The sequence below is a fragment of the Apium graveolens genome, chromosome 3 (genome assembly GCF_009905375.1).
Source record: "Apium graveolens cultivar Ventura chromosome 3, ASM990537v1, whole genome shotgun sequence".
In the NCBI taxonomy this organism is placed as follows: Eukaryota; Viridiplantae; Streptophyta; class Magnoliopsida; order Apiales; family Apiaceae; genus Apium; species Apium graveolens.
The window spans coordinates 46,423,356-46,495,444 of NC_133649.1; the positions used below are offsets into that span (position 1 = coordinate 46,423,356).

Genomic DNA, 72,089 nt, shown 5'->3' on the forward strand with positions numbered 1-72,089 from the left:
AAGAACATCTGCAGTAGGAACAAAATCAACTTTGTTCCACTCCTTGATCCACTCTCTTCCTCTGTGAGTTGCACTCCAAGGAACTGGTGCATCCTTTCTCACAAACTTCTTAATCAAATCAGCATTACCAACTGTTTGTGGAGGTGCATGTCCAGAAGGACCAGCTGCATCAGCATTTATATTTGTAGCAGCTTTACCAGTATTTTCTTCAATAGAACTTGCAGAATCTTCAGTATCAGCATCTTTTGATAGAATGATTGTATGTGAAGCAATAGAAGATTCATCTTGATGAACATCAGCATCTAGCAATGGAGTTGTTGGTGGAGTGTGCTGAGATAGATGTGAAGTAGATGGAGCTTCCAGATACAAGACCAACGGCACATCCAAGTTGTTGATATCAATTTTAGCACTTGTGCCTGGGTTTTCAGCATGTACTGGAGAGTTTATTGGAGACACAGGAGGTGTAGGCATTGGAGTAGTCTCTGGCTCTTGGATTGGAGATTTATGAGCTTAATGAAGTTCTGGCTCAGCACTTGGAAGAGATTCAACTACAGTAGGTTCTTGTGGGATCAGAGATTCCTAACCCTCTTCCACAGCTGCTGCTTCCATTCCTTCTTCAGAGGTTGATTCTTCTACAGCCCTCCGTGCTCTTTACTTTTTAAGTCTCTTAGATGGTGGAGAGACTCTGGGAGCTTGATCATCAGAGTTTAGCTTTCTAAGCCTTTTTAGGGGCCTAGAACTCTCAGTTATTTGAGCTGTCTGAGAAGAGACCTTCTCAGCTACTTCAGCAACAGGTTCAGATGGTTGAACCTGTACCTCATCATCAGACTCATCTCTTAAAATTATCTTCCTTCTTTTCTGCTGTACCTGAGGTACTGTCTTAGTTCTTTTTGATCTAGAAGAAGAAGGCTTCACATGATTATGTGCTGATGGTTGGTTGGCATGTTCTGATGTGTGTGATTATTGAGTGGCAGTAGTAGGTTCTGATGGCTATTGTGGTTGTGGTTGTTGTTGTTATTGTGGAACATCAGGATATAATACAGGGTATGTATCAGCATCAGCATTTACAAGGGCTTGCTTTACTGCTAAAGGAATTCTAAGGGCCCTCAGAACTTTCTTTTTGTTATCAGCAGTTAAAAGGTCAGTAAAAGCCCTTTTTGCTAACCTAAAAGGTTCTATGTGTTCACTTGCTAGTTGTGGTTCATCTAATGTACAGTAACTGTAAATTAACTGACAGAACCTAGCAAAGTAAACTACATTCCTGTCCTATTTCATTCTATTTCCTATAAAACATAACACAGTCTTGGCATAATCAAAGTGAGACTGGTTTAGGAGAGCATACCCAATTTGTTGAGTAAGAATCAGAATGGCATCAAATTTGAGCATTTGTTTGTGAACGCCTTGGTGATGCAATCGAAGAAAAAGCTCCATTCTCTTCGAATATGTGGGCATTTTAGTTGGCCCAACTTTGCCAAACTCTCCTCATACCCTAAATTAGCCATCATTTGCTGTAGCAATGGCTCCTCAACAGCAGAACTGAACTGGCAGTTCTCAGATAGATGTAGAGCTTTCCTGACTGTTGCCGGAGTAACAACGTACTCCACCTCCTTTGTTGTAAACACAATGCTTGGAGTCTCATCCTTACCACCATCATCATAAAGTCCCGTTTGCCAGAACGTCAGAACTTGAGTTCCAGATAAAGTGGATGGCTGCGTCAAAGCGAACCCTATTTCACTTTGAGCCAAGAAGTCCTGAACAAAATAAAGTTCCAACAGAGCGCCACTCTTGGTTCGAATGGAAATATAGTTGTTGGGGACGAACTTTGCTCCATCAAAGATTAGATCCTTGGGTGCCATTGAAAAAAAAGTGAGAAATAAGAATGCCTGAAAGGTGTTTGGTAAAATGCCTGTGTAAAAACCGTCAGAGAATATAGAGAGAATAAGAGAAAAGAGAGAGAGTATAGAATACAAAAGTAGATAAAAAATTTAAAATCTTTTCTCTCTTTTACTTATACACGCCACTTGACAGTAGTTAAGACGAATTGGAACAGTCTTTACACCTGTCAGCCATTCAGTAGTTAAGACAATAGTTAATGGGCACGGGAAATAAGTAATGATTACTATGCACATACAGTTTTTCAATAAAAAAAACTGTTCCCACTAAACAAATGATTATGACTGTCTTTATCTCACTTAAACCAATATTCTGATAAAATAAAACCGTTCAATTATTGACTAAAAATAAATCAAGTAAATAAATACTGCCACGTAAGCATCAGAACTTGATTATTATCAGAATTTAAAGGTCTTCAGAATATGGCTTCTGTACTCAAAAAGCGAATGTTTATTTCTGTAATTCTTCACACAAATACTGATATGGTTTCCGCAGAACTTAATCATCAGAACTTGTCCTCAGAATTTATGCAACTGACACTTAAACTGTTCATCTAAAACAACATTGATGACCACAGTAATTTTCATCATTCATATAGAGTGTAAGTGTGTGCTTTAAGCTAAATATCAGACAAAGAGTAAAGTCAGATTCACTTCAGTACATCTTAGAAATAAGGCATAACTAAGAACTTTGCTCAAAATCTGTCATTAGTCTGAAGTCTACTATAGAATGAGTTCATGCATGAGTCCACCTCAACTGTTTTGTGCTCATTTTATGCATCTTTTGATATTTTTTTCACAGGAGCTCCTCAGTGTAAGTGAGTCACAACTGCTTATCAGAATTTATACTATTATCAGAGTATTTCTCCAGTAATCAGAGAATGTGAAAAGTCACCAAGAAAATTTTATTTTGCTTTTCTAATGTATATTACTTAATACCAGCAATGCACTTGGGTCTTTCCTTCCACATATATTTTTCTCTAGATCTCAAAGGAGTACCTGATATTTATTTCTTTTCTTTACTTTTTCTTTTGATAAGTGAGGCTTATCAGCACTTAGTACATCCATAAGATTTACCAACATCAGAACTTAACAGATAAGAAGCCCTATTCTAGTTTTTGACTTAGTAATAAGATACACAAAGTGAACCTAACCAAGCTCAATATCAGAATTTTCTTGTGTTAAAAGATTTCCATATAAACAATTACTTCAAACATGAGATCTTTAGTATATTAGAGACTACTAGGTCAGCATCTAGCACAGTTATCCTCATTGGATTGAATAGTCACAGAAACATTCATATCACTATTAGAGTTTAGAAATTCACATCAGACAACAATCAGCACTTAGGTAAATTTCAATATAAGCACAGATTACATAAAGATAGTAATATCTGTAAATACTGATTATAAGGTCTGATGTATCAGAACATAAACTAAACAGATTTAGAGAAAGAACCTGAAACCATTCCAAGTTCATTTACCAATCTTGTAAAAGTAGCTTCACATAGTGGTTTTGTGAAGATATCTGCTAGTTGTTGATCTGTTGGAACAAAATACAATTCCATTGTACCTTCCATCACATGTTCCCTTATGAAGTGGTACCTAATGCTGATGTACTTTATTATTGAGTGCTGAACTGGATTACTTGTCATAGCAATAGCACTTTGATTATCAAAGTAAATGGTATTTTAGAATATGTTAACCCATAATTCAGTAACTGATTCTTCATCCAAAGAATTTGTGCACAACAGCTTCCTGCAGCAATGTACTCTGCCTTTGCAGTTGATGTGGAAATTGACTTTGGTTTCTTGCTAAACCAAGAAACTAATCTGCCTCCAAGAAATTGGCAACTTCCACTTGTGCTTTTCCTGTCAATTTTGCACCCTGCAAAATCTGCATCTGAGTAACCTATTAGCTTAAAGTCTGATTCCCTAGGATACCACAATCCTAGATCAGCTGTACCCTTAAGGTACTTGAAAATTCTTTTCACAGCTGTTAAGTGAGGTTCTCTTGGATCTTCTTGAAATCTTACACAAAGACAGGTAGCATACATGATATCAGGTCTACTCGCAGTTAAATAGAGTAGTGAGCCAATCATACCTCTGTAATCAGTAATATCTACTGATGTACCAGTATCCTTATCCAATTTTGTTGCAGTGGCCATAGGAGTGGATGCACTTGAACAGTCTTGCATTCCAAATTTCTTCAACAAATTTCTGGTGTACTTAGATTGACAAATAAAAGTTCCTTCTTCATTCTGCTTGACTTGAAGGCCTAGAAAATAGCTAAGTTCTCCCATCATACTCATTTGATATCTTAACTGCTTTAGCTTGGCAAACCTTTTATAAAGTCTATCATTTGTAGAACCAAAAATGATATCATCAACATATATCTGTGTTAGGAATATATGTGTAATAGTTTGATGATAAGCTAAACAAAACACTTAAGTAGAAATCTAGTGTTTGTAGCCTCAACGGATAAGACCACTTTGGTTATCCATTGATGAAGTAGCTTTACTTAGAAATAAGTTTAGTATTGTAGCACATTTCAGTCTTTGTAAATGAGTTATAATTCTTAGAAGTTATAGGAAATTATAAGTCATGTTGACCACTAGTGGATATGTAAATAGGAGGGCTAATTGTAAATATTTCATGCCTTGTAATTTTGTTTAAATGAAGTAGTATCAACTGGTAAATTAAAGACCTTCAACGGATGAGAAACAAAGCCTCAACGGATGTCACTAAAGCTTCAACGGATAACATCCATCAACGGATGAGTGCATCAACGGATAAAGCTTCCACTGCTAAAGCATCAACGGATAAGAGCATCAACGGATAAAGCCATCAACGGATGAAAGCTTCAATGGATGCTCAGTTCCATAGCAGTTGATAGTGACAATTCATAAGCTGACAGAGGCACATGGATTGAAAGAGACAATTGGAATGTGGTAGCCTCTTGGAGGAATCAAGAAAAAGCAGCATTTCCATTCTGGTGCAAACAAGGAAGTATTCAAAGATTCACAGATTATCTTAGATTGCATTGGATAGAGAAATGAAGAAGAAACATGTGAAGAACTATTTTATAATTGTATTTTATCTTTGTCTTCACTTGAAATACTTGGTGATATATAAACCAAGTTGCAGCTAGTAATTAGGTGTGAATTTTCAAGAACTGTTTAGAAAAATTCAGAGAGAAAATCATCTAGTTTGTACTAGGAAGCAGCTGTGAACAATTCTTTGTATCACAGATTTTCTGAAATACACATCTCTGGTGGAACAACAAATCCACCAGAAAAGTTTTTAAAGCCTCTGTGTTCTTTACATTTGTGTTTTGAATATATATATATATGTCTGCACTTGCTTAAAGCAATTTACACACATCTGTTCATCATACACTTAACTTTTGAAACTGCTCAAAACTTGAAAAAGTTTTGAGATTTACATTCAACCCCCCTTCTGTAAATCTCATTGTTAGTTCCTTGGGAATAACAATTATCTGCACCAAAAGTAAGTCATATCCATGGTTGAGATAGAATAAAGTTTTGTCAATAGTCCCTCTGTTAAATCCACTTTTCAGAAAAAACTGAGCTAATGTCTCATACCATGCTCTTGGAGCTTGCTTAAGGCCATAAAGTGCTTTATCAAGTCTGTAGACATGATTAGGAAATTTTGAATCTACAAAACTGGAGGTTGTTCAACATATACTTCTTCTTCCAATTCTCCATTAAGAAAAGCACTTTCTAATCCATTTGAAAGACTTTAAACTTTTTGTGAGCAGCATAAGCTAAAAATATCCTTATGGCTTCCAATCTAGCAACTGGTGCAAATGTTTCATCATAATCAATTCCCTCCTGTTGAGAATATCCTTTTGCAACCAGCCTTGCTTTATTTCTTGTAATTATGCCATCACTATCAGTTTTATTTCTGAACACCCACTTTGTACCAACAACAGATCTATTCTTTGGTCTTGGCACTAGGGTCCAGACTTTATTTCTTTCAAATTCACTTAACTCTTCCTGCATTTCTTGCACCCAATCAGCATCTTGAAGAGTTTCTTCCACTTTCTTTGGTTCAGCCTGAGAAAGAAAAGAATGATAGAGACATTCATTTGATATTTCTGTTCTAGTTCTAACACCTGCTTCAGGATTTCCAATAATCAAGTCAGGTGTATGTGCTTTAGTCCACTTTCTTGCAGATGGAAGGTGTTCTCTAGAACTGGATGCTCCCCCATGATCCATGCTGTCTCCATCAACATTTTCTAATACTCCCCCTGAAATTATGCTCTCTGAGTTGGATCCTTCAGAATTTGAGTTTCCAGAATTATCAGAACTTGGCCCATCAGAACTTGATGAATCAGAACTTGAAGAGCCTGTTCTAGGTTCTGATGCTTCTTGAGATGTGGTTGGATCTTCAATATGCTACCCCTACACAGATGCATTTTCTTTTGGCGTAGTCACCACAGTTTCAATAATATCAGAGTTTAACCCATCAGAGTTTGCAGTATCAGGATTTAGACTTTCAGAATTTACAGAATCAGAATTTAAAACTTTATTCTCAAATCTCAGCTGATCATGATAATTGAAATCTTCAAGTCCAGTAATCTTCTTATTATCAAAAGAGACATTGATAGATTCCATGACAACCCTTGTTCTTAAATTGTAGACTCTGAAGGCTTTTGTGGAAAGTGGATATCCAACAAAAATTACTTCATCAGCTTTTAGATCAAATTTGGATAGCTGTTCAGGATGAGTCTTAAGAACAAAACACTTGCATCCAAATATATGAAAGTACTTTAGATTTGGCTTCTTTTTCTTCACCATCTCATATGGTGTCTTTCCATGCTTGTTGATAAGTGTTGCATTCTGAGTAAAATAAACATTCTGCACAGCTTCAGCCCAAAAGTAGGTTGGTAACTTTGCTTCATCAAGCATAGTTCGTGCAGCTTCAATAAGAGTTCTATTCTTTCTTTCAACAACTCCATTTTGCTGTAGAGTTCCAGGAGCAGAGAATTCCTACTTTATTCCATGGTCTTTGTAGAACTCTTCCATGATCAAATTCTTGAACTCAGTGCCATTATTACTTCTTATGATTTTCACAGAGTCTTTGACCAATTTATCCAGTTGCTTGACATGATCAATCAAGATAGATGCAGTTTCACTTTTTGTGTGCAAGAATTACACCCATGTGTATCTGGTAAACTCATCTACTATGACCATAGCATATTTCTTCTTTACAATAGACATGACATTCACTGGACCAAATAGATCAACATGTAGTAGGTGATAAGGCTCAAGAATTGAAGATTCGGTTTTGCTCCTAAATGAAGATTTTCTTTGTTTTGCCTTTTGACATGAATCACAAAGGCCATCAGGAGCAAATACTGATTTTGGCAGTCCTCTCACAAGATCTTTCTTGACTAGTTCATTTATATTGTTAAAAATTTAAATGAGAGAGTTACTTGTGCCAATCCCAGCTTTCTTCAATTGATGCTCTGCTTAATAGACAGATTGTAGAACCATCAGAACTTGTTGAAAGCTTGGCTTCATAAATGTTACCATACCTGTATCCCTTCAGAACAACTTTGCCTGTAGATTTGCTTACAACTTCACAATATTCTTCAAAGAAATCCACATGATAACCTCTGTCACTGATTTGACTAACACTCAGCAGATTGTGTTCAAGTCCTGAGACTAGAGCTACTTTTTCAATGATGACATTCCCAAGATTGATATTGCCATATCCCAGAGTTTTTCCCATGTTTCCATCTCCATAAGAAACTCCTGGACCAGCTTTCTCCACAAAGTCTGATAGCAGGGCTTTATTTCCAGTCATATGTCCTGAACATCCACTGTCCAGAACTAGGATGTTTTTCCTATTGCCCTGCAATCACAAAAATCACTAATGATTAGTTTTAAGGACCCAGACTTGCTTGGATCCTTTGGCCTTATTAAGTTTGTTAGCATTTGAAGCGGATTTAACTTCAGAGTTTATGCTAACATTTTTCTTATCAGATTTTACAGTATCAGACTTTGCATCAGAACTTACACTAGAAGGAATAATGCTAACTTTCTTTAAAGAAGGTTTTATTTGATAATAATCATAGTACAAACTATGATATTCCTTACAAGTATAAATGGAATGCCATAAACTACCACAATGAAAACAATAATTTTGTGGTTTAAACCTAACATTCTGACTCTTAACTCCTGATTTATGAGGTAAAGAGTTTATATCCTTATTCTTCCTGCAAAAAGAAGCAAGATGGTTAGAGTTTCCACAGTTATAGTATTTCTTTCAAGGAGCATTAGGAACAAACTTATAATTATTGCTTTTATTCACACCTTCCTTGCCATTCCTATTTTTCCTAGGTGGCTTTACCTTGTTTACATTCTTAATCTCTTTCAGCTTATACTTAAGCTGCTTCTTAGTCATTAAGCCTATATTAACTTCAGCTGGTTTATCCTGTTTTAATTTGTCAGAAGTTGACTCTGCCTTAACTTTTGTCTCAATATCTTTCATCTGTTCAGAATCAGACTTTACAGTTTTAGCTACAAACTTAACAGGATTTACCTTTGGCTTAGTAGTCTGTTTAACAATGATTGGCTTAATTTGTTCAGTTCCTATTTCACTTTTGACCTACTTTGATAAAAAAAGGCGAAGGGTCATCTCCATAACCTAAGCCTTTTTCCAGTTTCCACTACTTAGCAAATTCTGAGTTGTTCTGCCAGAGTTAGTCCAAGTCCTAGTAATCTCTCTTTCCTTTTCTAACTCAGTTTTTAGAGATTGATTCAATTTTAACACTTCATCTCTAACATAAAAAGCATCATCTCTTTCTTTCTGAGTTTTATGGAACATAACTAACTCTTTTTCTAAATAGTCATTCTCTTTCTTAAAAGCCAGATTTTCAGAAGTTAACCTATCACATGATAAAGTCTGATCTCTATAGCTAATGAATATGGTTTTAAGATACGATCTCAACTCAGTAATATCATCAGTATGAAAAGCATAAGTTGTTTGAGGTACCTTTAACTCAGCAGCATCAGAACTGCTATTAGCATTTTCCATCAAGGCATAGTTCACCTCATCTTCAGAATCTGAAGTGTCTGTCCAGCTTTTCTTCTTTGTGACAAGGGCCTTGCATTTGTCTCTCTTTCCTTTCTTGCAGTCAGGAGATATGTGGCATCTTTCACCACAATTGTAGCATTTAATATTTGAGTAGTCTCCTCTGTCAGACTTTCCTTCTTTGCCTTCAGATTTTCTGAAACTCTTCTTATCAAAACTTCCACTTTTCCTGGAAACCTTCTTTCCCTTTCTAAATTTTCTATAGGCTATCTTTGTGATACCCTTCACCATAAGAGCACACGATTTCATCATCTCTTCATCAGCATCCATCTCAGATAGACTTTCAGTTTCTGAATCCTCATCATATCAGAACTTGATAAATCTAAATCAAACTTTGTGATGAGAGCCTTTCCTTTGCCTTTCTTTGAGATAGCCACTTTGGGGAATTCCTCCTCAGCCTTAAAAGCAAATGTCCTTGACTTTCCCCCATGCCTCTTGCTTCTTTGATCCATCTCTAGTTCATGAGTCTTGAGCATACCATAAATTTCATCAAGAGTAGTTTCATCAAGAGCATAGTTGTCTCTTATAGTAGTAGACTTCAAATCCCAACTTTCAGGAAGAGCTAACAGGAATTTTAGATTTGAATCTTCAGGATCATATTCCTTGTCCACCAGTGACAGATCATTCAAGAGTTTGACAAACCTGTCATATAATCCAGTTAATGACTCATCAGCTTTTGAGTCAAAGTGCTCATACTCTTGAGTGAGTATAGTCTTCCTGTTCTTCTTGATTGCATCAGTTCCCTGACATCTTATTTCCAAAGCATCCCATACCTCCTTTGCAGTCTTGCAATTAATTACCCTGTTTGACATGACATTATCAATGGAACTATGCAGCAAATGCCTTACCTTTGCATCCTTGGCAATAGATGAGATATCTTCTGCTATATACTCATTTTTCTCCTTTGGTAGGGTGTTTGCTAGCTGATCTGCAACTACAACAGAGAGCTTGGTTGGCTTATGTGGTCCTTTATAAATTCTATCAAGGTATTCTGGATATGTACCTTCTAGGAAACATAGCCATCTTTACTTTCCATATGGGATACTCAGAAGGTCTCAGCATAGGAACCCTAATAGTCTCATATCGACTGTGGATTTGAGTCTTTGGAGTTTCTTCAGTTTTGGGGGGCTTGGTTGGAGTTTGCTCTTCTTCAGACACGATTGTTTTGGATCTTTACTGTATTTATGTTAACAGATAGGCTCTGATACCACTTGTTAGGTCACACACACTATAGAAGGGGGCTGAATACATTGTATAATACAATCAAATCGAATTAAGAACACAAGTATGTAATAAAGAATAATCTTATTAATAAAACAGTATTGCAATGGAACTGTTCTCTCTCAGCGATGAACAATATCACTAAGAGCTGTTAGGGTTACAATGAATAATATTATTGATAATGATAACACTTCTAGTGTAAACCCTATGTTGTGTTTATATACCACACAGTTACAAGATAATCTCTAATTGATATCGAATATAATTATGTATCCTAAAATATATCAATTAGTTATCTTTTCCTCCAAGTCTTCTATTCTTCATAGAATTCTTCTCCATGCATATCTCTTCTTGTTTTAGTCTTGATCTTCTTTCCCTTCAATCAGCCGCCTTCCTTATCTGAAAGTCTTCTTAAATCCTGATATTATCTTCTGATGAATATCTTCTGATATCTTAAGTTCTGATAACTTAAGTTCTGATATCTCAAGTTCTGACTTCATTATAAGTACTGATTTCCAGTTAAGTCCTGATTTGTCCTGTTAGTCAAGATCTGAAAACTAAACACAAATCATTGTTAGACATGACATCACAAATATATCTAACATATATATATATATATATAAATGTATATGTCTTTATTAGACTATATTGACATCCTAGAAGGGTGCCAAAGGGTATTAAAAATTGACTATTTTAATTGACATTTCCAAGTCTCAAACTAATAGTAAAATTTGTCATACCACCTCATGATACATGAGAGCACCCACAATGATAACAACCTCAAAGGTTGTTTACAACATCCACGTTATCCAAAAAATTAATATTTTATATTCTCTCCCTTCCAATTTATTTCTAACTATTTTTACCTTAAATTTATTCCAATGATAAACAATTTCTTTAAAGTTGTTAGCATCCTATTTTTCTTTTTTTTGACAAATATGGCTTATAGCCTTACAGATGAGTATCTGTTCTCATAAATCTCGGGGTGAGCGAGGATCGAACCCAGTACCTGGGATGATAAAGGATAAACTTTTAACCACTTGAGCTATCCAACAGTGCTCTGTTAGCATCCTATTTAATATATACTACTCTTATAAAAAAAAGAGTAATAGGATGATAATGGCCAAGTTTTGATTAAAATAACATTAAAAATTTCAAAACAACTGTTGTTCAAATTGAACAACTTTTGTGATAATAACTTTGCAAACAATCCATTGCTCTAATGCCAAACCATAGTACCCATAATGCCCAATAGCAAACAACCATGGAGACAACCCCCATTGTGGCAATGGGTACTCTGACATTTTAATAGTCTTTTTAACATTCCCAGTGGAGATGCTCCAAGTGCTTTGACATTCTCGGCAGCTTCTACTCATGTGCTTACTAGTTGCACCCCCTTATTTTATCTTTGTAAATTTCCCTTCGTTTAATGGGTCCTGTTCCCTGACAATCATGTGTCAGGGGACCCTTAACCAACACACTATCTCCTGGCCGTTGGATGAACAATCCAACGGCCAGGACTAAAAAAAAATTCGCCTATCCGCGGGTTTTTTTCGCGGACTGCTACCCTTTCTGCGCTTTTTTTCCGCGGAACGGGTAATGGCAAAAATGCCCTTAAATTGTTTCCGCGCTTATTTTACGCGGAAGGCCTGGAGAGTCGATTAAACACGACTTCGAACCCGGATAGCAGTTAGTCTTATATTTCAACCATAATTATCAACGATTCTGAGTTGCAGGAGGGCGATTACAGACGAATTCTAGAGGAGAAATCATAAACACGATTCAACACCCATAAAAGGTCCAATTTTTATCTATTTCTATGTAGTTTGGTTGTGTTTTGTCGGGTTATTAGGGTTCAATCGGGTATTTAGGGTTAGTTCTTGAACACGATTCGGGATCGTGTTGTTATCGTTAGTAATCCGTGTGCTTGTAATTGTGTATGTAATTGTGTATATATATTTATTTCAATTGTATGTAATTGTGTGTGTAATCCGTGTGCTGCAATTGTATGTAATTCTTACTACACGATTCGATTATTGTTGCGTTAGTAATACGATTTCTGATTATTTTCTGATATTAGACACTGTTGTGAATTCGGGTGTAGGTTGTAGAGATGGTCTTGAATGCTGAGAAATGAGATGGATCGGATTAATGTTATATTTAGTAAAATATACACTGTGAAATTCAAATTCTGATTGTAATTATTAATCAGGGTTACGATCAAAATATATACACTGTCAAATTCTAATTCAAATTCTAAAATATACATTGTATGATACAATTCGGATTTAGCTTATGATTTTCGTGTTCTTGTCATAGTCGTGAATTATTATGTAGTTATATGTATATAATTTTGTTATTGGTCATAGAGAATGCACATTTTTTATGATTTATGGAAATGAAGTTTGTTTGATTATGTAGTTCTTTGCATATATAATCAAATGATTGTGTTATTCTTTTGGGAGATAAACGTTATTTGTAAAAGTGGTTAAATTGTTGAATAGAATATTCGAAGTTTTGCTTATATGATTGAGAATGGTTGTGTATTATTATCACTGGGATAGTTTATACATACAAATTTGTGGATTATATGGTTTACATTTAGATTATTGAATTGTTTTTATGTTTATTATTTCAGGATGGATAACATATTGTCGGGTCCAGTTAGTCATGACATTATCTTTGATAACTCCTATCATGTGAGTTCGGATGTTTGGGGGGGACATGAGCGGGGTCCTTTGGAGTGTTATTGTGGGAACAGGAACATGCGTAGGTGGGTTTTATCTAATGCACAGAAGGACTTATTGCATAGCATTGGTTTTGGTGTGTTTGCAAATCTGGGTGTGGTTTTGCAGAATGATGCGAGGCTAGTCACGGCACTTGTGGAGAGGTGGCATCCCGAGACCAACACCTTCTTCATGAGACAGGGGGAAATGACAGTGACTTTGGAGGATGTTGGCTATATTTTGGGTTTACCGGTTGATGGTCATGCATTAGTTGGAGACGGTCTGGACAGTGGTTTGGCATATTTTTCGAGACAATGGTTTGAGCCGTTGGATGAGGAGGAGGTGAAGGCGGGATGGGCCAGAGTCGGCATAAAGTACACATGGTTGTATCAGAGATATGGGAGGGCTGATCCGGGTCCCGATCCGAGGAGGAATGTTATCCACACAAAGGCATACCTGCTCATGGTCGTTGGTTCTGTTCTATTTCCTACCAGTAGTAGGAAGTGGTGCACCCGAAGTACATTGGACACCTCCGCTATCTTACGGGTGTGCAGAGTTGGTCTTGGGGTTCTGTGGTTCTTTCATATCAATATAAGGGGCTCGAGTATGCAACACAGAAAGGGGCCAAGAGGATTGCCTGTTGTACGTGGTTGTTACAGTTGTGGGCATATGAATGGTTCTTGATTGGGAGGCCTCTTCCTGATCCAATCAGGGATTCATATCCAGTAGCTGAGTTCTGGGCTAGGCCGGAAGATGAGGTGGTAGCTGAGGAGGAGGAGGCGGAGGCGGAGGAGAACCTATGGGGAAGAAGGGGAAGGAGGTGAAAGGGAAACAGGGGAAGGAGGTTAGGGGGAAGACGGTGACGGAGGTGAAGGAGGTTAGGGGTAAGGGTAGGGGAAGGGGAGGGAAGAGTAAGGTGCAGGCTGATGTTTTTCCTGATGATCCTATGGATGAGGATGTTCCTGGGACTGGGATTGTTGTTAAGAGAAAACGGGCTATCGGTAGGCGTGATAGTAGATTGGTGCCTCATCATAGTTTGCCACATTATAGAGGCGAGTTTGATGGAGTAGTAGTTGATATTGTGTCTTAGACGCCATATGCCCACTTTCACGAGGTGGAGGAGGATTTAGATGGGGATCATGATATATCGGCTGAGGATTGAGAGGCTCATTACTTTGGTCTTGCCAGGATTCCAGTGCTATGCTATGATGTTGTAGAGTATCAACATTCAGACAGGGTGATGAGACAGTTCGGGTTCAGACAGGGTATCCCACGGTCACATGTTGTAATAACCCCAATTTTTGGAAATTTTTGAAACCCTTATGAATAGTGTTTTTGCTGAATGAGAAAACTTTTCATGCCCCACTATGTAGGGATTCTGTTATGGATATTCTGAGATTTTATTAGTACTCTATATGGTATATAAGTGTATGTAAAGATCGTCAGAATCCAATTCCGAACACTTTGATTTTTTTCCCGGAAATCCACTAGATACGGAAAGAATTGAGTATAAGGTAACAAGATAAAAAGGATTTAAATTAAAGGAGTATAAGAGAGGATCATAAAAGGAATTTAATATATTGAGAAAGGTTAAGGAAACCTAAGTAATAAGATCCCGGGTATGATCCCTCAAACGATAAACGAAAACGAAAGTTAAGCGAACCGTATAACAGATCAGCGGTCATTAGGCAAGCAATTAGGAAGTTAATCAAAGAGATTAGAGGGGAGGATGTCATCCAACCAATGAGAAGAGGACAAAGAGGGAAAGATGATATCATAGCATGACATAAGCATGACATGGGAAGGAAGGAGATGTGGTTGAAGTAGAACCACACAAAGTTCAAGGTTAATAAGGTAATTAACCAAAACAAAACAAAAACAACCAACCAAAACAAATCAAAGCAAAACACAAAATCATTTCTTTCATTCAACCAAGAGTTGCTCTCGACTTTTTCATTTTTTAAGAAGCAAGAATTTCAAAATCCAAGATCCAAGCTTTGTTAAATCAAGAGGTAATTATCTAAGGTTCCTTATACATAGATATAGCTATCCCATGAGTTTAAGCTTCTAATTCCTTCAAAATCTCTTCCAATAAATCATGGAAGAAGATGGTGAATAGTGTTTTTCAAGAACTAAAATTTTTGTTCTTGAAGTTTTGTTTAGTTTAAGCTTGGATAAGGACTTTAGGGGTGATTCCAAGCCATTCTCTTGATTCTCCACTCTCCAAGGAAGGTATAAACTCCAAACCCTAGCTTTAGTTTTGAGTAATTAGGAATGAATATGATTGATATAGTATATGTGAAGCATGTTACTTGATTGTGTAAAGTTTGGTTGAGTTTGTAGAGCTTAGTTGGTTTTGTGGTATTTTTGGGGTTGTAAATCTTGATAATTAGTTAAGGAACCTAAGTAAAGCTTTTAGTTCATGTGGGGAATAAGTATAAATTTTTAATGTGGAGTTGTTGGGGCTGTTATGAGGTAGGATGGATGGATTTTTGATTGGGTTGTGAATTTGGATTGATTGGTGGTTGTTTTAGAATGGTTTAAATTTGGGAAATCGCGTAAACATAGCCGTCGTAATGCCCGATTTACTGTAGACTGTTTTTGTTCTTAACATCAGAACCCTTGAACTCACTGCTAGGTTTTGACCATTGCCATATTTAGATAGTTAATGTTATGAGCTTCGTTTTGATATGTGGTTCGTTTGATTCTGATGAACGGTTTAGGAGAAACGGCCGTTTTAAGTAACGACGTTTCGCGAACGAACCCTTACCCCTCGCCTTACTTTGAAACATAGGTTAAAGACCTTAAAGGACTAATTGAAGTATGAAACAATTATGTTAAGTGTGTTAGGCAGTTGGTAAGACACTCGCGAAGGAATCACCTTAAAACTCGTAATGGTTAAATTATTAAAAATGGTGGAGCCGAGGGTACTCGAGTGACTTAAGAGAATCAGTAAGCGCAAAACGAGCGTTAGAGTCTGAGTTGGTTAGAGTATAGATTTACAAGTGACTTTGGTTTAATTCCAACTTACTTGTTGCTTATAGGTTACCAGACTCGTCCCGAGCCATTCGTAACCCCCAGTCGCTCAGGCAAGTTTTCTACCCGTATAACTGTTGTTGTGATGTATATGTGTATATGCATGATCTTGCGATAAATGCATAGTTGTTATTAGCAAATTCTTGCGATATATTGTAGCATGTGATATGGTACATATGCATGCCTGTTTCGTATTCTAGCCATATATATCTGTTGGTTCAGTTGATAATACCTATGCTAGAGAATAGCGGTAATTTGCATATACCCTTAGTATAGGGACCCAAAGGTGAAAACATTTTCTAAAACCGGGAGTCGAGGATCCCGAGTAGATTTTATATATATATATTTATATATATATATGGTTATAGTTTTCAAAACTATTAATCGAATAAGGTTTATTCGAAAACTTTATTTTATTAATGAATATTATCTTGAATATTCATTCGAGGACTTATGACTCCTTTATATTATTCATTGAATATTACTTGGATATTCTTTTGCGGATGTATGACTCCTTTATTTTATTTAATGAATATTATTTATAATATTCATTCGAGGTGACTCCGCTTATTATTTATTAATATTCTTTATTTATTAAAGAATAATGTTCGATAATCAAACTTACTTTTGATATTCAAATAAAGATATTACTTTTGTATAAGTATATCTTTGATTATTTACTATTCATTTCAAGTATAAGTTTCAAAACTTCTACTTCAATTATTTTTATAAAGATTATTCTTTATGGAAATATTATTTAAATAATAATATTCAGATATTTTCTAATATATTGGGACTGATTTATTTTGTTAAATCAGCATCACTCCAAACATTCTTAAAAATGTTTTGCGAGTCTTCAAAATGATTTTTAAAAGTTAGAGCGGATCCCAAAACTCATTTTTATATTTAAGATCCTCCTTTCGAAGGGGATTTAAATACTCGCTCAAAACCTGAGGGATCCGGCTCTGTGGTGTGTTTTATATTCGCAACAAGGTTGCTGTTTTGTTAAATGAATTGATTACTTACCCAACACTCGAGAAGTAAAATTCTTGGAACAAGTTAATCCATTAACAGGCATCGCCTGGGAAATATCGGTGAGTTCTCCTTTCCAACTAGATACGACTTCTTGGTGGAGCCGTATCAACAAGTTTCTACTTGGGGAAAGGGGGAACGAGCTTTACGTTTCAGAGTCATGGATTTCATCTGAACTAGGAGTGGCGTAAGTGGTCGAGTGGCGCCGGCCCAGCCTTATTATATTGGCCCAAATGGCCTGGAAGTTCCGCTAAGGCGGTCCATTCCTTAGGAGTTCAGTGTTCGGTTGACAAGTAAATCCGACAGGTTCTCCTCTAAATGTAGAAAATGGTGGGGTTGCACTACTACGACTGATCATCGTAAGTGGTCTTCCTGGCGCGGCAAACTCCCGTAATGAGTTCATCATCCAATTGGATATTTCTGCAACACTACCCAGAGCACTTCGATAGAAAGGCTACGATTGGGCGATTGTTGAGTGTTGGCAGGTTCAAGTTTTCAAAATGATGTTTGCATCAAATGAAGTATCTCATAACTTCATTTTATTTTGATGATATTTTAAAGATTTAATCTATTCAAATCTGGTCTTGTAGTCTCATCTACGTGATGAACTTTTGAAACTAATTATAACTTGAACGGTGGTAGTTCAAGTAGTATTTGGAAAAGATATAAGAATATTGGAGTATCTTGTAACTTCATCTTTTAAACTTATATCTAGTAAATGATTATCTTATGCATGACAAAGATTTTCAGAAAAACGTTGAGACAAGGTTAGATATATGAGATCACCTTGCAACGATATTTTTATACAGTTATACACTGGAACTCTGTGTGTATTATGCATGGAAGAGGACTTCCAATATTTTGAAAAGTATATATGTATATATATACTGAACATTTTGCGACTTCATCGCATTAAGATATCAACTTGGTTCATTTCTTTTGACCAAGACCTTCATGAGTACTATGAGAAGGCTCATATATTGTTAATCATTATACATATTATTTTGGTGGGCTTGCTGCTCACCCTTGCTTTCTTCTTTCATCTCACAACATCAGATAGATAAGATGAACAGGACCAAGCTCCCAATTCGCGAGCGGATAGGAAACGTTCTGCAGCTTCCTATAGGCATTGAAGTCGTTGTAGCTAAGGTGAGAACTACCAATAGACTAGGCTTCAACTTTTGATGTACCAGATTTATGTATACTTATGAATTGTAATAATGGCAAAGAAAATTAAATTTATTCAGAAAACCTTTTAAGGTGTATTGGCAGATAATTGTGGAATAAAATGACTTGTGATTATTTTTGGATGTTCATCTCTGAGACTATAACGTGTGGTGTGTGTGTTTATTGTGGGGTCACAGTACAGAGTAGTTGATTAATTATTAAGATTGGGTGTTATTAAGGGAAATGGAACTCGTGACAACCCGGATCCCCGACCCCAGATTTGGGGGTGTTACAGAAGTGGTATCAGAGCTAAGCGTTATAAACCTCAGAGATGATGTGACGTTAAGATAATAACTAAGATAATAAGAACTCTTGCCAAGTTCATAATCGGGCTACCTAACGTAGTAATGACAGTTAAAACCTTTATGGGAACCCTTATAAATATCGTGATAGAAGCGTAGTTCGTTATCGTATATGGTAGTGGGACTCCGAACCCTGAGGTTGAGGAGTAACAGCGCGATGATGTTTTATTACTAATTGGAGATTGGATTGTGGATCCGATAGAGCGTCCTAACGCAGGATCGGATGATGTTGATATTGAGGATGTAGCGGTTGAGGATGTTATCCTAGAAGGGACAGTTGCTGAGGAGAATCCCATGGAGGATCCTGACAAGAATGAATAAAGGACCACTGATGAATTGATGACCATGGTTAGGTCGACTACCGGAGGTAGGATTGGTCGGTCACTACCGGAGGTTCGTTCAAGTTTGTAAAGATAGTAGCCCCCTTTAACACGGCTTACTCGTAAGACTGAGAGGTTCGAATGGACAGAAAAATGCGAGAACAGCTTTCAAGAACTAAAGCAAAGGGTGGTGACGGCCCCTATGTTGGCGTTGCCGGATGGAAAAGGAGATTTTGTGATTTGTAGTGACGTTTCGCATAAGGAATTAGGGTGCTTCTTATACAGCACAGCAAGATAATCGCGTCCGCATCAAGACAATTAAGGGAATATAAAATTCGATATCCCCACCCATGAGCTTGGGCTCATGGCAATAGTTTTGCCCTAAATATTGGAGGCACTACTTGTATGGAGAGAAGTGCGAGATTTACCTAAGCCATAAGTGCTCTAGTATATTTTTTACGCAGAAAGAGCTCAACATACGCCAAAGGAGGCGGTTAGAGCTAATCATGGATTACGATTATGAGATTCTTTATCATCCAGAGAAAGCCAAAATGGTGGTTAATGCCCTTAGTGTAAAGGAGAGACTCAAGATGATAATGTCTTTGGGAGAGTTGATAAGAGATTTTGAGAAAATGGAAATAGATATGAAGGTAACCGGAGCCGGTACCGAAAAGCTGTTTGAGATTGTAACACAGTCCGAATTATCGGAAAAGAACATATTATGCCAGAAAAAGTGATGAAGGAAGGCAAAGAGCCAACAATTAGATAAAAGATTAATACCGAGAAAGATGAGAAAGGAATAATGAGGTATTCCTACAGAATTTGGGTTCCAAATGTTCAAGAGCTTAAAGATGGGATCTTAAATGAAAGCTAGTTTGAGGAATATGATTTAGAGCAAAACCTGAACGTGATAGTCAGGGAGGTCGCCATCAAGATAGAATGAACCCATAACATAATGAAGTGGAAAATGAGGATTTAAAATGTATAAGATAACCCCAAGTATGGGAGAAGGATGAAACATTTCATACTAAGGAAACAGAAAGTCGAGTAAGGAAAGGAGACCCGAGACGGCACTCCTATACGAAAATTTATGGACCTGTCTAGACAGAACTTAGACTATTATCCTCAACCAATACCTTGAGGAAATAATGCGGTAGGAAATTCTTTCAGGACCTTTAAGTCTCTAAGCTCTCAGAGTTCCAAGGAACAGGTTGACCTAGTCGAGGCAAGAGCCTGGCTAAAGGAAATAGAGGAATCATTTGAGATTCTGAATGATTGATGAATCACAAAAGACTGTTTTTGTCACTTACCCTCCTAAGAGAGAGGCCACCCGCTGGTGAAAGGCCAAGGAAGGCACGAAGCAAGAGATTATAATAAACTGATTTAAGTTCAGTCAATTGTTTTCGGGAAAGTAATTCCCAAAGATACGGAGATAGTGTAAAAGCTTTGGAGATAGAACAAAAGCGGACGAGTATGATGAATTATGAATCTAAGTTGTAAAAGTTATCAAGATTCGTTCTGAGGACACGAATCCAGAATAACGGGATTTGAAATCAATGCTTATGTTGTGTTGGTTCATGAAATAATGATAAGAGAAAGAAAAATAAAAAGAAAATGAAGTGGAAAGGAATATAAAGGCAATAGAGTTTGAGGAATGATAAGGAAGTTGGGTATGAGGAAACCCTAAAGACTCGTAGCAATAGAAATAGAAAAGTATGTAATCGTCAGGATGAGGGTGATTCACCATGAGTTAAATTGATGGTTGAAGGCATAAGAGATACATATATTTTATCCCCTGTAAGTTGGGAGGATTTGAGGAAACCTTGAGATAGTTCGAAGGATAAATATTGAGACGCGGATAGACTGAGGAGACAAGGAAGTAAGAAATTAGGAAAATTGGATGAAGGAAGTGACCTTCAAGAATGTGAAGTGTAAGACCGGTGGCTTGATACCCAGGAAGGGAGATGCCAGGTATGAAAGATATCCCAACATTGAGATGACTGTTGAGATAAACAACAAAAGTAAATAAGGATTTATTAAGAAGAAGTTCACGTTGAACACGACCAATATCTTCCAGATCATCCATGTGATCATTACCAAATCAGGAAAGAAAAGCGGATAACCATTTTTATCTTTTGGAGGCCATGTGGATTGACCTTAACTTGAATAAGGATGCTATTGTGAAATTCGGTATAGACTATCGAGGTGGAAATGATTGAATAAGATACCCTTATCAGGGATATATGACTTTATTTATCCATGGAAGGATGCTTGTACCTTTTTAAAGGTGGAATTAAGGATAGAACCTCGGTAACTTAAAACTAATCCTAGGGGAATGCATAAAGGTTGGCATTTCACCCTTAATAGGGATAGTATGAGCTTTGACAGTATGAATTGGAAAGGATTAAGGTAATAATAACCTTTAAGGATCAGTGGAGAAATTTTTCAGAAGTATATAGACAATGATTCTGGTATTAGTAAATGGTATTTTGATATGCCCTGTATCTAAGGAATACAGGAGGAACGATTCAAGGATAACCCTAGAGGTTGTACAAGGAGAAAGGTAATATTCAAAATTCTCAAGAACAGAAATGTTGATAAAGGAAATATGACATAATTATAATGATGCCAAGTGGGGCACGTGTTAAACCACGAGAAGGTATGGATCGAACCAGTAATGGTCGAAGTTGTTCAGGGCAATTAGGACTTGAGATAAAAAGATGTTCTAATTATGATTGAGAGTCAGTCGTGACAGTGATTAACCTCTAAAGACTGAGGCAATAACTTATGGAAAAATGGTAATATTTTTTTTACTCATCAGATTTTAAGGAAAACATCTTCACATAAGCTGTGATTGAAATAAGGTAGAAAATTTATTTGGAGGTGGTTAAAATGACATTGACTGTAAGGAAATTTTACTATCAGGAAAGGCCAAAGAGGTGGCCGACACTTTAAAGGTAAGAGGATAATTATAGGCGCTTGTGCCAAAGGAATACAGTGATGATGGTTAAAGCTATGAAGGTTGTATTATGGTTTGGAAGATTGACATTCCTTCTGATGACTGTACAATACCCAACCGTAATAGTAGTTGGTAAAGGTTTAATTCGTGTAATCGCCATGAGCGGGCTATCTATCTCAGGAGATACTATCTTGAGATAAGCCAGGACCATGTTTCAAAAAGGACTAGACGAACCCTTGAGTTAAGTCTTCTATTTAAGGCATACGAGTAAGAATGGTATTAACCTGCTATCGTTGCTTTGATTGAAACTCTTCTGTAATTTTATCTACTTCATGTCATGTATGTATGTCAGGATCAGGAGTGTTCTTCATGAATCATGAATGGTGATTATGTTACCTCCTTAGAAGAATTTTATACGACATATATGGACTCCGTATGGTTACATATTAAGATTTCATGGAAAGTGAATGATGACAGTAGGTCAGTGGTGGACCATAGTAAGGCAGCAATGATTTTGCGAGTAATGAGCTGATTACAACCATGAGAGTTGTATTGGAATGGATGTTGAGATTAAGTACCACTAATCGGGTCGTGGTAGTGTATAAGTTATCATTGATAGACTAATTAAGTAGAGTATCTACCTATTGAATATTTATTCCTTCTTATCAATAGAGAGTCGTATTACTATAGGAGGAAGGTTGCGGTGCGAGCATAGAATCCTAGTAACGGTGATATATAGAATGAGATCCCAGATTCGATTTTCGATGTCGAGGGAGTTTCAAAGGTGATTGTGTATAAGCTCAAGGAAGAGCATGGGTCCATAGAATGATGGACAGGATAGCGAAAATATTTGGGCATGTGAAATGCGATGCGATAATACTTGATGTTGATATATATACATATATGTTTTGTTCTCCTATGACAAACCTCTATAGTTCAGAGGTAGGTTCCAAGCCAGATATTTTGTGCCGGTATATTTTTTCATATATACAATTCTCTTCAATTCGTTCTTTTTTCTTCTTTTCATTTCATGTAAGCTGAGAAGAACAACCCTTCCAGAAAGGGGAGGTATTGCCGAATGACTATCTATCTGTGTGATAGAAGCCTAGTAGGATACCATCTATTGTTTAATTGCTTGTCAAGTACTAAAGGCTGGCCACCTTCTGTACTAACTATGCAATGTAACAAGTGTTCATGATCATAGTGATCTCTCAATGAATTCTTTTACTTCTATATGATTGATCAAACTTTGGGAAATAGAAACAGCTGAAAAAGGAGTAATAAAGTTGTGGTAGTATTCGGAATGGAAACACATTCGTGATACTAAGGTTGGCATGGTTATTAAAAGGTTATAGAACGCTAATGAGCAAAAGTATAACCAGTATAATATTAGGAACGGAAGGTAGTAGCGATTACGAATTGGAAAAGAATGGGTATTGAGAAGCAAAAGCTCTAATGTTAAAAGCTATAATGAGAGTCTGTGCAATAGACTTGAAAGAATTTGGAATGATCACTTAACACGGATTGAGTTTTCTTACGATAATAGATCATATGTCAGTATTGAGATATCGCCTTATGAGATCCTTGAGGGAAGACAATGTCGATCTCCCTTATGTTAGGATGAAGTTATAGAGCGCAAGATGCTCGGACCCGCAGTAGTCCAAAGGATCAAGGATATAATAGATTTTAATCAGAGGACGGCTGGTAGTAGCCCAAGATGGGAACATGAAGTATGTTGATTTGACACGAAAGGACAAGGAATAGGAAGTAGGGGACCTAGTGTTGTTATAGGTATTCCCTTGGAAAGGAAGGATGAGGTTCGGAAAGAAAGGGAAGCTAAGTCCATGAATTGTTGGACCCTTCGATATATTAAGACATATTGGGAAGATAGCATATGAGCTAGCCCTACCCCCGAATATGTAGCAAGTTCATAACGTGTTCCACGTATCAATGTTAAGGAAGTGTAATTCGGATGCCAGATAAATAGGGGCATATGAGCACATAGACATGCAACCCGACGTAACCTATATGGAGCAACCAGGAAGGGTTAGAGAGTGAAAAGGAACAAGTGCTTAGGAGAAGGGTTATTAAACTAGGCAGAGTTGCTGGTGGGACCACAATGTGAGAAAATTTACTCGAGAGTTAGAAAGTGCAATGCTAAGAGAGTATCCCTATTCATTTTCTATCTGATTCCGGGACGGAATCCTTTTAAGGAGGGGAGACTGTAATAACCCCAATTTTTGGAAATTTTTGAAACCCTTATGAATAGTGTTTTTGCTGAATGAGAAAATTTTTCATGCCCCACTATGTAGGGATTCTGTTATGGATATTCTGAGATTTTATTAGTACTCTATATGGTATATAAGTGTATGTAAAGATCGTCAGAATCCAATTCCGAACACTTTGATTTTTTTCCCGGAAATCCACTAGATACGGAAAGAATTGAGTATAAGGTAACAGGATAAAAAGGATTTAAATTAAAGGAGTATAAGAGAGGATCATAAAAGGAATTTAATATATTGAGAAAGGTTAAGGAAACCTAAGTAATAAGATCCCGGGTATGATCCCTCAAACGATAAACGAAAACGAAAGTTAAGTGAACCGTATAACAGGTCAGCGGTCATTAGGCAAGCAATTAGGAAGTTAATCAAAGAGATTAGAGGGGAGGATGTCATCCAACCAATGAGAAGAGGACAAAAAGGGAAAGATGACATCATAGCATGACATAAGCATGACATGGGAAGGAAGGAGATGTGGTTGAAGTAGAACCACACAAAGTTCAAGGTTAATAAGGTAATTAACCAAAAAAAAACAAAAACAACCAACCAAAACAAATCAAAGCAAAACACAAAATCATTTCTTTCATTCAACCAAGAGTTGCTCTCGGCTTTTTCATTTTTAAGAAGCAAGAATTTCAAAATCCAAGATCCAAGCTTTGTTAAATCAAGAGGTAATTATCTAAGGTTCCTTATACATAGATATAGCTATCCCACGAGTTTAAGCTTCTAATTCCTTCACAATCTCTTCCAATAAATCATGGAAGAAGATGATGAATAGTGTTTTTCAAGAACTAAAATTTTTGTTCTTGAAGTTTTGTTTAGTTTAAGCTTGGATAAGGACTTTAAGGGTGATTCCAAGCCATTCTCTTGATTCTCCACTCTCCAAGGAAGGTATAAACTCCAAACCCTAGCTTTAGTTTTGAGTAATTAGGAATGAATATGATTGATATAGTATATGTGAAGCATGATGCTTGATTGGGTAAAGTTTGGTTGAGTTTGTAGAGCTTAGTTGGTTTTGTGGTATTTTTGGGGTTGTAAATCTTGATAATTAGTTAAGGAACCTAAGTAAAGCTTTTAGTTTATGTGGGGAATAAGTATAAATTGTTAATGTGGAGTTGTTGGGGCTGTTATGATGTAGGATGGATGGAGTTTTGATTGGGTTGTGAATTTGGATTGATTGGTGGTTGTTTTGGAATGGTTTAAATTTGGGAAATCGCGTAAACATAGCCGTCGTAATGCCCGATTTACCGTAGACTGTTTTTGTTCTTAACATCAGAACCCTTGAACTCACTGCTAGGTTTTGACCATTTCCATGTTTAGATATTTCATGTTACGAGCTTCGTTTTGATATGTGGTTCGTTTGATTCCGGTGAACGGTTTAGGAGAAACGACCGTTTTAAGTAACGACGTTTCGCGAACGAACCCTTACCCCTCGCCTTACTTTGAAACATAGGTTAAAGACCTTAAAGGACTAATTGAAGTATGAAACAATTATGTTAAGTGTGTTAGGCAGTTGGTAAGACACTCGCGAAGGAATCGCCTTAAAACTCGTAATGGTTAAATTATTAAAAATAGTGGAGCCGAGGGTACTCGAGTGACTTAAGAGAATCAGTAAGCGCAAAACGAGCGTTAGAGTCTGAGTTGGTTAGAGTATAGATTTACAAGTGACTTTGGTTTCATTCCAACTTACTTGTTGCTTATAGGTTACCAGACTCGTCCCGAGCCATTCGTAACCCCCAGTCGCTCAGGCAAGTTTTCTACCCGTATAACTGTTGTTGTGATGTATATGTGTATATGCATGATCTTGCGATAAATGCATAGTTGTTATTAGCAAATTCTTGCGATATATTGTAGCATGTGATATGGTACATATGCATGCCTATTTCGTATTCTTGCCATATATATCTATTGGTTCAGTTGATAATACCTATACTAGAGAATAGCGGTAATTTGCATATACCCTTAGTATAGGGACCCAAAGGTGAAAACATTTTCTAAAACCGGGAGTCGAGGATCCCGATTAGATTTTATATATATATATTTATATATATATGGTTATAGTTTTCAAAACTATTAATCGAATAAGGTTTATTCGATAACTTTATTTTATTAATGAATATTAACTTGAATATTCATTCGAGGACTTATGACTCCTTTATATTATTTATTGAATATTACTTGGATATTCATTTGAGGATGTATGACTCCTTTATTTTATTTAATGAATATTATTTATAATATTCATTCGAGGTGACTCCGCTTATTATTTATTAATATTCTTTATTTATTAAAGAATAATGTTCGATAATCAAACTTACTTTTGATATTCAAATAAAGATATTACTTTTGTATAAGTATATCTTTGATTATTTACTATTCATTTCAAGTATAAGTTTCAAAACTTCTACTTCAATTATTTTTATAAAGATTATTCTTTATGGAAATATTATTTAAATAATAATATTCAGATATTTTCTAATATATTGGGACTGATTTATTTTGTTAAATCAGCATCACTCCAAACATTTTTAAAAATGTTTTGCGAGTCTTCAAAATGATTTTTAAAAGTTAGAGCGGATCCCAAAACTCATTTTTATATTTAAGATCCTCCTTTCGAAGGGGATTTAAATACTCGCTCAAAACCTGAGGGATCCGGCTCTGTGGTGGTTTTATATTCGCAACAAGGTTGTTGTTTTGTTAAATGAATTGATTACTTACCCAACACTCGGGAAGTAAAATTCTTGGAACAAGTTAATCCATTAACAGGCATCGCCTGGGAAATATCGGTGAGTTCTCCTTTCCAACTAGATACGACTTCTTGGTGGAGCCGTATCAACAAGTTTCTACTTGGGGAAAGGGGGAACGAGCTTTACGTTTCAGAGTCATGGATTTCATCTGAACTAGGAGTGGCGTAAGTGGTCGAGTGGCGCCGGCCCAACCTTATTATATTGGCCCAAATGGCCTGGAAGTTCCGCTAAGGCGGTCCATTCCTTAGGAGTTCAGTGTTCGGTTGACAAGTAAATCCGACAGGTTCTCCTCTACATGTAGAAAATGGTGGGGCTGCACTACTACGACTGATCATCGTAATTGGTCTTCCTGGCGCGGAAAACTCCCGTAATGAGTTCATCATCCAATTGGATATTTCTGCAACACTATCCAGAGCACTTCGATAGAAAGGCTACGATTGGGCGATTGTTGAGTGTTGACAGGGTCAAGTTTTCAAAATGATATTTGCATCAAATGAAGTATCTCGTAACTTCATTTTATTTTGATGATATTTTAAAGATTTAATATATTCAAATCTGGTCTTGTAGTCTCATCTACGTGATAAACTTTTGAAACTAATTATAACTTGAACGGTGGTAGTTCAAGTAGTATTTGGAAAAGATATAAGTATATTGGAGTATCTTGTAACTTCATCTTTTAAACTTATATCTAGTAAATGATTATCTTATGCATGACAAAGATTTTCAGAAAAACGTTGAGACAAGGTTAGATATATGAGATCACCTTGCAACGATATTTTTATACAGTTATACACTGGAACTCTGTGTGTATTATGCATGGAAGAGGACTTCCAATATTTTGAAAAGTATATATGTATATATATACTGAATATTTTGCGACTTCATCGCATTAAGATATCAACTTGGTTCATTTCTTTTGACCAAGACCTTCATGAGTACTATGAGAAGGCTCATATATTGTTAATCATTATACATATTATTTTGGTGGGCTTGCTGCTCACCCTTGCTTTCTTCTTTCATCACACAACATCAGATAGACAAGATGAACAGGACCAAGCTCCCAATTCGCGAGCGGATAGGAAACGTTCTGCAGCTTCCTATAGGCATTGAAGTCGCTGTAGCTAAGGTGGGAACTACCAATAGACTAGGCTTCAACTTTTGATATACCAGATTTATGTATACTTATGAATTGTAATAATGGCAAAGAAAATGTAAATTTATTCAGAAAACCTTTTAAGGTGTATTGGCAGATAATTGTGGAATAAAATGACTTGTGATTATTTTTGGATGTTCATCTCTGAGACTATAACGTGTGGTGTGTGTGTTTATTGTGGGGTCACAGTACAGAGTAGTTGATTAATTATTAAGATTGGGTGTTATTAAGGGAAATGGAACTCGTGACAACCCGGATCCCCGATCCCAAATTTGGGGGTGTTACACATGTTAACATGACAGAGTATGGGAAGCATATGATTCTGTTTAATCCCTATGACTGGCGAGGTATATGGTTTGCTGAGATTGGTGAGTGAACCCGTTTTAGTCAGCACCCCGAGGTTGTAGTTGCTCATCAGCTAGACGCAGTGGATGACACAGGCTACATGCAGTGGTACTCGGGCATTACACAGATACGTGTTGGGAAGCCACAACCATTGCCAGAGCCACAGTACAGCACCCGGGCGTTGTTTAACAACTCGCAGGCATTTGACCTTGTAAGTTTGTTAATAATTGTTTCCCCGATATTTTTTAGAATTGTTTCCTCCTTTGCATTATAATAACATCTAATTATATGCCACAAATGTATTTTGCAGATACAGAAGGGGTTGGCATGTCTGCAAGCTATGGATAGTAGCATTCCCCCTGAGTATGAGCAGGAGTTTCGGAGGATTGCCCCTATGTTTCTTGAGCCGTACTATTGATTCATGCAGGATGTTAGAGGTCCGGCATATATGGCTCCAGTGTTCCAGCATATTTATCTTTCTCCCGAGGCGAGGAAGCCTAAAGTTGGAGAGACTCGAGTGGCCGGTGTAATTGACATGACACAGCCGTCTCAGCAGGTGTCACAGGCCCCGACACAGGCATCTGTATTTGCAGCAGGCTCGTCTTCCAGGGCTGAGAAGATGGATATCTACCTCCCCGTGGAAGAGAAATGGGATATAAATAAGAGACTAAAGTGGGAGAGGATGGACGCTATTAGGAGGGATTGGGGATGGGGTGGTTGGCCCGGGAGTGGTCCTATTAAACACGATCTTAAGTGGACCTTAGACACAAGTGTTATGCAGAGTTTGGAACCTAAAGGATGGCTAGATGATAGGATCATATATGCCTACATGGTATAATCTTTGACCTTCTTTCATTTATGTTCTTCTTTTTGTTTCATTTATAGTATAACATGTTTCTTGCAGTGGTTGTTGCGTGATCGTGAGGAGGACATAGCTGTCGCGGGGGTGTATCCGAGGATGCCTTCATACTACTTCATGGATCCACTTTTTATGGAGTTGGCGAAAAAAGTGGACTACTCACGTCCCTATTCTCCGAGGACCATGCATTTCTTTGTTAATTGGGCGAGTTGTGGGGTAGGTCCACCAATTAACCAGGTGGACTACATATTTCTTCCCGAAAACGTGAACCAGAACCATTGGATTCTCATGGTATTTTTGTGAAGAAATGGGGCATGATGGTACTTGATCCTATGAACTACAATGCTCAATATCCCGAAGAGGAAGAGTGCGTGGTAACAGTTCCTCGACGACACCTTATATTGTAATTTCTAAATCTTTCCTTATTGCTTTCGTGAACTTATGTTATTTTTTGTTGTGTGTTAGGTTGGAGTTGTTGGAGGAATGCTTCGCTATGTTGGCAAGAATAGAAATATCCCAGATGAAGAGCCTTTAGTTCATGTTTGGGATGCAATGCCTAAACAAGATAACTACTCAGATTGCGGTGTGTACGTGTGCAAATATATGGACTACACCTTGCAGGGATATGACCTGGCTAAAGTGTGTTGGGATGCCTCGGACGTGGAGATCTTTTGTTATAGGATTGCGAAGGAGCTTCAAAGAGGGATGTCTAAACCCATACCAACACATCGCATGAGGCAAAGGATGGAGAGGGTAGCCGGAAAGAGTAGTAGTTAGGTCATTCATCTAGTTGTGTAGTTTAGTTGAACTTATGACTTAATCTTATGCTTGTGTAGTGTAGTTGAACTTGTTTCGTTACATTTGAACATCATCGCGTCCCCTTTATTTGGTTTAATGACAATTGGCACTTGTTTCGTTTATATCGGTCGTTTATCGACCATATCCCTTTCCCGTCCCCTTTTTAGTTTTTTGTTTCTATTTTTTATTGATTTGTATATATAATGGCCCCCATACACTTGTGTGCAAATTTTAAAAGGTTTGGAGAAATTTCAAAATTTGAGGTTTTGTAAAAAATTTGGCGATTTGGGCTATATTTGGAGGGGTGCCTAAATTTGGCGAATTTTTTTTTTATATTTTACAGGTTGTTGTTGTTTGACTGTGTATAGACTATTGCTTATTTGGTTTGTATCCTGTAAAATAGGTGGGATGTGCCTTTCCAGAAGGAACATTTCAAAAAATCTTTATGCTCTTTCCTCGGAAAATAAGCGCGGAAGGGTTAACGCCTTCCGCGGTTATTTTCCGCGGAAAGGACAGAAAGATTCTGGAAATTTTATCCCCTATTTTATGTGAAATCTGTAAAATAATGATGTATTTCAACTATATGAACTGGATTATGCAATAAAATGTTGATTAGAATATCATTTATTATGACTTCCAAAATTTAAGAATTACTTGACTATAATGACTAGCATATGGTCATTTTGCCAACTTCGCATGTAAATTCCCATGCATGACAAGCATAAATATTACAAAATAAAGTTGCATTCTATTTCATATCACATTAAAAAAGTTGTGTTTCGACATAATAAGTTTTCTAATAATGGATCAATGACAAATTAGAAATTACATAATTGTCGCAATTCAAATCTAAATAAGTGCTTAACTTGTCTTGTTTGACAAAATTACATCGAAATATAAAAAAATACTTAAATAAAGGGAATTCTCATACGAGCTACCCTAACTAACTAAATATCTCTAAAAAGTTAGAGAAGCCACCCGATAGTCGGTGCGTTGAGACCCCGGGGGGCGTCTGCCCTGACAATGCATGTAACCCAATAGAACACAACAACACATCCTTCGCGGAGCACACCTTCAGTGACTTCTCTATGGATCTCGTGATCATTCCATATTGTGACGGGAATGGTGCTTGACCCGTCGTAGAGAGTGAATTTGCACCATGGTGCACGCCTCCAAGCCCATGCGGTGGTATCATCACCACGTAAGTGGGACACCCAACCCTTGACGTGATCAATGCGTACTTGGTCCCAGGTGGCACCCTCATGAGGCTTCAACTTACGTATGTCTGTGATTCTATCACATTTCACAATTTTACCGCCATCCCATTCGGACAGTCTTCAAGGGCCATCGGGGGAGTCCTTACCCAAGTTCAAAAACGGGAGAAAGTAAGGCGGCTCACTGCTCCAAACTCTTACAAACATGCAAGGAAGGGTTAACCAGTGGCATGCTTCGGCCCAAACCCTTGAACGGTATGCCTCTTCTTCTGCAGGGTGCAACTCCGGGTCTTCTTCCTCCACTAGGGGAGGTCCTTCGTTTAACCGTGCTAGTTCCTCGCTCCATTCACGAGCGATTACATCCAACTCACTAAATGTTGGTGACAAACAATCCTCGAATTCGGAGTCTGAGTCCGAGAATGTGTTGCTAACGTGAGACACCGACTCGTCATCCGAAGTATTGGTCATTTCACCTACATATAACAAGAACAAATGCATGTTACCAAAATGAGGTGGAACTACTAAAATCAATATAAGTGTAAAGGACGACAAAACAATATATAAGAGATTGTTATATAAAATTTGAATTACAATTGGCCACTTTGACTTTTTCTCAATTCTTCCAATTTCACTAAACATTTTCTAGCATCATGTCCCTCAATGTTGCAATGTCCGCATTTCCTTTTTTTCTTTGCAAGTTCCTCAACGGGACTTTTAATACGGTGCTCTTTTTTGCGTCCTTTGGTTTTCGAAACAACGGGGTCAAGAATAGTTTCATGTAACTTCTCTCCACTTTCTTGAGAAATTTTGGTATCAAATTCACTTCCAACACCTTCCACCCCATGAACGGGCATTTTCTCAATAATTTTGGTCTCTCGATTAATAACTCTCACGGCATACTCACAACGTTCCTTCGACGCCATGCAACTATGACTAAACCCCATAGTAAGTAAAGTCATGTGATTAAATCTTTCCGTTGGAGTCAAATCATGGGATGAGGCATCATCTCTGGGCATGTGATATGGCAACACACCATCAACTCTATTGGCATCCCTAGTCAACCTCCGTTTCACAAAATGTTCGGGTAATTCAGCAACACACCTCTTTGTCAACACAGCAATAATATGACGACACGGCATGCCCGAATGCTCAAACGTTCTACATATACAAGAACCCCGAAATGACAACTTGTTGAAGGTAACGAGATAAGTGGTTCTCTTATACTCAACCATTAATGGTCGATAACATTTGTAGTACGTATCCTCCACATCTTCTAAGGAACAGTCTCTATCCTTCTCCACAAAGTACTTTGCGGCCTCAACCAATTGCTCTTGAAATTTTTTGAACATCTCTTTCGTATAAATGGAAGCGGCATGTTGCTCCAAGGCGGTGTTCAGGCGCATACAATGAATTTTATGACGTGTATTATAATCCTCTTCTTTCTTACTCATAAATTATCTTTCTAACTCTTTTTGTGCACCCTCAACAAATTCTTTCAACCCCGTGCAAGACCCTACATAAGCATCAAAAAAGGCATTCATTCTTTCGCTTCTTGAAGTTGTTTTTTGACCCGCGGAAAAAATGTTACGTGTATAAGCATCAATCCACTTATGCTTCAATTTATACAAGTCTTGCAACCATGTATTATCCTTCAACTTGTACTTCAACATCAATGCTTTCCACCTCACCTCAAAAAAAATTTCGGTTAACGAGTGATATATGCAATTTTTGAAGTCACCTTTAAATTCCTCCTTTGCGTAGTATGTTGAGGGCTTCTCCGGAAATGTGTTACTAATATGCCACAAACACAACAAATGTGTCGTGTTCGGTAGTTGAGATTGAATTTCCCCCGCCATCCCTTGATCTTGATCGGTGATAATAGCCAAAGGTGCTTTTCCTTCAACGGCTTCTAACCAAGTACCCAAAACCCACTCAAATGTAGTCTTCAATTCATTACGCATTAGTGCAAAACTAAAGAGAACCGATTGATAGTGATGATTCACCCCGTGAACGGCACAAACGGCATAGCATACCTATTTGTTCGATATGTTGTGTCAAATGCAACCACATCACCAAAATTTTTGTAGGCCAACAACGACCGGGGGTCAACCCATAAAAGACACTTCAATCTTCCTTCTTCATCAATTAGAGTCTAAATAAAAAAATTTCCTCCACTTTCCTCTTCTAACCTATGTAACAAATCCAATCCCGCTTGCGCATCATTCACACCCAAATTATCTTTTTTAAAATCTCGCACGACATTTCTCAATTGTTGGGCATGAAACCCTACTTGCTCCTCTCCTCCATGCATTTTTCCAAATATATTCATTTGTTGTCTAGGCGCAATACCCGAAACATGTAAACTCTTAATTAAATTCTTTTGGGAGGCGGTTACATGTCGCTCCCTTTTAATCAAATTCATCTTAGAAGGCGACACAACATCGTGATTGTGATTTAACTCCAACGATGTTATCTCCCAATGCCTTGTATTTCGCCTATTAATCACATAGATCCTAAACTTACATCCACTTCTAGGAAGTTTATCTCTACGCCTTTTCTTCTTCTCACTACCGACACTTCCTATCAAAACTTCTTCATCCTCTACGGGTTCTTTATCGCGTTTTTCTCCCGCTAAATTATAAACATAAGTACGGGCATATATTGGTTTGTCCACACACCTTTGTGTATTTTGGATTTTAATTGCAAACCCATTTTTCAAAGCATAGGCCCTAAATACATTTTCGACGGCTACCAAATTAGGGAAATTTTGACTTAAGAAAGGAATTACAATATCTTCTTCCCCAACAACACTCTTATCCCTACTCTCACTACTCTCATGCACAAACTCACTATTTTCATGCAAATCTTCATTTTCAAATCTATGTTCACTAACATAAACATCTTCATCACAATCATCAACAAGGTTAACATAATTTACATTATCATTACGTAGGCAACTACCACTAATATCAACAACCTCACTATTTACAACATTATCATTTTTTTCTCAAAGCTTTTCTACCTTGAAACCGAGCAATCATCTTATCCATAACTACAACAAGAAAAAAGCAAGAAATTGAGTTTACCAAATATAATTAGTGAATAAAGATGAACAAAACAAAGAATTCCCCCAAATTTGCTCTCCAATTTGACAAATGTTGCACAGAAAGAAAAGTGTGATCGTTTTAGGGTTATAAACTGCGGAAAAAAAGCGCGGAAAGGGTAGCAGTCCGCGGAAAAAACCGCGGATAGGCGAAATTTTTTTTTTTTAATCGTGGCCGTTGGATTGTTCATCCAACGGCCAGGAGATAGTGTGTTGGTTAAGGATCCCCTGACACATGATTGTCAGGGAACAGGACCCTCGTTTAATATAATGAACATCTTTTTAGCCTAACAAATTTTAGAAAGAGCAGTTAAAACCTAAAAAAACCCAACAGACTTTTAGAAAGAGTAGCTAAAACCTAAAAAATTCGTAAACCTGAAATAAGTAATCGAGTTTAAATATAAATATAAGTATATAGGCTTTTAACTCAAAAGGAGACAAAGATTTGTCTCTAACAAATTCATTGCATCTCTCCATGACATTGAGAGCTCGAAATGCTTCCTTATTGTTTGGACTTAGGACCCCATCCTCCTGACAAGCTAATACCTCGAATGTGCTCGGACTTTTTTGTGGACTTTTATTACATTAATTCTTTCTTATCCTCATTCCCTAAATATTTTTTCTATTTGTGTTGAACACGTTTGTTAATGAATATTTTTTATTGTTAATATCTTTAATTTTGTATTAATATTAAATATAAAATTTTATTATATTAAACTACCGATAAATACGAATCCAACAAGATCACTCATGCATATATTGGATCTTATAGATTATACGTAAATTAGTAGTCAATCGCTTACCATGAATAATGTAAAAAGTCAAAACGAGAAATGTTTTTTGGGACGGACGGAGTATTAGTGAAATGATGGACAGCGTAATATTTCATATTAATAAAAATAAGAGTATTTGAAACATGTAATACATTGTTAGGTCTGATATGTATTGAGTTGTGGATCCGGAAGTGCAGATACACTTCCCGAGTTCCATATTTGTAGGCTCGACAATATAAGAATAAGATTATTTAAACCTTTATATATACTAATTAAACAATACATACATATATATATATATTACGTAAATAATTAATTTATTTCAGATCGCTAGATTTTTCGTACTGTCATGTGGTGGATTGTTGCGTCCTCGGTTGTAGGCTTGAATATATTAGATATGAAGCGAGTTTGAGGAGAATTATTGAAAAAAAATGTTTAGTTTTATCTCCCAAGTAGCTAGGAACTAATATAATTATATATTATTTGTAGTGAAATTGTTTGTTTTCTATAATTCGTAGATCATTTATATCGATAAGAGCATATTTTATAGAGTACCAATCAAAATAACGAAACATATCAAATCATCACAACTATTAATATATTTTTTTCTTTAATTGTATTTTTGGTATTTTTCTTATTATAATATTTCTTAGCTCCAATGATTGACAATTAAAATTATCAAAATATGAATATATATTATATATATATTTTAAAATATATAGAAAGTTATACGCGTTTAATGAGATATTTGTATTTTCCCAATCTTGAGAAGGTGTCAAAATATGCCAAAAATATAATGTCATTTTATATCACATGATATTTTAAACACCTTAGAACATCTCCAATGGGAAAAGCCTTAGCAAAAATATCATATGTGGCATAAATTATACATAATTTGTATAATTTTGAGAACTCCAATCATGCAGAACATTTAGCTAAAAATATAGCCAATGTGATTACGTTGGATAAATTTGTCGAATCTCTCCAGAACTATAACAAAACTGTAAACACAAATATAGTATTATAGTCAAGCCCCATTGGAGTACATCACCTACCTTACATGTTCAACAAATTTTACATAATTATTATTTTATATTATTTTAGCCAACCATTTTAGCTAATACTGTTGGAGATGCTCTTATTCGAGATTAGAAGTCTCCCCTTCAAATATTTTAAAGATTTTTACTCTTAGCCTTTAAGACTGTAACTGTTAAATCTACTGCTATTTTGGACGACGAACTCCATGGGCCTTGATCGCATCTGAGATGATTTTTAATTTTATCAACTAGGTCACAATACCTTGTCAAAATTTTGGGCTCTCCTACTTACATTTTGTCCGGGCTCTTTAATCTCATCCAATACAAATATGACAGCGAAATACTTGAGAATTTCCCCAGCCTTCTACTTCAATTTTGACAAATTATACGGGAAACATAACAAATTCGGCCTCCATTGGACTTCGAAGGCAATTCAAGGCCTTTTTTCTTCTTCAATATTTTCTCTCTGTGGTTTGTCCATCTATTTTGAAATCATACTAAATATAAATAGTCGCCTATTTTTTGCTTGAAAGATTAATCGTTTATTTAATAAACTTTTTGAAACATAGTATGTTTTAATAAATTAACAACTTACTAATGTAACATCCTCACGGTTTAAAGATATATAGATTGTATATATTGATATACACGTTCAAACTATATCGATAAAATGAATAGTTACTAGTCAATAATACGTATAAAATACGGGTCGAGATTAAAATAATATAAATATAGAAAGTTAAATTTAAAATTAGTATGATAACACACACATGATAGAATCTAATAATTTTATAAACATATAATTCTCCAAAATAGAAACTAGGACCGTAATCATCATATCTAATTATCGAGATTAAACCGAAGGCGAAAGCGTACCTGAATCCATACGACTATAATTGTAACGATATCTGAATCTGAATAATATTCTTGATTATTGTCTCCCTCAACCAAGTACTCCTTAGGGTTTTCTCATTGGCTCTCTCTAATAGTTAGAAAATAAGCTGTTACGTGTACTTGATATATTGGGGACTATAATCCTTTTGTATACCACCTAATTAAATCTCCCATTATAATTTAATTGGGCATGGTATTAGGTATCCACTTATTAGGTCCATACAATAAATTAAAATCTAATTGGGTTTCTTATTTGACCACTTATTTTAACCCAATATAATAAATAACAAATATAATTGATATATTTATATGTAGCCCATAATAATAATAATAATTATTAAAATAATAATAACAATCTTCCACTTGGGCTTCATATGAATTCAGAATCAATTATACCAAATTTTACTGCGCAACTTTATGCTATTCATCGTCCTTAGATTTTACCAAAACAATTCGGTCCATCTACTATATATGCATGAGATTCTGGCGGCATTCGTCACAAACTTTACGCGACTAAACCTTCCATGGTTACCACACAAATATATTCAACGACATGAATCAATGCATGAATAAGTGGCATGGAAATACATATAATGTGATCTATATAATGTGATCTATATAATAACTATTTTCAACTAGTCCTTAGTCAATTTCTAACGAGATTGATTCCAATTTTCTCAACTCAATGTTAAACCACAATAAGAAAATTGAACAAAAAGTAGAGTAACATTTAATAAAATTCCATCAACTGTATTTTGCAGAACATAAACAACTCAATGTTTATTACATAAGACACCAAAATACAAACTCCCACTAAACCAACGTATCACATAAGGTAACACCCATATGAGCAGTATGCTCGTGAAAAACCTTAGGTGTTAATGCCTTAGTGAGCGGATCCGCAATCATGGAGTTAGTGTCAATGTGTTCTATCACAATCTATCCACTCTGAATCTTTTCTTTAACAACTAGAAACTTCATATCTATATGTTTTGCATCTGTAGTGCTCCTATTATTGTTTGAATACTCCACTGCTGATTTATTATCACAAAATATTTTTAATGGTCTTTCAACACCATCAAGAATACGCAAACTAGTGATAAAGTTTTGCAGCCATAAAGCTTGATTGGATGCCACAAAACATGCTATATATTCTGCAGTCATGGTGGATGAAGTTATGCACGTCTGTTTGGCAGACCTCCATGAAATCGCTCCACCAGCCAGTAGATAAACATAGCCTGAAGTAGATTTTCTTTCATCTTTGCATCCTCCAAAGTCAGAATCTGAATATCCAATAATTTCTAGATGATCTGATGTCCTGTATGTGAGCATATAGTCTTTTGTTTTCTTCAAATACCGTAAGACTCGTTTCACTACTTTCCATTGCTCCATTCCCGGATTACTCAAATATCTTCCCAACATTCCAACAATGAATGCTATGTCAGGACGAGTACAAATTTGAGCATACATTAGGCTTCCCACTACCGATGCATATGGTATCCTTTGCATTTCCCATATCTCAAGTTCATTCTTGGGACACTGTTTGAGACTAAATCTGTCTCCTTTAGACAAAAAATTTAATTTACAATTGGTACTCGCCACACAATAATCAAGTATTAGCAATTAAATTTTGTCAAATAGTAGGCTTTTCTTTGGACCGACTTATTATTCACATGAAAACCTTAATATTGATACACACTTATTATCACAAGAATATTTTAATTTTGGCCAAATATTACCTTCCTTTGGGCCGATAAAATTTGCATAAAATTAAATATTCTATCATCACAATAATATTTTTAAATTATTTAATCTACACAAAAGAGGTCACTTTGGCGACATATTACTTCAATCAATTAACTTAAAAATATTCAACCACTTAAATAAATAAGTTATTAATAATTTGCCAACTATTAAATTTAACTCACAAAAATAATATATTCTTTACTTTCTATCTTACTAACCGAGCTATGTACATGTTCAACATCTTATAGTATCCCACTCAAGAAGAGACCTTAAATTATTAAATTGGGCAATCTCTTAATCTACCAGTAAAGAACAATGTATATTACATTTATATAAAATGGCCATTAACATCATGACTACAGAGTACTTGTAACTTTACCAGACTTGAATCTTGTACATATAAACATCCAAGAATGTAAAAGCTCTATTAAAATAATTCTCAGGAGGCTATAAAACCAAACTTACACATGAAACCCATATATTTGTAATCAAGTTAATTATTGTCTCATTCTTCCGAGAAAAGACAATAGAACATGTCATAAGGTGGGCTTAACCGATACATATAAAATTATATTATATAATCAATCATGTAAAGAAGCACAAATATCCATGACATGATAAACAATTAACTCAAATAAAAGTCATGTAAATGACTTGTATTCATGAAAGCCACAGAACAATCTACTTCCAATAAAATAAGCATCGCAGTTGAAGCAATAAAACTAAATCACACATATTAATTGTGTAAATTTTATCCGCAATCATCCTTATCGGAAAACAATAACTTAAATAAATCATATAAAAACTATGAATTAATTTCGCATAAATTAATTCCCAATAATCAAATATGAAGATGCTCTGATGCCAATTGATAGAATCAAATAATTTTATAAACATATAATTCTCCAAAATAGAGATAAGGATCGTAATCATCATATCTAATTATCGAGATTAAACCGAAGGCGGAAGTGTGGCGCCCTCCAAACCCGGGTCAGAAGTTTGGGGTCCACACACACGCCTTATTTATAACCTGCTTATAACAATAATAAAGATAATCATAATATGCAGTGACCCTACTTACCAACTACCACGGATCGCAACAGGTTAAAGTATGCACACAAGCCACACATCTACTTATATTACATACCGTTCAAATCCCAACTATTTCAAACTCAAAACTGAGTATTAAACATTATTACAAACTTTTACAGACTTAAATTATTCCAAAAGAAGCCTACAAACTCAGCTCAATCAACCTGAACCCCTAGCTCTCGCGCTGGACTAGGGATCCTCGATACCAACCGGTTCCTTTTTAACTGGAAAAGAACAGAAACAATATCGCACAAATGAGCTAACTAGCTCAGCAAGTCACAATGACAAAACTGAGAATAATGATCATCAAGTGAACATGATTATGATATCAAGTGAACAATGGATTGTGATTTAAAATTGGATATTATACTTTTATTTTTAAAAACCAAGGTTAGGCTGCTGATCAGTCACGCACTAACCCCGAGCAAAGCACACAGCACTGCTCTAACTACTGGATCCAAGGCACACATTGGCCTAACTTGACCATTATATGGTCTGACCATGAATCTGGTCCATAATTTTATAAAAACAATCCAATTCTAACATAATAACAGAATAAACAATAATAAGCAATAACCAGAATCATTAACAACAATGAGTGTTTAACAATGAAAGGGGTTTCAACCCTTGTAAGGATTAATAATGTAATTTCAAAGCTTGAATGTTGGGTAATGAAAGAATTGGATAACAAAGGAATCAACGTTTCAGGGTTTTAAAGATTTGGGCTTTCAAAGCATAAAATACAATGGTTTGAAGGTGTAAGCAATCTGGTTCCGTGTTTAATATTTAATGTGTATGTATTTGTGGAGTAGTATTGTATACTTGAGGTTCGTATTTGGGTATACAACAATCAATGGTATAGAAAGAATAAGGTTCATGGCTCAAGAACAATAACTGGAATCAGGGTTTGGGTTTCAGTGCTTCAAAGCACTTGCAATATTAACAAGACTATCAAGTACTACAATATCTCGAGAAAGTTCAGAACACTTGCCTGGTATTAGCTTACTATCCTGCACTCGCTTCCAATCACAATCGTCTTACTCCTCAACTACATGTTTCCCTTTCCTATGTCTTGCCTCTTCTGCTCACATATCATAAGCATCCATCAATAATCAACTCAAATGATTATATTCAACACATACTTCTATCAACCCTTCGTTTCACCCAAATCCGATTAACGGATTGAAAGTTATGCAATAATCAAGTAAACACTGAATATATAGACCGATAGTCAATCAACAAGTCACGTATAACACATAATACATCACGTAATCAATGACATATCATTTATAAAGACATTTCGGGTCATAAATAGGCTTTCTGGTATTTAAAACGATTTTTAAACATTTTTCGGAATTAAAACGGGTCATTGGATCAATTTCGGGTTAATAAACAGGGTTCGGTTGGCCAATTCTGGCTCCGAAACAATTTTATAATAATTATCGAGCCTTGGAAACAATTTAGAATAATATTTTAAAACTCGAAACTATTTTTTGGAATTTTTAAATCCTTTTTAAATTATTAAATCTAATTAAATAATTAAATAAATCAATTAATCAATTAATTTTTGAATTAATTGACCAATTAATCAATTAGAAATTAACTAAAATTAATTAACTAATTAATTTAGATTTATTTTGGAATTAAAAACAATTTTCAAAATTAAAGTACTAATTTTTAGAATTTTCAGAAATTAAAAACAAATTTTTATAATAAAAATAAATAGGAAATATGATTTTTAAACATTTTTAAAACAGGAATCCAATTTTTGCAAACTCTGGAAACTTCAGGGACCAAACTGTATCGTTTTCAAAACTATAGGTACTAAACTATAATTTTCCAGCCCCGTCGCCGGAAAATACAGGGGTGGCCGGAGAACACGTTCCCTGTGTCCTCACCCCATCAACACCTCCAGATCACATCTATACTTTACCAGGAATTCAACCATACCGATATATCATTCTAATCATCCCTGAGTTGGCCGGAATTTGACCGTGAAGTTTGCCAGTTTCCGGCGAACTTCGGAAAATTTCAAAAGACAACTCCCTTCTCTACAGACCTCGGTGATTCATGAAACTTATAAGACTAGATTGCAAATTTCACAGAGAATACAATCCACTATATCACAACATCAATCTATTCCAGAATAAGAAACCCCCAAATTTCAATTAAGAACATTCATACGGGTTATAAACCCTAATTTTGAAATTCGAAAATTAAACCCACTTTTGAGCATGTTATTGAACTCCAAATCAGACGTATAATATATCAAAATCATCAGGAAAACAAGCTCTACAACATGCAATCATCAAATCATACAAACAATCATCTGAACAAAAATTCATATTTTTAATAAATTTAATTCAAAAATAAATAAAATTATAGAAAATAAACCTTGATTTCTGTAGTAAAACGAAGCTTAGAATCTGGTAGAACACTTCAAATCCTTCGTTTTGGTTACTCAAGCTTTGAAAACAGAGATCGGTAACGCCTTCGTTTTGTTGTTTGATTCTTAGAACAGTTTATGTAATTAGGGTTTTTCTCTGAAAATTATGAAATTAACTATCTGCAAATGATTTTGATACGAAACAAAATACGGTAAAAGGTTATTTACAATTACGGAAAATTAGTACCCGTTGGATCATTCCGGATATAAAACAGTACGTTTATTTATAAAAACTGATCCAAACGGTATCGGTTTTCGGGATAATTATCCAAACCAGTACAATTTGTACTGCGGTCTTGGTCTCAGCGCCTGGTTACACGTACTACGAAGTGATAATTGGGATAGTTTAATAAAAAGCTCCCGTTTATCGAAAATACGAGTTTTATTGATTTACCGAAATGAATTTTATATCGAAAATGTTGCGCCGGGACCCGCGTCGAACAAACCGTACGCCGGATCGAAAAAGTCGAAACATGGAATATGCTCGGAATATTATAATTAGGTTAGGAAGGAGTTCTCGGAAGAGTTTCGGGTTCCAAAAACGTAACAACGGGTGACGTCGGTTGGTTCCCGTTTTATAAAATAGATTTTAAATACTCGGAAAAAGATTTTAGAAATTTCATATGATTCTTATAAATCCATAAATCATCATAAAATTAATTAGGAAGATATGACAATTATCTTTGTTTTATTTTGGACATATAAAAATTAAAATACTCAATTAATATTATTTTTGAATATTCAAGTACAGATAACATTTAACAATTAACTCACAGAATAGATACCGAACACACATAATAATTATTTAACAGCAAATATAATCACACGATATGTTAGGTCACACACACTGTAAAGGGGGTGAATACAGTGTAAAGTACAATCAAATCGAACTTTAATATCTCAAGTAACAGAAAGATTAACTTTATTGAAACAATAAATTTTGTTACGGTATGGAACTGTTACCTCTCAGTGATGAACAAATATCACGAGAGCTGCTACGGTTACTACGAATAATCTTCTCGAATATGATAACACTTATAGTGTAAACCCTATGTCTGTGTTTATATACTACACAGTTACAAGATAATCACTAATTGATATGGAATATAATTCTGCTTCCTAAAATATATCAATCAGATATATTTTCTTCCAAGTATTCTATTCTTCATAGAATTCCTTCTTCATGCATATCTCTTCTTATGTTTATCTCGATCTTCTTTTCTTTAATCAGCTATTGCCCTTATCTGAATGTACTTCAGCACTTAAGTTCTGATATCCATCTTCTGATGATTATCTCCTGATAATATAAGTACTGATATCCTTAAGTCCTGACTTCCAGTAAGTACTGATTTATCCTGTTTAAATAAGATCTGAAGAATAAACATAAATCATATTAGCCATGACATTATCAAATATATCCAACAATCTCCCCCAACTTGTAAATTAGCATAATATACAAGTTTAACAGATATTTGATGATGTCAAAAACATTAAGTACAAATGCATGAGAATTAGACTAGATAACTACAACTTACAGTCCTTAAAGCTTTACTAATATTTAACTTCTGATAACAACTTCAGTCTGTACAAATATCAGAATTTAAGCAGTTGTAGATCTTGACTTGGCTTCATCTTCTGATCTCTCTGATGTCAGGAGTTGTTCTGAGATAGTTCTTCAACAAACATCTCTCAGCATATCTAAGTTCATCAATCATTCTCCTTTTAGCATCTTTAAGTTCTGCAGTATCTTCACCAATTTGAAAGATTGCAGCCCTGAGATCATTAATCTTTGCTTTTCTTATATCCTGATCCAGTCTGATCAAATAAGCTTTATTAGACTCAAGATTGAATTCCACAGCCCTGTAACCCAGAAAGGTAGTTATAATTTTAGCAGTGTTGGACTTCATTTCAACTATATCACCCTTGTGATCTCTGTACTTTGGAACATATGTGCTGTCAGACTTAACAGAATAAAGTCTTTTCTGTCTCTGAATCTGATCCTTCAAATAGTTTGCAGCACTTCCTGTCAATCTGTCATCCACTTGAAGTAAGAATAGTACATGCTCCAATTCTTCAAAATACTTCAATGGAATGGCATTTTGCCTTATATGATAAACCCTACCATCTGTCATGAAGTACAATAAGATGTGTTCTTTCAAGTAGGTATGATAAACCATTTGTACAGATTCCAGTTGATGCAATCTCTCAGGAGTTGCTCCAATACTTGGTTCACTCAAGGAAGTTGGATCATTGGTAGTGTTCTGTATTCTTCTTTCATCAGCACTTCCCAATCCAGTTTTATCTCTTGCTTCCTTTCCAGTAACTACTCTTGCTTCAAAACCACTTGCAGCAGTCTTCAAAGGTTGAGTCTGTTTTGCTTTAGTGAATCCTGGTAGGAGTGTCTTTGATCTATCTTCTGATATCAAGTTAACTTGAGCTATGTCAGAGGTTACTTGCTTCTTAGGAATATCAGAACTTACTGTCTCTTGACTCTGAACAACTTGAGCCATGTCAGAGGTTGTTTTAAAAACTTTTCTTGAAGTCAGAGCAAGATCATCCTTTTCATCAGTGATTTCTTCATTCTCAGGAGGCACATAAACTTTGATAGGTTCACCAACCTTTTCTTTACCCTTGGATCTTGGATCTATCTGCGGTTGTGATTTAGCCAATGTTGCTTCAGTATTTGTCCTTTCTTTTATCACAATGCCTTTGAGTTTTGGAAGTGTCTTTTTACCAGAAGCTTCAGATTTAGATGTGACTTTCTCTGATTTAAGTCTGGCTTCTTCTTCCATTAAACTCTCCAAGTCCATTCCTGGATTTTCCTGAAGAAATAACTGTCTTGACATTTCTACATCTAGATCTAAAAGTTCATCAGAACTTATCCTTTTACCAGTAGCAGAACTAATTCTTTTCCCAGTATCAGAGCTTGTCATGTGACTTGTGATTTCAGCTTTTCTTGATAAGAACCCTTTACCTTGACTATGACCTCTACCCATTCCAGAGTTTCCTTGATCATCCTTTTCATCATCCTTCCCTTTCAGTGTTTTATCAGTCTTGCATTTGGACTTAATTACTTTCTCCCCCTTTTTGGCATCAGCAGGTAATAGAAGAGAGACAAGCAATTCCACTGAGGCTTGGATTTCATTAAGTTGTGATTGCTGAGAAGCTTGATTTTTCAGAATATCATCAATCTGAGATTGTTGTTTCTCTTGAGTCTTCTCAATATAAGCAACTCGGTCAAAGGTAGGTTGGAAGAATTTTTTCTTGTCAATTTTCTGAATTTGTTCCTGTTTGATGAATTCTTCCTGAATCTTGTGTAGCTCTGCATGAGTAGTTCAATGGAGACCTTGTAGATGTTTAGTACTCAATGCAGTGACTCTAAGCTGTGTTTTGAAATCATTAGTATTTAACATCTCATCAGCTTTTGTCAAGTGTTCAGCCAGATTCTTTGCAGATGGAACACAAGTAATTGAGTTCCATTCCTTAGTCCACTCCTGTCCTGCAGGAGTTTCACTCCATGGCACTGGTGCAGCTCTGGTAACAAACTTCTTAACAAGTTCAGATTTAAGAACAGTTTGTTGAGGGCCATGTCCTGAAGGACCTGCTTCATCAGCATCTGCTGTGTGAGCAGCAGCACCAGTATCTCCAGCATTTGTAGCATCAGAACTTATAGAAGTAGTATCTTCTGATAAAACAACAGTGTGAGTAGCAATGGAGGCTTCAGCATCCTCTAATTGCTGATCTGGTTCTAAGTTCTGATCAACAGCCATATCCTGATGCTCACCTATGTTCTGATCATCAGCATCTAGATGCAGAGAAGGTGTAGAAGAGAAGTCTAGATTTTGAGCAGCATCAGTAACAAGTGTTGGTGATGGATTATTTGTTGTTGGGGCTTCTAAGGTAAGTACTGCAGGCACAACCAAGTTCTGGATATCAATATCAGCATTTGTGCCTGTATTAACAGAAGATACAGTCTTTTGAACAGGAGACACAGATGGTGTGTTGGCCTTGTCAGGAACAGCTTCCTGAGATGGAGTTGATGAAGAAGAAGTGACTTTAGCAAATTCCTTTTCTTGTGAGATCAGAGATTCCTGATCTTCTTCCTTAGCTGCTGCTTCTTCATCATCTGAAACTGGCCTTTCTGCCCTCTGTTTCTTGTATCTCTTTGTAGATATGGATTCCTTGGGAGTGTCAGGAACAGTCATTCTTCTAAGCCTCTTGAGAAGCCTAGATTCCCCAATTCCAGAATCCTTCTGAGAAGTCACTGTCTCAGCTTCTTTGACAACAGGTTCTGATGTAGAAACCTGTTCCTCACTGTCAGAATCATCTCTCAAAACAATCCTCCTTCTCTTTTGAGGTGTTTGAGGAACAGTCTTTGTCCTCTTAGGCTTGGAAGATGAAGGCTTCACAGTAGGTGCGGAGGATGAGGGTTGAACTGTCTGTGAAGTGGAGAGATAGGATTTGATATATTGCTTAAGGGTTGGTTGAGTAGTATGGGTGGTAGGTGCTGATGGTTGTTGTGGTGTGTGAGAGGTGTTTGTTGGTTGGACATCAGGATAAACATATCTATAGGAATCAGGATCAGCATTTACTAAGATCTGTTTCACAGACTGAGGAATATGTAAAGGTCTAACCACTGGTTTCTTAGTGTCAGCATTTACCAGGTCATTAAAGTAACGTTTTATAACTTTAAAAGGTGAAGTTAAGGTACTGGTTAGTCGAGGTTCATCAGTACAAAAAGTATATATAAGTTAACAGAATCTAGCAAAGTAAACAACATTCCTATCCTCTGTCATCCTATCCCCAATAAAACCTATTATAGCCGTTGCAAAATCAAAATGAGTTTGGTTTATAATGGCATACCCGATGTGCTGACTCATGATGGGGATGGCATCAAAATTCGAACACTTGTTCCCAAAAGCTTTAGTGATGCAGTCGAAGAAGAAGGTCCATTCCCTTCTGATATGAGCCCGTTTCAACTGCCCAAGCCTTGCCAAACTCTGTTCATACCCCAAACTGGCCATTAACTCCTGAACAGCTGATTCCTCTGGAATTGAAAAAGTACATCCTTCTGGGAGATGTAGAGCCTTGCGTATTGTACCAGGAGTGACTACATATGAAGAATCACCCATTTCGAAAACAATACTAGGAGTACCATTTGGACCACCATTATCAAAGTTTCCAGTCCTCCAAAGTGTCAGAACTTGTTGGCTTGAGAAGACGGAAGGTTGGGTCAATGCATACCCGATTTCACTGTGTGCAAGAAGATCTTGCACAAAATGCAATTCAGACGGAGCTTCGGCATTATCAAGAATTGCAGTATAGTTGTTTGGAACAAATTTAGCTCCATCAATGATCAAATCCTTAGGTGCCATGAAAAGAATCGAGATGTAAAAGTGCCTGCTAGGTGTTCGATAGAATGTCTATATGAAAAACCAACATTAGAAGAAGAAAGAGAGTAAAAGCAAATAGAGAGAAAAAGTATGAAAGGAAATAAAAGATTAAAAAATCCTCTCTCTGTCTTACTTATACTTTTAAAAAAATGTAAATGTTGGACACTTGTCAGACATGCAGTAAAAACGAATAGTTAATGGGCACGAAAAAACAGTAATCATTACTTACCCATTTGCAGTTTTTCAAGGAAAAACTGTTCCACTTACCCAGTTATTCCATTAATCAAGGTGAATTAGTTTTAATTCAAAATTGAAACTGTTCCCACTTATTTAATTATTTTTCACTACAACATCAATATTCTGGAAAAAAAAATCGAGTGAAAATGACCATAATAAATCAGATGAGCAAGTACTGATAAAGTAAAATCAGAACTTAAGTTAAAACAGAATTTATATAGTCAACAGAATATGAATATGTATCAGGATTTATCAATGCATTATAAAATATCTCAGAGACAAGATCTTGAAATAAAAACAAATTTCATTAATATATCAAGAGAATACATTCATGATATTTAAATTACATCAGAACTTTTTACAAGACTGTCCTAAGCTGCTAAACCTAACATCAACAGCCTTAGTCCTAGCTCAAGAAGCAGGGAAAGGCTGATGATGAAGAAAAACAGGAAGAAGAAAATAAATCATTTCTTCTTCCTACTCTCGACAAACAGAATAGCGAGTCATATGATTCGCTCTTGCTGGCGGAGAGCTTCCAGCTTTTCCTCCTCCAATCGCTCCAGATGGCGATGGTAGTCCATGTAGAAGAACAGGAGATGGGTGAGTACCTCCTAGGGAACGGAGTCCCATATCTCATCAGGAATGGCAGTGACGTGCCATTCCTACTGCCAATCGGCACAGCTCATCTCCATGTTGAATGTTTTGTAGTTCAAAAACATATTGTAATTGACCATGGTGTTTTTGATAGAAAAAATATGAAGGAGAGTTTGTGATAAAAGAGTTGATGGGAAGGCTGATGTGAAGTGGTTGTTTATATAGGCAAGAGAATGCCAGGAGACGCAAATAAATTTAATGCTGACAGGTGGAATTAATTCTACCGCGTCTCCCTAGACTTGGAAAAAGAAAAACATTCATCGGAAAGAGAAAACATGGTTTAATGCGCACAAGAAGCAAGTAAAAGTTGATTGTTCATGTACGAGTACCACTATCCCTAACTATAGTGACTATTAGTCTTCCACTTCAACATATTCTGGTTTAAACTGAGACTGTTGTCAAATTTTATCCACAAATAAGTCAAGTAAAGAATCAAACTGTAATATCAGAACTTCGACTTATATCAGAACTTAACAGTCATCAGAACATTATTTCTTAACTCGAAAAAGGAATGCCTATCTTAGTAAGTCCTCACACAAATTCTGATTTATATTCTTCAGAACTTAATCATCAGAACATGCAATCAGAACTTGTCCTCAGAATTTGTGTAATATGACACAATGATTGTTCATCTAAAACAACATATATCACCACAGTGATTTTCATCATTCATATGGAGTGGTTAGTGTGTGCATTAAGCTAAATATCAGACAAAGAGTAAAGTCTGATTCACTTCAGTACATCTTAGAAATAAGGCATAACTAAAATTTTGCTAAAGAGCTGTCATTATTCTGAAACCTACTGTTGAATGAGTTCATGCTTGAGTTCACCTCAACTATTTTGTACTAATTTTATGCATCTTTTTAAATTCCATTTTATAGTGGCTTCTCAGTGTAAGTGAGTCACGACTGCTTATCAGAATTTATGCTATTATCAGAGTATTTCTCCAGTAATCATAGAGTGTGAAAAGTCACCAAGAAAATATTTTGCTTTTCTAATGCATATTTACTTAATACCAGTAATGCACTTGGATCGTCCCTTCCACATTTTTACTCTAGATCTCAAAGGAGTACCTGATTTTAATCCATGATTATTTTCTTTTTCTTTTGATAAGTAAGGTTTATCAGCACTTAGTACATTCAACAGATTTACTAGCATTAGAACTTAACAGATGAGAAGCAATATTCTAGTTTGTGACTTAGTAATAAGATAGACAAAGTAAACTCAACTAAGCTCAATTATCAGAATTTGCTTGTGTCAATAGATTTCCACAGAAATAATTACTTCTTACATGGGATCCCTTGTTTATTGAAGACTACTAGGTCACCATCTAGCACAGTTATCCTCATAGGATTGAGTAATTATATTAACAGACATATCACAATCACAGTTTAGAAACTTACATCAGACAACAGTCAGTACTTAAGCAAATTTTCAATTAAGCACAGAATACACAAAGAGAGTTCTGTAAATACTGATCATAAAGTCTGATGCATCAGAACAAAACTAGGCAGATTTAGAGAAAGAACCTGAAACCATTCCAAGTTCATTTACCAATCTTGTAAAAGTAGCTTCACACAGTGGTTTTGTGAAGATATCTGCTAGTTGTTGATCTGTTGGAACAAAGTGCAATTCCACTGTACCTTCATCCACATGTTCCCTTATGAAGTGGTACCTGATGCTGATGTGCTTTGCCATTGAGTGTTGAACTGGATTACCTGTCATAGCAATAGCACTTTGATTATCACATTAAATGGGGATTTTGAAATATGTTAACCCATAATCCAGTAACTGATTCTTCATCCAAAGAATCTGTGCACAACAGCTTCCTGCATCAATATATTCTGCTTCTGTAGTTGATGTGGAAATTGACTTTTATTTCTTGCTAAACAAAGAAACTAATCTGCCTCCAAGAAATTGGCAGCTTCTACTTGTGCTTTTCCTGTCAATTTTGCAACCTGCAAAATCTGCATCTGAGTAACCTATTAGTTTAAAATCTGATTCTCTGGGATACCACAATCCCAGATCAGCTGTTCCCTTAAGATACTTGAAAATTCTTTTCACAGCTATTAAGTGAGGTTCTCTTGGATCTGCTTGAAATCTTGCACAAAGACAGGTAGCATACATGATATCAGGTCTACTAGCAGTTAGATAGAGTAGAGAGCCAATCATACCTCTGTAATCAGTAATATCTACTGATTTACCAGTATCCTTATCAAGTTTTATTGCAGTGGCCATGGGAGTGGATGCACTTGAACAATCTTGCATTCCAAATTTCTTCAGCAAGTTTCTGGTGTACTTAGTTTGACAAATAAAAGTGCCTTCTTCATTCTGCTTGACTTGAAGGCCCAGAAAATAGCTAAGTTCCCCCATCATACTCATCTGATACCTTGACTGCATCAGTTTGGCAAACTTCTTGCAAAGTCTGTCATTTGTAGACCCAAAAATGATATCATCAACATAAATCTGGACCAAAAGTAAGTCCTTTCCATGGTTGAGGTAGAACAGTGTTTTGTCTATAGTTCCTCTATTAAATCCACTTTCCAGAAGAAACTGAGTTAAAGTCTCATACCAGGCTCTGGGAGCTTGCTTAAGTCCATAAAGTGCTTTATCAAGCCTGTAGACATAATCTGGATGTTTGGAATCTACAAAGCCTGGAGGTTGTTCAACATATACTTCCTCCTCCAATTCTCCATTGAGAAAAGCACTTTTCACATCCATTTGAAAGACAGTAGACTTTTTGTGAGCAGCATAAGCCAAAAATATTCATATGGCTTCTAACCTAGAAACTGGTGCAAATGTTTCATCATAATCAATTCCCTCCTATTGAGAATATCCTTTTGCAACCAGCCTTGCCTTATTCCTTGTAATTATGCCATCACTGTCAGTTTTGTTTCTGAATACCCACTTTGTACCAACAACAGATCTATTCGTTGGTCTTGGCACTAGGGTCCAGACTTTGTTTCTTTCAAATTCATTTAACTCTTCCTGGATTGCTTGCACCCAATCAGCATCTTGAAGAGCTTCTTCCACTTTCTTTGGCTCAGTCTGAGAAAGAAAATAATTGTAAAGACATTCATTTGAAGTACCTGTTCTAGTTCTGACACCTGCATCAGGATTTCCAATTATCAAATCAGATGTATGTGATTTAGTCCACTTCCTTGCAGAGGGAAGGTTTTCTCTAGAACTGGATGCTCCCCCATGATCCATGCTGTCTTCATTTTCATTTTCTGATGCTCCCCCTGAAACTATGCTATCTGAGTTGGATTCTTCAGAATTTAGATTTTCAGTACTATCAGAACTTGGCTTCTCAGAACTTGACGAATCAGAACTTGAAGAGCCAGATGTATGTTCTGATGCTTCTTGAGATGTGGTAGGATCTTGAGTATGCTCCCCCTGCATAGGTGCATCTTCCTTTGGCGTAGTCACCACAGTTTTAATAACATCAGAGTTTAATCCATCAGAGTTTACAGTATCAGGACTTAGACTGTCAGAATTTTCAGTATCAGAATTTGAGTCTTCATTTTTAAATCTCAGCTGATCATGATCAATAAAATCTTCAAGACCAGTAATCTTCTTATCATCAAAAGAGACATTAATAGATTCCATGACCACTCTTGTTCTCAAATTATAGACTCTGAAGGCTTTTGTGGAAAGTGGATATCCAACAAAGATTCCTTCATCAGCTTTTAGATCAAATTTGGATAGCTGTTCAGGATGAGTCTTGAGAACAAAACACTTGCATCCAAATACATGAAAGTACTTCATATTTGGCTTCTTTTTCTTCACCATCTCATATGGTGTTTTTCCTTGCTTGTTAATGAGTGTTGCATTTTGAGTAAAACAAGCAGTCTACACAGCTTCAGCCCAGAAATAGGTTGGAAGCTTTGCTTCTTCAAGCATTATACGTGCAGCTTCAATGAGAGTTCTATTCTTCCTTTCAACAACTCCATTTTGCTGTGGAGTTCCAGGAGCGGAAAATTCCTGCTTAATTCCATGGTTTTTGCAGAACTCTTCCATTATCAAATTCTTGAACTCAGTGTCATTATCACTCCTTATGATTTTCACAGAATCTTTGACCAATTTATCCAGATGTTTGACATGATCAATCAAGATAGATGCAGTTTCACTTTTTGTGTACAAGAAATACACCCATGTGTATCTGGTGAACTCATCCACTATGACCAACGCATATTTCTTCTTTGCAATAGACATGACATTCACTGGACCAAATAGATCAACATGTAGTAGATCATAAGGCTCAAGAATTGATGATTCAATCTTGCTCTTGAATGAAGATTTTCTCTGTTTGGCCTTCTGACAAGAATCACAAAGGCCATCAGGAGCAAATACTGACTTTGGAAGTCCTCTCACAAGATCTTTCTTGACCAGCTCATTTATATTATTGAAATTTAAATGAGAGAGTTTCTTGTGCCAATTCCAGCTTTCTTCAATTGATGCTCTACTCATCAGACAGATTGCAGAACCATCAGTACTTGTTGAAAGCTTAGCTTCATAAATGTTACCACGCATGTATCCTTCCAGAACAACTTTGCCTTTAGCTTTACTCACAACTTCACAGTGTTCTTCAAAGAAATCAACATGATAACTTCTGTCACAGATTTGACTTATACTCAGCAGATTGTGTTTAAGTCCTGAAACCAGAGCTACTTCTTTAATGATGACATTCTCAAGATTGATATTTCCATATCCCAATGTTTTTCCAATGTTGCCATCTCCATAAGAAACACTTGGGCCAGCTTTCTCCACAAAGTCTGATAGCAGGGCCTTATTTCCAGTCATATGTCCTGAACATCCACTGTCCAGAACTAGGATATTTTTCCTGTTGCCCTGCAATCACAAAGACCACTAATGATTAGTTTTAAGGACCCAGACTCGCTTGGATCCTTTGGCCTTATCAAGTTTGTTAACATTTGCAGCGGGTTTAGCATCAGAGTTTATGTTAACAATTTTCTTATCAGAACTTACACTATCAGACTTTGAATCAGAATTTACACTAGAAGGAACAATGGAAACTTTCTTCAAAGAACGTTTTATTTGATAATAATCATAGTACAAACTATGATATTCCTTACATGTATAAATGGAATGCCATAAACTACCACAATGAAAATAAGGATTTTGTGGTTTGTATCTAACAGACTGACTCTTAACTCCTGACTTTAAAGGTAAGGAGTTTATGTTCTTATTCTTCCTGCAATAAGAAGCCAGATGGTTAGAACTTCCACAGTTATGACACGTTTTCCTAGGAGCTTTAGGAACAGGCTTGTAATTATTGCTTTTATTCACACCTTCCTTTCCATTCCTATTTTTCCTAGGTGATTTTACCTTGTTTACATTCTTAACATCTTTCAGCTTATGCTTAAGCTGCTTCTTAGTCATTAAGCCTATATTTACTTCAGCTGTCTTTTCCTGTTTTAGTTTGCCAGAAGTTAATTCCACTTTAACTTCTGATTTTTCATTATCAGACTTTACAGTTACAAACTTAACAGGTTTTAACTTTGATTTTTGCTTAACAACAATTAGCTTAATTTCTATAGTTCCTTTATCATTCGTATCCTCTCCATAAACTAAGCCCTCTTTCCAATTTTCACTACTTAGCAAATTTTGAGTTGTTCTGCCAGAGTTAGTCCAAGTCCTGATAATCTCTCTTTCCTTTTCTAACTCAGTTTTTAGAGATTCATTCATTTTTAGCACTTCATCCCTAACATAAAAAGCATCATCTCTATCCTTCTGAGTTTGATGGAACATAACTAACTCTTTTTCTAAGAAATCATTTCTTTTCTTAAAAGCAAGATTTTCAGAAGTTAATCTTTCACATGTTAAAGTTTGATCTCTATAACTAACAAACATAGTTTTAAGATATCTTCTCAACTCATTAATATCATCAGTATGAAAAGCATAAGTAGTCTGAGGTACCTTTGTTTCAGCAGCTTCAGAACTGCTCTCAGCACTTTCTTTATTAGCATTTGCCATCAAAGCATAGTTTTCCTCACTTTCAGAGTCTGAGATGTCTGTCCAGCTTTTCTTCTTTGTGACAAGAGCCTTGCCTTTGTCACCCTTCACTTTCTTGCAATCAGGAGATATGTGGCCTTTCTCACCACAGTTATAGCATTTGACATTGGTATAATCTCCTCTATCAGACTTTCCTCCTCTGCCCTCAGATCTTCTGAAATTCTTTTTATCAGAACTTGTGCCTTTCCTGGAAAACTTTTTTCCCTTCCTGAACTTCCTGTATGCAATCTTTGTGATCCCTTTCACCATAAGAGCACACAGCTTCATCATCTCCTCATCAGCATCAGTCTCAGGCAAGCTTTCAGAATCTGAGTCATCATCACTTTCAGAACTTGATGACTCAGTATCAGACTTTGTGAAAAGAGCTTTACCCTTGTCTTTCCTTGAGGTAGCTGCCTTGGGGGATTCTTCTTCAGCCTTAAGAGCAACTGTCCTTGACTTTCCTCCTTTCCTCTTGCTTCTTTATTCCATCTCAAGTTCATGATAAATTTCATCAAGAGTTGTTTCATCAAGATTGTAGTTGTCTCTTATTGTTGTTGCCTTCAAATCCCAGCATTCAGGAAGAGCTAACAGGAATCTAAGGTTTGAATCTTCAAGATCATACTCCTTATCAACCAATGACAAATCATTCAATAGTTTGACAAATCTATCATATAAATCAGTCAATGACTCATTAGCCTTTGAGTCAAAGTGTTCATACTCTTGAGTGAGTATTGTCTTCCTGTTCTTCTTAATTGTATCGGTTCCCTGACACTTTATTTCCAGAGCATCCCATATCTCCTTAGCAGTCTTGCAGTTAATTACCCTATTTGACATTACATTATCAATGGCACTATGCAGTAAGTGTCGTACCTTAGCATCCTTAGCAATTGATGCGATATCTTCAGTAGTATAATCACTCTTCTCCTTTGGTACGGTCTTTGCTGCTTCACCTGCAACTACAACAGCGAGCTTGGTTGGTTTGTGAGGCCCTTCCTTGATTCTATCAAGATATTCTGGATCTGTTGCTTCCAGGAACATGGTCATCCTCACCTTCCATATGGGATATTCAGATGGTCTCAGTATGGGAACTCTGATGGTCTCATACCGACTATGAATTTGTGTCTTTGGTGGTTCTTCAATTTTGGTAGGCTTAGTTGGGGTTTCTGTGTCAGACATGATTGTGTTTGGATCTTAAAATGTATGTGCGTTAACAGATAGGCTCTGATACCACTTGTTACGTCACACACACTGTAGAGTGGGTGAATACAGTGTAAAGTACAATCAAATCGAACTTTAATATCTCAAGTAACAGAAAGATTAACTTTATTGAAACAATAAATTCTGTTATAGTATGGAACTGTTACCTCTCAGTGATGAACAAATATCACGAGAGCTGCTAGGGTTACTACGAATAATCTTCTCGAATATGATAACACTTATAGTGTAAACCCTATGTATGTGTTTATATACTACACAGTTACAATATAATCACTAATTGATATGGAATATAATTCTGCTTCCTAAAATATATCAATCAGGTATCTTTTCTTCCAAGTATTCTATTCTTCATAGAATTCCTTCTTCATGCATATCTCTTCTTATGTTTATCTCGATCTTCTTTCCTTTAATCAGCTACTGCCCTTATCTGAATGTACTTCAGCACTTAAGTTCTGATATCCATCTTCTGATGATTATCTCCTGATAATATAAGTACTGATATCCTTAAGTCCTGACTTCCAGTAAGTACTGATTTATCCTGTTTAAATAAGATCTGAAGATTAAACATAAATCATATTAGCCATGACATTATCAAATATATCCAACACGATATATCCCGGATATTACATCCTTCCCCCTTAAAAGGATTCTGTCCTCAGAATCTTCTAAGAAAACAAATGAGGGTACTTTTCTCTCATATCATTTTCTAACTCCTAGGTTGACTCTTCAACCTTTGGGTTTCTCCACAATACTCTTACTAACTTTACCACTTTATTTCTTAATACTTTCTCTCTCTCCTCTAGAATCTCTATCGGACTCTCTACATATGATAAATCTGCCTGAAGCTCTATTGGCTCATATTCTATTACATGCCTAGAGTCTGGATTATATTTCTTGAGCATTGATATATGAAAAACATTGTGAATGTGCTCCATGTACGGTGGTAACGCCAATTCATAAGCTACTTTGCCAACGCGCTTTAAGATCTCAAAAGGTCCGACATATCTTGGGCTTAGCTTTCCTTTCTTCCCAAACCTTGTTAGTCCTTTCCACGATGATACTTTCAGTAATACCAAGCTTCCTTCTTCAAATTCCATGTCCTTCCTTGACTGGTCTGCATACTTCCTCTGACGATCTTGTGCGGCTATTAATCTCTTCTGGATAATGTCAATAACTTCCTTTGTCTGCTGCACTAATTCAGGTCCAAGTATTTTGCGTTCTCCTACTTCGTCCCAGTATACTGGAGATCTACATTTGCGTCCATAAAGGGCTTCATTGGGTGGCATCCCAATGCTGGCATGATAACTATTGTTGTAAGCAAACTCTACCAAAGGTAAATGTTCATCCCAACTTCCTTTAAAGTCAATAGCACAAATAGGCAACATGTCTTCGATTGTCTGGATCGTTCTTTCACTTTGGCCATCCGTCTGGGGGTGATAGGCCGTACTCATATTCAGTCTTGTTCCCAAACATTCTTGAAAACTCTTCCAAAATCTTGAATTAAACCTTGGGTCTCGATCAGATACAATAGACACAGGAACTCCATGACGAACTACAATTTCCTTCAAGTACATATGGACTAACTTGTCGAGCGAAAATTTTTCATTTATAGGCAAAAAATGAGCTGACTTGGTAAGTCTATCCACTATAACCCAAATGGCATCATGATTAGCCCTTGTCCTTGGTAATCCAACTATGAAATCCATGGCAATATGTTCCCACTTCCACTCTGGAATCTCCAATGGCTGTAACAATCCACTTGGTCTCTGATAATCTGCTTTAACTCTCTGACAGGTATAGCATTTGCTAATCCATTCCGCAATTTCCCTTTTCATGTCTGGCCACCAATAATTTTTCTTTAAATCTCTGTACATTTTGGTACTCCCTGGATGGATGGAATACCTTGAATTATGTGCCTCCTGTAGAATTTCATTTTTCAGCTCCGTCACTGGTGGAATCCAAATTCTAGATGAAAACCTCAAAATACCTTGGTCATCCTTTTGTGTGCATAATTCTTCACCTACCAAACGATTTATATCTTGATCCATTACATCTTCTTGTCCTTTCTTTATTTTCTCCAACAACTCCGGCTGGAAAGTCATACTATACACTTTCGCTTCCTCAGACTTGCAAACTCTAATCTCTAATTCCAATTTTCTGAAATTCCTTGTATATATCTTCAGGTACTGATAACACATTCAACATTTCCTTTCGACTCAATGTGTCTGCCACAACGTTCGCCTTACCGGGATGATAATTAATCGAGCAATCATAGTCTTTAATTAACTCTAACCATCTCCTTTGCCTCATATTAAGTTCCTTCTGTGTGAATATGTACTTTAAGCTTTTGTGATCCATGAAAATCTCGCACTTTTCTCCATACAAATAATGTCTCCAAATCTTCAAAGCGAAAACTATGGCTGCTAGCTCCAAATCATGAGTAGGATACTTTTGTTCGTGTGGTTTCAATTGCCTTGACGCATACGCAATCACCTTTTCGTGTTGCATTAAAACACATCCTAGTCCTTTGTGAGAAGCATCGCTATAAATTAAGAAATTCCCTTGATCGTCTGGAAGTGACAAAATAGGTGTCGTGATTAATATCCGCTTCAACTCCTGAAAACTTCCTTCGTACTTGTCATTCCATATAAACTTTTCATTCTTTCGTGTAAGCTTTATCAATGATGTTGCAATCCTTGAGAAATTCGGAACGAATCGTCGATAATATCCAGCCAATCCCAAGAAACTTCTTACCTCAGTGGGTGTCCTCGGTCTCTCCCAATTCGTAATTGCCTCGATCTTTGCCGGGTCCACTTTGATTCCTTCGTTACTGACTATGTATCCTAAGAACTGAACTTCCTGTAGCCAAAACTCACACTTCGAGAATTTAGCATATAACTTCTTTTTCCTTAAAATCTCCAAAGTTGTCCTTAAATGTTCTGCATGATGCTCTTCCATTTTTGAATAAATTAAAATATCGTCTATAAACACAATAACAAACTTATTCAAATACCCCTTGAAAATTCTGTTCATTAGGTCCATAAACGCTGTCGGGGCATTGGTCAACCCAAAAGACATCACTAAAAATTCGTAATGTCCATACCTTGTTCTAAAAGCTGTCTTTGGTATATCTTCTGGCTTGATCTTCAGTTGATGATATCCCGATCTTAAATCAATTTTGGAGAAATACTTGGCTCCCTTTAACTGATCAAACAAATCATCAATTTTGGGTAACGGATACTTGTTCTTGATTGTAAGCTTATTAAGTTCTCTATAGTTGATGCACAGTCTCATGCTTCCATCTTTCTTCTTGACAAATAATACTGGGGCTCCCCACGGGGATACACTGGGTCTGATTACTCCTTTTCTCTAACAACTCCTGCAACTGCTTTGCTAACTCTTTCATCTCAACAGGCGCCATTCTGTACGGGGCCTTGGATACTGGTTCTGTTCCACGTGCTAAGTCGATCACAAATTCAATTTCTCTATCTGGAGGAAGTCCTGGTAACTCGTCGAGAAACACGTCTGGAAATTCATTCACAACTGGAATATCTTCAAGTTTTGTTGGTTCTTGACTTCTGTCAATCACATATGCTATAAAATGCTCGCATCCTTGCCATAATAACTTCTTAGCTTGAATCATTGTTAAGAACTTCCTTACTTGCTTCTGTCCCTTGAACGTTACTATCCTTTCATCTGGCGTTTTCACCATTACCTTCTTATTGCGACAATCTATATGGGCATCGTGCTTGGATAACCAATCCATTCCTAATATAACGTCAAACTCCCCTAACTTAAATGGTATCAAATCTACGCAAAACTTACTACCAGAAATCTCAATTTCACAATTCCCACAAACTTGATTAACAGATACACATTCTTGATTTGCTAATTCCACAGTCATTATTTCATTTAAACACTCAACTGGACAATTTAACTTACTAACAAAATCTTGTGAACCAAACGATCGGGTTGCTCCCGAATCTATTAACACTTTGGCATATAAAGAATTTACATTAAGCGTACCTGCCACGACATCCATATCCTGGATAGCATCTTTCATAGACATATCAAAAACTCTAGCCCTTGGAGTCTCATTCACTGTTGGGGTAGATCCTATAATCCTTAATGCATTACTAACTGGGGCCGGAGTCTTGCAATCCCTGGCCATATGTCCTGGCTTTCCACATTTAAAGCACGTAAATCCAATGGCTGGAACCTTTACTGCTGGATTCCGGATAGGCTGATCCTTGTTTGTTGGCTCTCTTGATGGCTGATTTCGGCACTCCCTCGAATAGTGCCCTTTCTGGTTACATTTGAAACATACCACATTCAACTTATTACAAACTCCCCCATGCTTCTTCCCACATACCTGACAATCCGGAAAAGTTAGTCTCAACTGATTCGGCTGATTTGCATTAACTGGACGGTTGCTCTGGCCTCCGTTTCCTGCATTCTGTCTTCTGATATTAAAATTTCTCCCTGGCTGAAACTTGCCCTTCTTAAAATTTGAAACTTCCCTGGTTGTGACTGGCCCTCATTCCCTTCAAATTTCCTTTTCTTGCTTTCCTTTTCCTTCTGAAACATCTCACTCTCTGTCTCTGCGATCATAGCCTTCTGTACTACTCCTGCATAGGTATCCAATTCAAAAATGGCTACCTTCCCTCTGATCCATGGTTTCAAACCTTGCTGGAATCTTTTAGCCTTCTTCCTGTCAATATCCACATACGACGGTACATACCTTGACAATTCCTCAAACTTACCCTCATAATCTGTTACTGACATGTTCCCTTGCTTTAATTCTAAAAACTTCAGCTCCATTTGATCCTGAACAAACTGAGGAAAATACTTTTCTAAAAACAATTCCTTAAACCTTTCCCAAGTAATTACATATGTACCTTCCAATGTCTTCACCATCTCTCACCAATATGTGGCCTCATTCTTCAAATAGTAACTTGCAAACTCAACCTTCTGTTCTTCCTTTACTTTTACTAAGGAAAATGCCTTCTCTATTTCCTTTAACCAAACATTTGCTTCAATTGGCTCTAAGGAACCCTTGAATTCTGGTGGGTTTACTGCCTGAAAAGTTTTAAAAGTTACCTGGGGGTTGGTCTATCTTTGTTGTTGTTGTGCCAGGTGAACTGTTTGTTGGGCCAAGATTTGAAGAATCTGGGTTATTGCTGGGTCCATGGGTCCTGGGTTCACATTTGGATTTGTATCATCTTGGTTGTTATTGTTGGTTTCTTCATTCTGGGTGTTGGTGCGGGTATTTCTTCTGGGAGGCATTTTTCTGTAAAGAATCAATCAACTTATTTAGCTTTTATATCAATCTTTTGCATAAAAGAACAGTTTTGCAAAACAGAAATATTTCTTTTTTAAAACAATTGTAACTAAGTAAATTGCATGCTTCTTTACAGAATATAAACAGTTATGGAAAATAGGGTACATGGTATCGCAGGGGTATAACTGGTGCAATAAATAAGGTAAGGTAACACAGGTGCAATAAAGTAAATGACAGAAATGGAAAGGAAAAGGTGCTGATATATATAGATCAAAAGTTTTAGGTAGTACAAGCGTAAAGATGCTTCGGAAGTAAAAGCAAAAAGGGTACAACAACCTACTCACTAGTCAGCATAGCTAGTCTATAAATACAACTCAAAAGTCTACTGATACACACTACACACTACTATACATACTACATAACCATAACAACACTGCTCAACATCTCCATCTCTGAATCTCTGGCTCAACTCCAAGGAAACTCTGGTCCTGCCAGCCTCTCAAAGTCCTCCATCACCTTAGTAGCCCAACCCATCAGTGCATCAAGGCCTCTGCCAGGTAGTGTAGCTCCATGTAGCCTAGCCTCCAGAACCCTCCGTGTCACATGAATATCCTCTCGAAGCTCCCTCACACCACGATCAACATCTGTAGTCCTGATAATATGTTGTAGCTCTCTGATCTGGGCCAACAAGGTATCACGCTCCAATAGAAGGGCCTCATATCGGTAATAAGAAATTGGGGGCAATGTAGACTGGAATGGGGCACTCGCAACTGAATACCCAGTGGAATCTGAATCAGCTGGTGGGGGTCCTCTGACAGGTGGCCTCATGCCTGGAGGTGGAATAGCCTGCAATGGTACGGGCTGCAACACAGGTGGAGGTAATATAGCCAACACTGGTGGAACAACAGGACGTGGATCCGAAGACGGCACTCCAACTGAAGGCTCTGAGTGATCAGCTGATACGGGAATAAAAGAGTCGGCCATCGCTGCAATCTGAAATCATATCATAATATCAGAATCTTGAACCATAATGCGAATTACACTAATACCTGATATACCGAAGCACTCAACCTCTCGACGTTCTATCCTTCTATCCCTTACTTCTAATCCTAACCCTCTACCCATTCCTGTCAACCTAGGCTTGTGTCAGTGACTTATAACTTGTAGCTCTGATACCAAACCTGTGGCACCCTCCAAACCCGGGTCAGAAGTTTGGGGTCCACACACACGCCTTATTTATAACCTGCTTATAACAATAATAAAGATAATCATAATATGCAGTGACCCTACTTACCAACTACCACGGATCTCAACAGGTTAAAGTATGCACACAAGCCACACATCTACTTATATTACATACCGTTCAAATCCCAACTATTCCAAACTCAAAACTGAGTATTAAACATTATTACAAACTTTTACAGACTTAAATTATTCCAAAAGAAGCCTACAAGCTCAGCTCAATCAACATGAACCCCTAGCTCTCGCGCTGGACTAGGGATCCTCGATACCAACCGGTTCTTTTTTAACTGAAAAAGAACAAAAACAATATCGCACAAATGAGCTAACTAGCTCAGCAAGTCACAATGACAAAACTGAGAATAATGATCATCAAGTGAACATGATTATGATATCAAGTGAACAATGGATTGTGATTTAGAATTGGATATTATACTTTTATTTTTAAAAACCAAGGTTAGGCTGCTGATCAGTCACGCACTAACCCCGAGCAAAGCACACAGCACTGCTCTAACTACTGGATCCAAGGCACACATTGGCCTAACTTGACCATTATATGGTCTGACCACGAATCTGGTCCACAATTTTATAAAAATAATCCAATTCTAACATAATAACAGAATAAACAATAATAAGCAATAACCAGAATCATTAACAACAATGAGTGTTTAACAATGAAAGGGGTTTCAACCCTTGTAAGGATTAATAAGGTAATTTCAAAGCTTGAATGCTGGGTAATGAAAGAATTGGATAACAAAGGAATCAACGTTTCAGGGTTTTAAAGATTTGGGCTTTCAAAGCATAAAATACAATGGTTTGAAGGTGTAAGCAATCTGGTTCCGTGTTTAATATTTAATGTGTATGTATTTGTGGAGTAGTATTGTATACTTGAGGTTCGTATTTGGGTATACAACAATCAATGGTATAGAAAGAATAAGGTTCATGGCTCAAAAACAATAACTGGAATCAGGGTTTGGGTTTCAGTGCTTCAAAGCACTTGCAATATCAACAAGACTATCAAGTACTACAATATCTCGAGAAAGTTCAGAACACTTGCCTGGTATTAGCTTACTATCCTACACTCGCTTCCAATCACAATCGTCTTACTCCTCAACTACATGTTTCCCTTTCCTACGTCTTGCCTCTTCTGCTCACATATCATAAGCATCTATCAATAATCAACTCAAATGATTCTATTCAACACATACTTCTATCTACCCTTCGTTTCACCCAAATTCGATTAACGGATTGAAAGTTATGCAATAATCAAGTAAACACTGAATATATAGACCGATAGTCAATCAACAAGTCATGTATAACGCATAATACATCACGTAATCAATGACATATCATTTATAAAGACATTTCGGGTCATAAATAGGCTTTCTGGTATTTAAAACGATTTTTAAACATTTTTCGGAATTAAAACGGGTCATTGGATCAATTTCGGGTTAATAAACAGGGTTCGGTTGGCCAATTCTGGCTCCGAAATAATTTTATAATAATTATCGAGCCTTGAAAATAATTTAGAATAATATTTTAAAGCTCGAAACTATTTTTCGGAATTTTTAAATCATTTTTAACTGAAATTAATTAACTAATTAATTTAGATTTATTTTGGAATTAAAAATAATTTTCGGAATTAAAGTACTAATTTTTAGAATTTTCAGAAATTAAAAACGAATTTTTATAATAAAAATAAATAGGAAATATGATTTTTAAACATTTTTAAAACAGGAATCCAATTTTTGCAAACTCTGGAAACTTCAGGGACCAAACTGCATCGTTTTCAAAACTATAGGTACTAAACTATAATTTTCCAGCCCCGTCGCCGGAAAATACAGGGGTGGCCGGAGAACACGTTCCCAGCGTCCTCACCCCATCAACACCTCCAGATCACATCTATACTTTACCAGGAATTCAACCATACCAATAAATCATTCTAATCATCTCTGAGTTGGCCGGAATTTGGCCGTGAAGTTTGCCAGTTTCCGGCGAACTTCGGAAATTTTCAAAAGACAACTCCCTTCTCTACAGACCTCGGTGATTCATGAAACTTATACAACTAGATTACAAATTTTACAGAGAATACAATCCACTATATCACAACATCAATCTATTCTAGAATGAGAAACCCCCAAATTTCAATTAAGAACATTCATACGGGTTATAAACCCTAATTTTGAAATTCGAAAATTAAACCCACTTTTGAGCATGTTATTAACTCCAAATCAGACGTATAATATATCAAAATCATCAGAAAAACAAGCTCTACAACATGCAATCATCAAATCATACAAACAATGATCCGAACAAAAATTCATATTTTTAATAAATTTAATTTGAAAATAAATAAAATTATAGAAAATAAACCTTGATTTCTGCAGTAAAACGAAGTTTAGAATCTGGTAGAACACTTCAAATCCTTCGTTTTGGTTACTCAAGCTTTGAAAACAGAGATCGGTAACGCCTTCGTTTTACTGTTTGATTCTTAGAACAGTTTATGTAATTAGGGTTTTTCTCTGAAAATTATAAAATTAACTATCTGCAAATGATTTTGATACGAAATAAAATACGGTAAAAGGCTATTTATAATTACGGAAAATTAGTATCCCGTTGGATCATTCCGGATATAAAACAGTACGTTTATTTATAAAAACTGATCCAAACGGTATCGGTTTTCGGGATAATTATCCAAACCAGTACAATTTGTACTACGGTCTTGGTCTCAGCGCCTGGTTACACGTACTACGAAGTGATAATTGGGATAGTTTAATAAAAAGCTCCCGTTTATCGAAAATACGGGTTTTATTGATTTACCGAAACGAATATTGTATCGAAAATGTTCCGCCGGGACCCGCGCCGAACAAACCGTACGCCGGATCGAAAAAGTCGAAACATGGAATATGCTCGGAATATTACAATTGGGTCAGGAAGGAGTTCTCGGAAGAGTTTCGGGTTCCAAAAACGTAACAACGGGTGATGTCGGTTGGTTCCCGTTTTTATAAAATATATTTTAAATACTCGGAAAAAGATTTTAGAAATTTCATATGATTCTTATAAATCCATAAATCAGCATAAAATTAATTAGGAAGATATGACAATTATCTATATTTTATTTTGGACATATAAAAATTAAAATACTCAATTAATATTATTTTTGAATATCCAAGTACAGATAACATTTAACAATTAACTCACAGAATAGATACCGAACACACATAATAATTATTTAACAGCAAAAATAATCACACGATATATCCCAGATATTACAGGAAGCGTACTTGAATCCATAAGACTATAATTGTAAGGATATTTGAATCTGAATAATATTCTTGATTATTGTCTTCCTCAACCAAGTACTCCTTAAGGTTTTCTCAACGGCTCTCTCTGATGGGTAGAAAATAAGCCGTTACGTGAACTTGATATATTGGGGACTATAACCCTTTTGTATACCACCTAATTAAATCTCATATTATAATTGGGTCTGATATTAGGTATCCACTTATTAGGTGCATACAATAAATTAAAATCTAATTGGGTTTTTTATTTGACCACTTATTTTAACCCAATATAATAAATAGCAAATATAATTAATATATTTATATGTAGCCCATAAAATAATAATTATTATTAAAATAATAATAAGAACACACACATATATATAACAAATTTATTTAATAATGTAGTTTTAAGAAATTGAACCTGGAGTGAATCCTTGAAATTTCAAATTTAATTTTGTATATACGGGTAATTCAAATTTAAGTATGTTGTTTTTATAGGGGATTGAATTCAGGATAAAATCAAAAAGTGAATCAAATAAATAAATATTGTCTAATTAATTATATAGTAGTAGAGAATCGAACTCGAATCTGAGTGAAATTAATTAACAAAGTTATATAATGAGTAATAAAATTTAGTACTTTTGAAATTTTGATTTTATTATATTTTTTATTAATAAAAAGTATATAAATTAGAGTTTGATGTTTTTAGCTGACATGAGTACTTTTTAATGTTAATGTATGTTATACATTTATAGCATATTTTTATTTGAAAAAATACAAAGTCTATCATTAAAATACACTATTTATCATCATTTAACTCACTTTTGAGCTTTTTCTCATTAATTTATAACAGAAAAATATTCTCACAGTCAAAAGCTGTCATACTTGCCGAACTGATTTTTGAACTACTAGGCCATGTTTGTTTCATGGAATTATAATCCTGTGATAATAATCCGGGGATAACTAATCCCATCAAAATTAGTTCTACGGATTAAATAATCATATTCTAAGTTTGTTTGAAAGGATTAAGTGTAGTATTGGAATATAATCCTTTAAAACTTTATCCTATGTTTGTTTTGTGGGACGGTACTTGAGATCGGAATATAGTCCTTTAAATTTTCCAATCATATGTTTGTTTCATATGGGATAACAATGAGGGGGATTATAATCTTTTAAAAAATGACTTGTAGGAAGGGATAAAACAATACCTCCTCCCACCAAGCATTAGATGGGATTATAATCTTATCCTCTACTCCAACAAAACAAACATGGGAAAAAATAATTTAAAGGATTATAATCCTTGGATAACCCTTCACTATTTTTTTACAAAACAAACATGGGATTGGAAAATTTAAAGGACTATAATCATATCCCCTACTTAATACCATTAAACAAACATGGCCCTAGAGTACAGCTACAGATAGGCATAAAAAGTTCATCGGGCATAAAAGTATATCAAATCAGGTTTTATTCGGACTTTAAAAAATTCGGATTTTTTTAAAACAGATCAGTCCGGGTGTTTTTAAAAGTCGGGCCGGGTCGATTTTTCTAAGAAATATAAGGCCCATTTTAGGCCCGCGGGCCGGGCCGGATTAGGCCAAACCGGGTTTTATCCGGGCTTTTTATTTATATATTAAAAATTATTTTTAAATTTTATAACTCGAATTATAAATAATTTTAATACCTGAAAAAATAATATCTTGATATATCATATGGAGTAGTTTAGACGCCGAATTAAATAATTATTTTTTAATATAATATATAAATAATCATATATAACTTAATTACTTCTAATATTATAATATAATATTTTAAAAATCATAAAAAGTATTGCATATTTCAAATTTTATTTAAAAAATTGGTTTTTTCATCGGGCTTTTTAAAAAATCCGGACTTTTATCCTGGCCGAACCGGGCTTTTATCCGGATTTTTTTAGATCCAGACTTTTATCCGGGTTTTTCGGAATTCGGACCGAATTTTTGAAAAAAAAATGATGCCTATTTAAGGCCCACGGGCCGGGCCGAACCGAACCAGGCTGGACTTTTTTCCGAATGGAACTTTTCGGGATTTTTTTCGGGATCGGATCGGATTTCAAATTTTTTGAACATATATGTATCCTACCAGCTAGCTGCTAGTAGTTCAAAGGCACAAAGTGAATTATGCAAATGGAGATATCGACAGAAAACACAATGAAATTACCATACTTAACAAAGTTAGATTCAACGTTTCGCCTGTTTGTTTTCTTGTTTATTACGATCATCATTTCAAAACCAAGAGTGTTGACAATTGCTCTGGTTTCTGGTCCTATAAACGGTTTCTCATCATGTTTGTATAATGTGAAGCCAAGATTCGAAATCGCAAATTGTGATATATTTAATTTAAAATCATTTAACTAGCAAGTCGTATTTATAATCAAATTGATGTAGTGATTAATTAGTTACAAGTAGGGTTTTTAATTGAAACAAAATGGTCACTGTCCCCAAACTGTAACCTTTCGGGACACACTTGGCGCAATGGCCTTTCTGGTTATCAACAATCTTTATTGCAAAGAGACGCAACAAATGTCTATAAAATCACCATCAACCAATTTTTAAAGCTCAAGGGTTTTTTTGCTTCGGTCGTGACTTGCACCCAATTATTTTTGTTCCTGTGTATAAAAATGTTATTGCATTGCTTTCATTGCACCTACTCCATTTCGCATTGGGTGTTTGATATATACATTGACTTCATTAACAATTTTATAATATATATTTGTATGCAGCTGCTTAAAACCTAATGGTATCTTATTTTGGTGGCCTGTTATGTAACTGATTTTATTTTCCAAATTAAATGAAGAAATCTCGGGTCAACGAGTGCAATGAGTGATGTAACGAGTGATGAGATATCTTAATTGGGGCTTATCTTTTGTCTTTGTGAATTTCATTCTGACTACATTTTGAATTTTGTTAAGAACAAATATTTCCTGTCAGATGAATAAAGTTATATATAAATTCAAAAAATTAAGATGTGAATTAGTAGTATTATCTATGTTTGTTGTTTGAAGACAAGCTATATATGATCTTCTGGTAAATAATTTCACATGGACGTGGGATAAAAATGGCAATCAGCCATTTGTAAATTGTTAATAGAATATAATAAAAACAGAACCCAACTTTTCCTCAATTATTCTGATTCCATTCCGATAATTTAATTGCTCTTGAATCAAGTTGTTGAAATAGAATCAGTATTGATATTCATATTCCTGATTAAGACACAGTTTTATGTATCTGTTTCTTTAATTAGTTCATTGCAAGTGGAGAATAGTTATCACAGTTTATGTCAAACAATCAGAATCTTATTAGTTTTTTCGTAAGCTATTTTTATAATTGCAAATTCATGTAATTGCAACTTCTCGCAAGAAAAATACAAATTTGCAACTTAAAGGAACTAAAATATAGAAAATTCGCAACCTGAATCAGCTAATTGTAGTTGAAACTTGTTGCCACACCACTATATAAGCTGCTACTCTCCTAGCTTATGTCTTCACATTCTCATCTCTGCATTCCTTCACAGAAGTCGATTTATTTATAATCTTCCCTTTTCTATCTGCCTCTCCAATTCACAAGCTCAATGGCTTCACTCACTGATCTCATCAATCTCGACCTTTCTCACTCCACTGACAAGTTTATAGCTGAATACATTTGGTAAGTTGGTATCTTACTATCTACTTCAATACTATTTTGGTACACTAATTTTCGAGTTTCTTTCTAAAATCGTATGACAGTATGGCTTGTGTGCCATTGGATGTTCTTTTTATCTGTTTCATTATTTTGCGTTCGTGTCTTCTAGTATATGTTTCTTTTAGTTTTTTTCTGAATGCAAGCGGAGGATATGTTAATTGATGACTTGATCGGAGGTTGCGAAAAATCAGTTGTGTACTTCAGTTGGCTACATAGTCTTGGTGTACAAGTAAAACAGGGAGTGTATGAGATTTAAAACTATCAATGAAACCTCATACTAATATTTACAAAACAATGTAATAACTTAGATGTATTATTCTTTTCAACAGGATTGATGCCATTGGAGGCCTAAGAAGCAAAGCGAGGGTAATTTCTTATAGTTTAAGTTGGTTCTAGAATTACTGCTATCTATTAACGGCCATTGTTCATGTAGCTTGTTTGTTTGACTGTATGCAGACCCTCTCTGGTCCGGCTAATGATCCCACCAAGCTCCCAAATTGGAATTATGACGGCTCTAGCACTGGACAAGCCCCCGGGAAGGATAGTGAAGTGATCGTGTAGTAAGTTTTTGCCACTCGAATTTGATCTGAAGTGCTTTTTACTAATTATATAAAATATTGGGATATTTATTCCTTCTTTTGTTGTGATGTAATGAAACAGTCCTCAAGCGATCTTTAAAGATCCATTCAGAAGGGGTAACCACATTTTGGTAGGTCAATCCCTTTGAAGTTTTGCATAATCCAGTTGGCTCTGTTTGATCTATTTTGATGTTGTAATGTACAATGAAGCCAATAGTTGATCTCTTCCTTCCCTACAATTTATAGGTCATGTGTGATACCTACACACCTGCCGGTGAGCCAATTCCTACAAACAAAAGATGCAATGCAGCTAAGATTTTCAGCCACCCTGATGTTGCTGCTGAAGTACCCTGGTAGGCATTTCAAGTCTCGATCTCTTCCTATTTTTGAATTTCATATATAAATGGAAATGCTCATATTTATGGGACTATAATTTGATACATAAAATACGATATTCATTACAGGTTCGGTATTGAGCAAGAGTACACCTTGTTAAAGAAAGAGGTCAAATGGCCACTTGGGTGGCCAACCGGAGGATTTCCAGGTCCACAGGTACTTTTATGCATCTCAACTGTAGTACCTTCTATATCATTGCTTAATGTTTCTGTGAAGATACAGTCATGGCCCTTGTATGCTGAACACTTAAAAACTACTGAAAATTTTCTGTTTTCATGGAGACTATACAATACATAGCTTAACGTTTTCTGCAACCACATCAGGGGCCTTACTACTGTGGTATTGGTGCTGATAAAGCCTTTGGAAGGGACGTTGTTGATGCGCATTACAAAGCATGTTTGTATGCTGGTATTAACATAAGCGGTATTAATGGGGAGGTCATGCCAGGACAAGTATGTATAATGTTTGACGATATTATTACTTTTTATATATATATAATTCTCATCTGTTCAATTGCACGGAGAGTAAACTATAAAGAAACAGGGTTCGGTTATCTTCCTGTAGGAATAAACTCACGATTTTCTTATTCCTGTTTCATAGTGGGAATTTCAAGTTGGCCCGTCGGTTGGTATCTCAGCAGGAGACGAGATATGGGTGGCCCGTTACATACTAGAGGTATTCCCTTGTCCTCCTCTGTGAGAAAAAATGTTTTTAGCAAAAGGGGATTTTTCAACTTTGGTTCCACAACGAAAGAGTTCTGTGTAAAATTTAACAATTGTTCTTGGTCTGCAGAGGATCACCGAGATTGCGGGGGTGGTTCTTTCACTTGATCCTAAGCCTATTCCAGTAAGTGTTTATTTTTGTTACCCAAAATCAAATACAGTAGTTTTGACAATTTATAGTTAAACTGCCAAGAAGATGAAGAATGATATGAACTATGGGTTGCCAGTTTGTTCTTTTCTTCATGTTGTTTAAACAACTGACATTCTAGGAAATCCAGTTAATACCACCCAGACAAAGCCTACTCCTATATAAATTAACAATATTGTTTTTTCAACAGGGGGATTGGAACGGTGCAGGTGCTCACACAAACTACAGGTACGATAGAGTAAAACCGGTTTCCTGCTTAATAACGCCATCTGAATCCGGCACCTACTTTTGCATGACATTTTTTTTTCCAAGACTTTTGCATGACATGTTAGATATTATTTCAGCACCAAATCTATGAGGAACGAAGGAGGGTTTGAGTTGATCAAAAAAGCCATTGGGAAACTTGAGAGCAAGCATGCAGAACACATTGCTGCCTATGGTGAAGGAAATGAACGTCGTCTCACAGGAAAACATGAGACAGCCAGTATGCACAAGTTTTCATGGGTAAAATATTTCACAAGAACTAACAGATTGTTCTTTTTTATAGCAATAGCTATTTAGATATTTCAATTCTTCATTCCAAACTTACGATACATTCACTTACATTATTGTTTGTTTGTTGTCCACAGGGTGTGGCGAACAGAGGAGCATCAGTTAGGGTGGGAAGAGACACTGAAAAAGAAGGTAAAGGTTACTTTGAGGACCGCAGGCCTGCTTCAAATATGGATCCATATGTTGTCACCTCCATGATAGCAGAGACCACACTTCTCTGATTTTTCAAGACGTGAGGGTAAATTGGTGTGCTCGCCTCTCCGTGGAGTACTAGAAGAGTACTATAATTGTGTTCAATAATAATCACACAAGTCTTTTTTTTTTCT

The 72,089-nt window shown here is 36.1% G+C and overlaps 3 protein-coding genes across 3 annotated transcripts in view; 1 reads left to right on the plus strand and 2 right to left on the minus strand.

The window, feature by feature from the left end:
- Nucleotides 1–32,687: 32,687 nt before the first annotated feature.
- On the minus strand, nt 32,688–33,194 carry LOC141714181 (protein FAR-RED IMPAIRED RESPONSE 1-like). Its single transcript, XM_074517712.1, has one exon. It carries the CDS (start codon nt 33,192–33,194, stop codon nt 32,688–32,690), a length of 507 nt encoding a protein of 168 aa, XP_074373813.1.
- A 4,785-nt stretch (nt 33,195–37,979) lies between these two features.
- On the minus strand, nt 37,980–38,549 carry LOC141714182 (secreted RxLR effector protein 161-like). Its single transcript, XM_074517713.1, has one exon. It carries the CDS (start codon nt 38,547–38,549, stop codon nt 37,980–37,982), a length of 570 nt encoding a protein of 189 aa, XP_074373814.1.
- Nucleotides 38,550–69,154: 30,605 nt separating this feature from the next.
- The window catches only part of LOC141712223 (glutamine synthetase cytosolic isozyme-like), a 3,014-nt gene continuing 79 nt past the window's right edge, over nt 69,155–72,089 (plus strand). The window contains exons 1-12 of the mRNA XM_074515069.1: nt 69,155–69,331; nt 69,697–69,733; nt 69,824–69,927; nt 70,028–70,076; nt 70,192–70,298; nt 70,410–70,497; nt 70,665–70,793; nt 70,942–71,016; nt 71,134–71,187; nt 71,402–71,439; nt 71,556–71,715; nt 71,841–72,089. The exon at nt 71,841–72,089 is cut by the window's right edge and continues 79 nt beyond it. Coding sequence (XP_074371170.1) covers nt 69,258–69,331; nt 69,697–69,733; nt 69,824–69,927; nt 70,028–70,076; nt 70,192–70,298; nt 70,410–70,497; nt 70,665–70,793; nt 70,942–71,016; nt 71,134–71,187; nt 71,402–71,439; nt 71,556–71,715; nt 71,841–71,984 — 1,059 coding nt within the window. The 5' untranslated portion in view covers nt 69,155–69,257 and the 3' untranslated portion in view covers nt 71,985–72,089. The remainder of the gene's footprint in view (nt 69,332–69,696; nt 69,734–69,823; nt 69,928–70,027; nt 70,077–70,191; nt 70,299–70,409; nt 70,498–70,664; nt 70,794–70,941; nt 71,017–71,133; nt 71,188–71,401; nt 71,440–71,555; nt 71,716–71,840) is intronic.

Excerpts from the sequence above, each read along its gene's own strand:
- LOC141714182 (XM_074517713.1), bottom strand. The coding sequence starts at position 38,549 with ATGCAAAGGATACCATATGCATCGGTAGTGGGAAGCCTAATGTATGCT.
- LOC141714181 (XM_074517712.1), bottom strand. The coding sequence starts at position 33,194 with ATGCGTAATGAATTGAAGACTACATTTGAGTGGGTTTTGGGTACTTGG.